At 46.5% G+C, this 56,800-nt stretch overlaps 1 protein-coding gene across 2 annotated transcripts; it reads left to right on the top strand.

The window, feature by feature from the left end:
- The first annotated feature begins 2,687 nt into the window (after positions 1–2,687).
- Positions 2,688–38,311, top strand: FECH (ferrochelatase). Of its 2 annotated transcripts, XM_043444102.1 has the most exons (11): positions 2,689–2,847; positions 8,548–8,674; positions 14,787–14,906; positions 16,557–16,705; positions 23,042–23,176; positions 25,933–26,039; positions 29,347–29,445; positions 33,529–33,636; positions 34,080–34,244; positions 36,294–36,353; positions 36,840–38,311. In XM_043444102.1, the coding sequence occupies exons 1-11, from the start codon at positions 2,802–2,804 to the stop codon at positions 36,972–36,974; spliced, it is 1,251 nt and encodes a 416-aa protein (XP_043300037.1). In that variant the 5' UTR covers positions 2,689–2,801; the 3' UTR covers positions 36,975–38,311. The 2 variants fall into 2 exon arrangements, with proteins under 2 accessions (XP_043300038.1, XP_043300037.1); XM_043444103.1 differs by lacking the exon at positions 8,548–8,674 and having other exon boundaries at positions 2,688–2,847.
- The last annotated feature ends 18,489 nt before the right edge of the window (positions 38,312–56,800 follow it).

Raw genomic sequence — 56,800 nt, 5'->3', positions numbered from 1 at the left:
CAGTTTCTGATGTAAGGGCTGTATTTTCCAATCAGTTGTGGAAAGGACACATACAAAGCTTATTTCATCTGCTTTCATTCAAAAGATCATAAAAATTTACTCACTGAAAAGCTGTTATATTTGATGTTTGTAAGAAACAAGCTACAGATTAGAAATAACAAATGTCATGAAGCTCTCTTTGGGGAAAAATAATAAAGTTCTGTTTCCATTTGTAACCTATGAGTCTTAATATGTGTATCGGGGCATTTTATACATGAACATAATTTTGAATGAGTTGTTTTAAAAGTCAGTAAAAATGAAAATACAGGATGTGAGGAAAATATATGAAATGGTGCTAATTCATTTTTTTAAATGTTATTATGTTGATACACTCAATAAAGCATGTTTTGGTAACTCCTTTCTTGTTTCTGGCCAGATACAAATTTAACTCAGCCCAATGTTGATTATGTGAGATTTGGCACCTTTATGCCTTGTCACTAATCAGCGGCATTTCCCTGGGAGGGGCCAGAAGACCCTCCTTATCTTCACTGAGCAGGTGGGGCCCAGCACCAGGAATGGAGAGGTGTCTTATCCAGAGCCTCCCAGAAGTGGCCGAGAAGAGCCCACACCTCTCAGCTGTTAGAAACCCTTGAACTTTTCTAGCGCTCTGACCTTGTCCATACTTTCTCCAGCACAGCATTTCAAAATGTAGAGACTTTTTGTGTAGTTGATTTAAAAGCAATAGGTTTAGACTTTAGGTAGAAGAGTATACTATCTACAAAGACTACCTTTCAATTTTTAAAAAAATGTTTGAAAACATTTACTTATTTATTAATACTTGTTTGTGCTGAGTCTTAGTTGCAGAATGCAAGATCTTCAGTCTTCATTGGAGCATGCAGGATCTTTAGTTGAAGCGTGTGGGATCTAATTCCTTGACCAGGGATCAAACCCAGGCCCCCTGCATTGGGAAAGTGGAGTCTTAGCCACTGGACCACCAAGGAAGTCCAAGATCACCTCTTTAAAGGGCAAACTAAAGTATGTTAGTTGCTCAGTCATGTCCAACTCTGTGATCCCACGGACTGTAGCCCGCCAGACTCCTCTGTCCATGAAATTCTTCAGGCAAGAATACTGGAGTGAGTTGTCATTTCCTTCTCCAAAAGGGCAAACTAAACTCATAATTTTTGTCCTAAGAATGGAAAGTTAGCAAATCATATAGGAAAGCAGTGTCCACTTCTCAGTAAACATCTGCTGCTTGATTCAAAGATTATGTACATAGTATGAAAGGCAATCCATTTGACATTTTACACTGAGCTTCTAACCATAAACAGGACTATCATTAATAATAAACTAATTAATCAAAAGCATATATTTTAGCTATAGAAAACTGTAGTTTTCCACTCAATCTAGACTCCATCTTCTTGGAATGCTCCACATGGCTTGCCTCCTTACTTCTTCAGGTCTCTGCCTAAGTGTCAGTGAGGACTTCTCTGACCATCTGTTTCAATTGCACTAGACTCCCCTCCCCATCTCCGTTCATTCTTTCTAACCCTCATCGTTACCTCAAACACTACATACTGTGATGGTTTTCTGTCTTTCCCCGACATCCCCATGTGAGACCCTTGTCTGCTCTGTTCACAGCTGTTTCCCCAGTGCACACAGCAGGTGCTCAATACTTGTTCAGTGAATGAAAGAACGGTGTCTGACACCTTTCTGTTCCAAAGGTTGATCTTGTACTTGGAGATGTACTTACTTGGAAGGCAAGAACTGGAAGGGCAGGCAGAGGTGTGGGAATGTAGGAAGGGCTAGAAATGAAAGGGACACCTCTTTCGTGGGTAGGTTTGGGGCCTGGCGGTCACCTTGCAAAGGTGAGCAGACATGATACTGACGAACCTCACTATCCCAGCCCTCCAAAAAAATGCATTTGCCGGACTGGCCTTCACTTTTCCTAAAGCCCTTATGTTAGCAACATAAGGTTTGCTTTCTGGTCCCAGCTGTCAAACTCTGCTGCATAGAGATACTACAGAGGGACTTAATAATTATGTCATGAGGGTCTGACATAAAATAATTTCTTTTCTCAAAGCAAAATAAAACAGGGGCTGCACAGTTGTGCTTCAACTAGGCAACAAAACTGGAGCATTGAGGCAAAAGCATTGTCCTATGTAACTAACAGTAATGGAAATGTCAAGAAAGTTCTTTGCTGCAGTTCCTGCCTTGGTTAGATGGGCGCTTGCAACCAGGGCCACTCTTTCAGGGCAACCGGAACAGCTTTTTGGTGGTTGGTGACCAATAGCACAGTCCTGGGCCTTTTCTTGGGGCTTTCCCGGGTGGCACCAGTGGTAAAAACAAAACAAAAAAACCCGCCTGCAACGCAGGGGGAGGTAAGAGGAATGGGTTCGATCCTTGGGTCAGGAAGATTCCCTGGGGGAGGACATAGCAACCCACTCCAGTATTCTTGCCTGGAGAATCCCATGGACTGAGGAGCCTGGTAGGCTACGGTCCATGGGGTCAGCAAAGGTCGGACACGACTAAAGCGACTTAGCAGGCAGGGGCCTTGCTTTGGGAACCGCCGGGCAGAGGGGCGGGCTGCCAGCGAGGGGCGTGTCTCCGCCTGGTCCCGCCCTCCGACCACGCCCCACCAGCCAGCCAATGAGAGGGCGCGCAGCCGGGAGCGGGGCGTGGCCGCACGGTGGGGCGGTGTGTCTGGTTGGTGCTGGGCTCCCAGGCTAGGCGGTTGGCGGGGCGGGTTCTTGGTTGTGCTGCCGCCGGAGGAACCCGGGTCCCGGGCCAAACCCGCCCCGGGAGCGCTTTCAGTCGGCGCAAACATGGCTGCGGCCCTGCGATCTGCGGGCGTCCTGCTCCGCGATCGGCGTAAGTGGGGCCGTGGCGGCCGCCGCCGAGGCGGGGACAGCGGGCCGCGGACGCCGGGGCCCAGGAGCCTGGGGAACGTCCCGGACCGGCGGCGGGGGGCGCAGAGGGGCGGAGAAGGGATCCGGAAAGGGGGCCTCCCCTGGGAGGAGCGAGAGGGGGGCAACGTGGGTCACCCGGGGACCCTGAGCGGCCGCGGGGAGGGCTTCCGGAGCCCTGTGGGTCAGGTGGGTGGCCGTGAGCAGGGGCTGAGATTTCTCAGTCTTGGATCTCATCTGTAAAATACGACTAATGAGAGCCTCAGGATGGCTGTGATCACGGGGGCAGAGTGCGTTAAGGGCCAGCCGCAGAGACAGTGGCGTTGGCATCGTTGTCAGGAGCATCAGCAGAGGTCTCCTCCCTGGGCTTCCCTCCCTGGTGGCGGAGATCTTACTTTTCCCACTGCTGCCCTGCCCTGGCCGCTGGCAGCACACCCGGTGCTCACTCGTCCGTGGCAGCAGGACCTACTCCAGGGCTAGAAAATACTAGCCCAGGATTAGATATTTGGAGAATAGTTTTCTAGCCCAAATTAGATATTTGGAGAATAAATAAGACCCCCTGAGAACACCACGGGTTTCTGATACAGAGGTGAACGTAGGATGGGGTCCAAAAGATAGGCCGATGGGACCCTGGTCAGACACACCTGGCTGGGACGCTAGCTAGCCTCTGCAGCATTCCTGCGATTTCTGCCCACCCCCCACCCCCAATCCTGGAGTGAGGCATTCACTTTGCCAGACACAGAGAAAGTAATACCTCATAGGCTTACCATGAAGATTAGCTGGTTACAGGTAAAGCCTGTAGCCCAGGGCCTGGCACACAGTAAATACATAGATACCCTCAAAATGTTACTGTTACATAAAAGGCTGCCACCTGCTAAGATGCTTGATTAGTGCATTTGAATGGTGATTGGACCCAGACCTGATTTATTAATTTTTTTTTAAAGTTCCCTAATTTGTCAATCTGGCACCTACTGAGAAGGAGTGGAGAGAGTCCCTTCTGAGCTCCATATGTTATTCCAGGTGCCTTTGTTAGGACCCAGTGTCCAATGACAGTCAGGTCAGTAAGGGCAGTGGGAGATGAAAGACATTATCTTTTAAGAAAAGGGAGCCCAGTGCCGGTAACAGGGCTGAAAGAAGTGTCAAATTAGTCTTTTCTTTCACTGACCTTTTCAGTGGCAAAGAAAGTCTGACAGGCTCTAGATTTGAGGTCAGAGAACAATTTGAGGATCTTTAAATGCTTTGTTGTCCAGGTTATAAGTAACTAACTGGAAGATTCAGAAGCCACAGCAGAAATAGATTTAAAGTTCAGTTGAATTACAGACTGATTTTCTCTGGTGGCTCAGATGGTAAAGAATCTCCTGCAATACAGGACACTTGGGTTTAATCCCTAGGTCCGGAAAATGCCCTGGAGAAGGGAATGGCAACCCACTCCAGTATTTTTGTCTGGAGAGTCCCATGGACAGAGGAACCTGGTGGGCTATATAGTCCATGGGGTCTCAAGAGAGTCTGAGACTACTGAGTAACATTTTCACTTTCACTTTCATACTACTTTATCTTGTTTTATATGAAAGGATTAACATCTGGGATAGGAAAAATTGAATAATATTTTTCAAAATGAATTCTCAAAGTAGAAAAGCAAAGTGTTATATTGTGTTTTTAGCATATCACAGAATTAATAAGAAGCTCCCTGGTATATATGTATATAGTATATGTATATTTTAGAAAGTTGATAGAATAATTATTGTTTCTCTGTGCCTTTTCCTTTCCAGATTTTCTATGTTAGGCATATATGTCTTTTGTAATTAGAAAAAAAAAATCTAGAATAATAAAAAAAATATATATATATATCAGTGTTTAATACATTAGAACATTTTGGCTCCCATATCAGATAGATAAAGGAGGCTTTAAGAAAAGAACTGTTAAGTGCTTATTAGTAGTTATAAAATAGAACCTTATTTCTGTTAATTTTTAAAATGATACACTTATTTATAAGGACCTTTTAAAAGAATCCTCATCTCCTATGTGGTAGAAAAGAGCGGTGTTAGGTACTTGTGTACCTCGTTTTCTACCCTCCTGTATACCACCACCAGGCATCCAAAATATTAAATAATGTGGTTTGGGGGGACCAGTTAATACTCATGAACTTCTTAAGTCACAGGTGTACTTTTGAATGATTCATGTATTTGGCGTGTCCAGGAATTGATGAAGTTTTGTTTTCTTATGTCATCTTCTCTTCTGCGTGTCCCTTGGTTTTATAGCTTTTATTGTCTGTAGGCTTTCCAAAGGTAGACCAGTTGTCCATGGCAAGAGTAGGGTTAAAATCACCTGGTCTTAGTTTATGAGTGGGCCAGTCCTTACTACTGAGTGTTCTTACTTCTTGCTTAATTACTTGCATTGTGCCTGGCACTGTTTTTCAGGCTGGATATAGATTTCTAAAAATTTTCCTAATCGTTACAACTGCCCTGAAAGTTTGGCCTCATCGCTATTTTACAGATGTAGAAAAGTGAGGCTTGGAGTAGCTCAGTGAGTTGCCCAAGTACTGTCACATAACTTTGTTTGGTCCTGTCTGGAATTTCTACTTGGATCTCTCTAGCTCAGAACACACTCTCTACACCAGATGATGCTTCCTGTGCCTTTGAGTTTCTCTTAAGCAGTTAGCTGAGTATATTCAGAAGTCTCATTTTGTTCTTTGAATAATTAAACTCCTTTAGATAGATGCATACTAATCATTAAGCAGGAGACACACTGCTTTTCTAGAGTCTTCAGATCATTGGGGAGAGGATTGTTTTATTTGTTTTTAAGTTATTGATGGTTGATATTTGGCTGTGCTGTAGGCGTTCTCTGGTTGTGGTTAGCGGGGGCTCCTCTCTAGCTGTGGAGCACAGGCTTACTTGCCCCGAGACCTGTGGGATCTTCCCGAACCAGGGATGGAACCCATGTCCCCTGGGTTGCCAGGGGAATTCTTTACTACTGGACCACTAGGGAACTCTGATAGGAGTGTTTTAGAGAAGTCCTTGAGAGGTGGGTGTGTTAACCCTACGTCCTGAGCAGAAAGGATCCTTTTTTTTTTTTTTTTTTTTTAGTAGCATCACCCTTCTTTGAGAATGTGTTTCACCTCAGAGAGGAGAATTTTGTAAGTAGAGGGCATGGCAATAGTGTAGCAGCTCAAAAAGCTCCCAGCTCCCAAATTGTTCTAAGAAATACTAATGTACTAGATAGAGACTCTCACCCTTTTTGCCCACCCCTACCCCATCCCCTTTTAAAGTTTGCAGGAGGAAATCTTATAATAATACCAAAAGTCAAATTGTGTAATGCCAAATTTCCATTCTGATACCCCATAGAATCTGATATAACCTCATTCGTATAAGGAACTGGGGACATGGTGGCTTGACTGAGAGCCTGCTTAGGCCTCATCATGCGGTTCAGAATCGGGCTTATCTAAAACAAGGAGATGGGAGTTGGTTTGAGACCTCGTTTGAGTGGGGTTGCACTTCTTCATTTCAGTCTTTGCACTTCTGCTTAGAGTTAAGGATTTGGCTCAAGCTCACGTTATTAGCTCTGCTGAGCGTGTGCATAATCTGGACAGCTGGAAATCTAACTGGCCGGGAAATATCATTCTCCTATGTTTTATAGACATGCCAGGTGATTAAAATTTAAAAAAAAAATTGGAGCAGGTGCAGCCCCAATGCTCTAGACACGAAAGAAAATGATACCGGCTCTAATTACATGTATGTATGCATGCTCAGTCGTGTCTGACTCTTTGCGACTCCCTGGGCTGTAGCCCACCAGGCTCCTCTGTCCGTGAGGTTTTTCAGGCAAGAATCCTGGAGTGGGGTGACATTTCCTTCTCCCGGAGATCTTCCCAACCCAGGGATCAAACCCAGGTGTCTTTAAGGCTCCTGCATTGGCAGGCGGATTCTTTACCGCTAGCACCACCTGCAGGCGGTTGTGCAAAATACTCCACTGGTCTGTAATGTTTTACCAGCTGTAATGTTTACCAGGAGGCTATGGATAGCAGGGTGTCATCATTTTTTGGTATAGGAAAGTAAGGGTCAGAAAGATTACAAGCCAGCCCCAGTTCTGTTACGAGTCAGTGGCAGAATTGTCACGAGTCCCACCTGCTGGTCCACAGCCCGAGTCCCTCACCAGAACGCCTTTGACTCATAAGTGGGAGGCGGCTAGAAGGAGATTGCTCTCACGTTGGTTTGAGAACTGCTGGTTTGAGAACTGCTGGTTTGAGAGTGGGGTGGGGAAGTCATGTGTATGCTGTGGGGCACGGTAGTAACCACTGTCCCGCACTGCCAGCTTCAGCACCTTCTGCGTGGCTTCCCTTTCACTTCTCTCCGTGTTGTTTAAGGATGAACACGTTCCATGCCGTAACGGGGTATGGCCCGTGCCCTCCTCCACTCAGATGGGCTTTCCAGGCCCACGACTAAGTCTTGTGGTGCTCAGGACAAGACCTGTATACAGCCAGTGAGCGGACTGTTTTATGTTCTGTTCTGCTATGCTGACAAATAGAACAGACCTTGCTAATGGCTGGAAGGGTGAACTCTTGAGCTCTTCACAGTTGCCGTGTAAATGCCAGGGCCTTGAGCAAGTTGCCTCTGCTGGGCAGACCTCCCTTCTTCTCTCTCCATGCCCGGCCTGCTGGCATGCTGAAGAGTCTTGTGCCTACTCCAGTGTTCATGTTCAAGTTCCACTCTTGACCCCGTGAGCAGCCACCCGCTGGCTACCCTTCAGGTCAAGAATGACTTATACTGATGGTGCAGTCCACCCTCAGGAGGATGGATGCTGAAAAGAGGCCTGCAGACCCTGGAAGTGGGGCTTTGGAGTCAGGGAATTTGGGGTCCTGGGCACTGGGCGTCTGGTCAGAAATGGTGGGGGGGCTCTGGGAGTCCATGAATCCTTGACGGTACAGATGGCATACCCCGTGGAGTGGAGTGGAGGAGGAGGAGGGCCAGAATCAGCCTTTGAAAACAGGGATTCCCCCAGCTTGTCAGAGTGCAGGCTCAAGCCTGGGGTTCTCAGTCCCAGTGCTGTATTGGAGAAGGCTCGTAGGTGCATATGAGATCTATGTCATTGTGGAAAACTGGCCTAGCTTCCCAGATGGCGCTAATGGCAAAGAACCCGCCTGCCAGTGCAGGAGACATGAGAGACGCGAGTTCGACCCCTGGGTCGGGAAGATCCCCCGGAAGAGGGCACAGCAACCCACTCTGGTGTTTTTACCTGGAGATTCCCATGGACAGAGGAGCCTGGCGGGCTGCAGTCCATGGGGTCGCAAAGAGCTGGACACGGCTGAAGCGACTTAGCACGCATGCACGCCACTCCTTTAATCAGTGCTCTGAGCCTTACCTTCATGAGGAGCATGCTGCCATCATAACATGCAGTGATTCTCTTGAGGGATCACATGAAAACCGGCAGCCAAAGCCGGGAGAGGAGGCGTCCGCGAAGGTTCCGTGCAGGCGGCTGTGAACGCCATCCCAGGGGCCACCTCCCCGTCCCCTCAGACGGGGCTGGAGAGCCTTCACCCGCCTGCAGAGAAATGCTGGGGAAATCGCCTCTGCTGTAGCATCCCTTTAAACTGTAAACCCGGGAATTATGCTCTGAGGGCCTCTTCAAAAGAAATTACTTTCCAGCGAGATTTCATGCTCTAATTTTCTCACAGTGCTGTTCGGCGGCTCAAGGGCCTGTCAGCCGCGGAGGTGCCAGCCGGGTGCGGCCACAGCGGCGGCCGCCGCGGACACCGCGCAGCGTGCCGGAAGCCCCCAGCCTCGCGCTCAGCCGGGGAACAGGTATGAGTCCGACTTTACATACTCATAAGGATTTCCTTTTTTCCTGACCTAAATACCAGTGGATGCTAGCTACCTAGGAGGAGAGGTGTTAGGGTTTGGTGTAACCTGAGGAACTGATTGGATGTGGAACCCTGGGAGAAAAAGTATTTTTTTACTCTGTTATCCTAGTGGCCAAAGTCAACAACATAAATAGCCTTAAGATTAAATGATTAAAATTGAATTAAAAAAATCTAAAAAAACTCCCAAATTCTAGTAACTTTATATCATATTTATAGAAAAGAAATCAGTTCATTTTGGAAAATACAGACAGAAAAATAAAAAACCCTGATAATCTCACCACCCAGTATTTTGTCTCTATACTTGTATCTATTAATATTTACTCAGTATATATTTATCAAAATGTGATAATGCTGCATACATTTTTATAACTTCCTGTTTTTGTTTAATAATATGACTGTTTAATAATATATTATAATATAATAATATAACTATTAAAAGTTTACATTATTTTAATAGCCTAAGAGTATTTCCTGGTAGCTCAGCTGGTAAAGAAACTGCCTGCAATGCAGGACACCTTGGTTTGATTCTTGGGTTGGGAAAATCTGCTGGAGAAGGGATGGGCTACCCACTCCAGTATTCTTGGGCTTCCTTGGTGGCTCAGACAGTAAAGAATCAGCCTGCAATTGGGAGACCTGGGTTTGATCCCTGGGTTGGGAAGATCCCTTGGAAAAGGCAATGGCTGCCCACTCCAGTATTCTGGCCTGGAGAATTCCGTGGACAGAGGAACCTGGTTGGCTACAATCCATGGGGTCGCAAAGAGTCGGACATGACTGAGCGACTTTTGCTCACTCAAGAGTATTTCATTAAATCATGATTTATCCATGTTATAGAGCATTGGTTATTTCTGGTATTTGAATACAAGAGATGATGGGGCTCCTCTGGTGCTCCGGTAGTTGAGAACCCTCCTGGTGATGCAGGGGACACGGGTTCAGTCCCTGGTCTGGGGAGATCTCACATGCTGAGCCGCAGCTAAGCCCGTGTGCCACAGCCACTGAGCCCACACACCACAGCTGGTGAAACCCGTGCGCCTGGAGCCCTGCTCCGCAGCGAGAGGGGCCGCCAGTGACAAGCCTGTGCACCCCAGCTGAAGAGGAGCCCCCCACCTCAGCAGCTGGAGAAAGACTGCGCTCAGCAACAAAGGCCCAGCACAGCCAAAAATAAATTAGTTTTTTAAAAGTCACCATTTAAAAAAAAAGAAATAATGAAGTGAGTGCTGCCATGAAATTAAAAGACACTTGCTCTTTAGAAGGAAAGCTGTGACCAACCTAGACAGCATATTAAGAAGCAGAGACATCACTTTGCCGACAAAGGTCTGTATAGTCAAAGCTATGGTTTTTCGAGTAGTCTTGTACGGATGTGAGAGTTGGACCATAAAGAAGGCTGAGTACTGAAGAATTGATGCTTTTGAATTGTGTTGGAGAAGACTCTTGAGAGTCCCTTGGACTTCAAGGAGATCAAACCAGTCAATCCTAAAGGAAATCAACCCTGAATATTCATTGGAAGGACTGATGCTGAAGCTGAAGCTCCAATACTTTGGCCACTTGATGTGAAGAGCTGACTCACTGGAAAAGACCCTGATGCTGGGAAAGATTGAAGGCAGGAGAAAGGGGTGGCAAAGGATGAGATGGTTGGAGGGTATCACTGACTCAATGGATATGAATTTGAGCGAACTCCAGGAGCTTGTGAAGGACAGGGAAGTGTTGGGAGCTGCCGGGACGAGAAAGGAACCTGCAAGGCAGCTCTTCCCCTTGAGGTTGTCCCAGGGGCCTGGTATGTCCCTTTCTTCCTTTTGTCTTACTGTTGTTGGGCTTTCTATTAATTTTTGGAAATGATAATTTATAGTAATAAGGCCTCGCTGGAAAAATCCAAGCCTTTTTGGAAATGCTTAAGATTGCTCTGGCTCAGGACACGACCATAAACATCAAGTCATAAAAGAAAAGGCCACAGGTATAGTTTGGCTGCTTGCGTAAAAGATTATAATGTTCTAGAATAGAAAAGAGTAGAGGTGTTTAGATTTAGAAGTAGATGTACTGCTTTAGTTTACTTGCTCCGTGGTTGAAAGGGTTTTTACTATTGCTATTTCCTTGCTGCTACTTGTTCATTGTTTCCCTTTTTTTAAACAACATGGGATATTATGGGTATTTTTGTAAAATTAGAAAATGGGGTATATAGGATTTTAATAGAAGACTTATATTAACCAGCTTTACTGCCATTATCTTACTATTAATAGAGGTGTTTTGCTGCTTTAGAGGTGTTTTTGCTGTTTAATAGTTAATCGTTGTAAATTGAGATTTTGTGGTTTCAGGTAAAGAAAAATATCAGGTTTTTCTCATGGTACTATTTTCAGAAATGTCAAACATGTTACTGTAACCCTTCCCATGTATTGTTTTATTGTCCAAAGAATTTACACTATATCTGAGATTTATGAAACATTGTGTTTGTTAGAGTGAGAATGTTACACCATTGAAGCAAGAAGATTATGTATGGGATATTTAAGTATAAACTCTGTAATTGGAAACATTCTAGATGAATGCTTAGGGGAAAAACATGGGGAAAAAAATATTGACAGAAGCATAAACCAATACCTGATGTAATATGTGGTGACTTAAGGGGGAGGTAACATTCATTCTATAAAAACTGAGCTATCCTAAAAATAAAAAAAAAAGCTACCTCTTCTATGCAACGTCTGTGTGTGTGTGTCTGTCTGTCTTCTCTCGCCGATGCCGTTCATCCTGAGGGTTCCCCTGGATCCTGCTGGGGCTGGACCCCGGCAGGGAAGCCTGGAGTGCTGTAGTCCATGGTGTCTCAAAGAGTCAGACATTACTTAGCAACTGAACAACGACAATGAAGTGGTGTCTTTGCGAGTCATTCTGATGCCAGATGTGATGAAGGCCTTGTGCTGCCTAGTGCTCGGACTACACTAGACAACACTGCAGTACAAATTTGTCGGCAAAGCCCTGAGCGATTTTTCAGGCTTCACGGGCCACTCGGTCTTATTTACTGCTCTTCACTTTTCCCATTGCAATGTGAGAGCAGCCACTGGTGATATGTAAACAAATGAGTGGAACTCTATTCCAATAAAAAACTTTATTTACAAAAGCAGTCAGGGGGCATGGGGTCAAATTTGGCCAATGGACTGGAGTTTGCCAAACCCTGTTCTAGAGGCAGCATAGATTCTCTGGCCAATTACATCTAGGGGATTTAATGAAGAGCTGGTATTTGTATTTTTTTTATCTTGATGCCGATTATATACAGCAGAGTAGAATTATTTTGTTCCTTTATTAATTGATGAGCTTCAATTTTGGTTTTGTCCAATTAATAGTTCAAAGGAAAAACCTTCTATTTTGAGAAGTCAAGAATAGAAATGGCAGAATGTGGCAAACTTTTCAAATGAGAAACTTTGAATATGTTTGCCATGAACACTTTTCCATTCAAACAAAGGGAACTTGGCCAATCAGACCTTGGTCTCAGATGTGCTGTGTCTGGAGGGGAGAGGAGATGGTGACCCTTGACTAAAGCTTTGCTCTTCACGTTTGGGAATAAAGGGTGTCAGACTAGGGCTTCCTAATGCTCCATTCATCATGCACAGCACAGTTTTGAATTAAGTGCACGCGTATTTAGGTGTTTTCACATCGTGTGTCTCTTTCATGTATAAGATCAACATGGTTTGCAAAAACATGGTTTTGCAGGACAGAGTAACATCCCATTTAAAACCACTCTTGTTCTGAGCTCAGGTGTTATAGATGAAAAACAGTTCTAAATCCCGTTTGCACATTGATACCCTCTGTGGCTTAGGTAAGTCTCTTAACCAGTAATCTGTTAACTGGCAGCAATCCACAGAAAAATGCTCTTAATTTATTGTGAGTCACAGCTTTTTGAGGGTGAAAGACAGAATCCCAGGAGAACTCCAGTGGCCTAAGGAGAAAGATTAAGAGAAAATAAGTTTCACAATATAATGAATCTGGAATTTTCAGGTATCAAGAAAAGAAAACTAAACACAGGTTTGTTAATTCATTGATATGACTTCTGGTCAGAGGGTGTGGAGAAGTTATGGAACAGTAACTTCAAAGTAGTTGTCTGGTTTGGTAAAAGGAGATTAAACCCCCTTTCTCTAACATAGTGGTTCTGAACAGAGAGTGGGGAGTGGGTATTTTTGTCCCCTGGGACATATTTGGCAATGGCTAGAGACGGTTTTGGTTGTCACGGCTGGGGTGCAGTGTGTGCAAATACCGTCTAGTAACTGGAAGCCAAGGTAGCCACTCAACCTCCTCCAATACACAGGTCAGCCCCATAACAAAGGATTACCCAGCTACCAGCGTTAGCAGGGTCGAGGTCAAGAAACCCTGGCCTGACAGTGGTGGGAAAAGTGACCTTGGTTAATCTATGGAGTGGGGTCTAAATGAGAAAATCCTTGACTTTGTTGTAATGCAGCTCTTCCCTTTCCCCAGGAAATGGTTCTTATTTTGAAAATTTAGGTCGAAAATTCAGATATCTACTTCATCCATCTAAAGTGTGTTCGATCAAGAAAACAGTTTCCACTTGTATAAATTTGACCCACTCTATTGCCTAAAATGATTGCCAAATATGATTAACACTTTTTTTTAAAAATTGCTGTTAAACTGTCATCATGATATGATTAGCTTTAGAACCCTTTATGAGCAATCTTCCAAACGAGAGCCATCTCAGCAGGATTGCGCCAGTCACTGCTTTAGCCGGAGGTGGTTTTGGCGAAGGAGACTGAGAAAGTAGACCCCTCAGCGTTTGTAATAACGGCGTTTTAAATAAACGTGAGGCTGCTTATTTCTCAGTCACTTTATCAAGAGTGAGTAGAGAGGATGTCCATGTGATGGAATACTATTTAGCCATAAAAAGGAAAGAAGTACTGATTCGTGCTACAGCATGAATGAGCCTTGCAAATTTTATGCTGAGTGAAAAACCAGACACAGAAAACCACATATAATATTATTTAGGCCAATAGGCCAGGAATGATTCTATTCCTATGAACAGGCAAATCCATAAGTAGATTAGAGCTTGCCAGGGGTGAGGGCCAGGGGGAATGGGGACTAGTGACGGGTATGAGAGTTTTTTGAGGGTGACAAAAATATTTAGGAATTAGAAAGCTGTAACGGTTGCCTAACCTTGTGCACATGTTATATTTTTGTACAGTCCTTTTTAAAAAAATTTCCCAGAAGCTGCTTGACTTTCTTTTTTGTTTCTCTTTGCTCATTCAGTAATAGTTGACTCTTTAGCTCGGAACTTACTTGAGTAATTTAGACTGGTGTTTCATAGGAGTTGCTTAAGTAGTTGGGTTTCAGGTGAAGGATGGAGAGGTGAGGGGAAAGTGAGAAATTTAGTTCATCACAGCAGGAGGCGCTGAAAAGGAGTCCCAGCAGGCTCTGGAGAAGGAAGCAGAGTAGCAGGAAATAACTTAAGTCAGTAATAATATAATAATTAACCAAAGAGAAGCGTATTTATTTAGAGAGAGAGCTGGCCTAGTAGTTTACTGTGGAGGTTTAAAATGCTAGGGAAGCCCACAGCCCCTCTATGTAGAATGGAACCAACCTACGTGCCGGCTCCTGCTAAGTGACCGTGTGCGTTATCCGCTTAATCCTCCAAGTAACCTCCTGAGGTAACTGGTGAGCCCTCTGTTTTACGGACGAGGAGACTTAAGCCTGGAGAGATCAGGTAACCTGTGTAGTCATGAGGCAGTCTTGTGAACAGGACAATTTTAGGTGTATACCTTGACCCTCAGTCCCCAAAGAGCGGGGTCTTTGTTCAGAGCTGGCAATTTAATAGAGAAACACTGGGCGCCCAGTTACGTCCAGGGGCCGGGGTGGAGCTCGGAGGTGAAGGTCAGAGCCTGAACCGGGACGGGGACTGAGTGGCCCCGGCCCCTTGCGTTCACTGCGATGACCGTGACAAGACCTGCCACCCGCTGTTTTCGTCTTTGCATTGGACAGACGAAGTGAGAATCTGCCGGCTGGACCTAGAGTCTACCCTAGAGGAAAACGAGAAGTACTTCAAACCCACTGTTACCTTTTGTTTTATGCAGGAAGCCGAAGACTGGAATATTGATGCTGAACATGGGAGGCCCCGAAACCGTCGAAGAAGTTCAGGACTTCCTTCAGAGGCTCTTCTTGGATCAAGACCTCATGACACTCCCTATCCAAAAGTAAGATGCGTGTGGATGCCTGTCCTTATCTGTTACCTGTGCGGTGCATTTTGCCCTCCCTGGATCTCATTTCTGTAGTTTCCAAAAGAAAAAAAAAATGGTTTTAGTGCATATTGGTTAGGGCTGGAGCAGCATTATTATTTTCTGTTGGCTATGAGAAAGCTGTGATATCAGAATATCTGTAGGGGAGAGAGATAGCCAGTCAGTAGGGATTTTCCCCTGAGCCCTTTCCTCCCCAGAGCTCTGGAAATTGCGGTGGTCTGGACACACTGCAGAAGGACCTTTAAAGATCTTTGAAGACAGATTTGTGCTTGGTACTTGACGACTGGCTGACACTCAGAGAAGCAATGAGTATTATTCGTTTGCATCGTGAAGGTGGATTCTTGCTGTCCTTCTTCCCTTCCTTTCATTCTTTCTTCCCTTCTTCCTTCTCTCCTTTTTCTTTGTCTTTTAAAAATAACTGTATTTATTTTTGGCTGTGCTGGGTCTCTGTTGCCACACAGGCTTTTCTGTAGTTGCAGCAAGCGTTTCTAGTTGCAGCGCGCAGGCTTCTCATTGCAGTGGCTTTTGTTGCTGAGCATGGGCGCCAGGGTCCTTGGGCTGCAGGAGTTGTGGAATGTGGGCTCAGGAGTTGCGGCTCCTGGGCTCTAGCGCACAGGCTCGGTAGTGGTGGCGCACAGACTTAGCTGCTCTGTGGCATGTGGGATCTTCCTGGCCTGGGGATTAAACCCGTGTTTCCTGCATTGGCAGTGGGATTTACCACTAAACCACCAGGGCAGCCCTTTCCTTTTTCTTTAAAATAGGGTTTTTAAATAAAAAAAATTGTGCATGCATATGATAAAAATGCAAACAGTTAGAAAGTATTTACAGTAAAAAGTGAGTGCCTCTTTCCCCTTGGACTCTAGCCTTCCACTTACCCACCCCAGAGGTAAGTGCTATGAGGTCCAGAAATTGTCCATGGACATCCGAGAATATACACACACACATACACAATCCCCCCCTTTTACACAAATGTGAATGGGTTCATGTTTGTTATTTGTCACTTTGCTATTTTTTTCTGAAACCTAATAATGTATCTTGGAGATTATTCTGTAACAGATGGTATAGATCTTGCTCATTCGGTTTTCACGACTACGTAGAACTGCATGGTATGGTCATACCTTCATTTATTTAACCAGTGCCTCACTGATGGACACTTGGATTGTCTTCAGTGTTAACAATGAACTTGCTTGCCCATACATCTTTGCTCACGTGGGCAAGTATATCATGGGGTTAATATGCATTTTCTTAAATTAAGAGGGCTGTGCGTGCCAAATGTCTTGTTGTGCCAGTTCTTATTAGGTGCAGGATCAAGAGGGGTTAAGTTAGTGGCCGGCACACAGGCTCTGCACGGATGGTGGGGATCCTGCTGCTAGAGCCACTTGTGGGGCAGAGGAGGCTACTCCCTGGAGTCCGTCAGGTTCTCTCTCTCTAATCTGTGTCGAAGGAGCTGGCTGGAGTCAGTGACCTTGAGCTTCTAATCAAGCCTTCTAAAGGCTTGATTTTATTAGGCTCTTTTTAAATTTTGGCTTTTTTTTTCTTAATCAAGTAGAAAATGTTTCTGAGGTTGCTTAAGCTGGAATAAAATGATTTCAATGTTCAATGATTTAGTAAGCTGGGACCATTCATCGCCAAACGCCGAACCCCCAAAATTCAGGAGCAGTACCGCAGGATCGGAGGCGGCTCGCCCATCAAGATGTGGACCTCCAAGCAGGGGGAAGGCATGGTGAAGCTGCTGGACGAGCTGTCCCCGCACACAGGTAGGGCATTTCTCAACTCACGTCCCACTACCTTGTTCTTTCAAGGGGTAGTTATGAAATTCACAGCATTATTGGATGCCAAATGCAGTTCTGGGTGCCAGCAGCTCTCCATTTGAGGGGGTTCCTACATGATGGCCTGGCCGCCGACCTCAGTTCTCTGGCATTATCGTTATCCTCTGTCCTCAGCTGTATAGTCTTTCTGCTGCTTCCTTATGTTACAAGGGAAAACTAAGGTTTTAGAACATTAGCCTCAAAATGAAGTTGGCATTCACACCTCCAACTGTGAAAAAAAAAAAGAGGCACATATCATCGTTCTGGGAAGAAAGAAATCTTTGGGAAATGGGTTGAGGCTGCTGCTTCCCAGATGGTGCTAGTGGTAAAGAACCTGCCTGCCAGTGCAGGAGACATAAGAGATGTGAGTTTGATCCCTGGATCGGGAAGATTCCCCTGGAGGAGGGCATGGCAACCCAGTCCAGTCTTCTTGCCTGGAGAATCCCATGGACAGAGGAGCCTGGTGGGCTACAGTCCATAGGGTCACAAAGAGCTGGACACGACTGAAGTGACTTAGCATGCACGTGGGCACATTATGAAAAAACAACGGTGCAACCTGCAACCAATGGTGTCTTGAACGCAGTTAAATACAGCACTTTGAGTTCCTTTGTGCAGTTAACGTTTCATGTGTGCACTGTAACTTGTGTTAGAGGTTCTCAGAGAACAGCCACCAGACATACGCAACCCTCTTTTTAATGCCATGCATGACAAGGCACTTAAATGACTCACAACGAGGGTGTTGCCAAGAGCTGAAAGCGGTTGCTGAAAGTTGCATAGAGGCTCATGGCCGCAGTGACAGCTGCTGATTCTGCTCTAGTGGCTGATCTAATTAGCCATCCACACAGAACTAATTCACTGAGTTGCTCAGTCGAGTCTGACTCTTTGTGACCCTATGGACTGTAGCCCACCAGGCTCCTCTGTCCATGGATTCACAAAGACATAAGACCTCTGCCAGTTAATTTTAAGACAGCGTCTGCTGTAGACCAATGCAAGATGTTTAAAAATGTGCATCTTAGGATACATGAAATGTGTTCATTGTTGCAGTTTAAGGTTCAGAATCAGGACAGGAGTGAGACATAGTGGGGACCGTCAAGGAGGGAGGCCTGCTAGGCAGGATCGAGAGCATCTCACTGAGTGTCATCTCGAATTACTCTTAGAACCCACGGGTTTGCGTCACATGTGGGACCAAAGGCTCCCATGCTTGGCGGAGCTTCTCACTTGGAAAGTTGCTCGGTTGCGCTTTGACTGTTCGCTTTGCTCGCTCCCTTCGCTTGTGGCTGCAGGGCCCTGACACGGTCAGCCACGTGTGACACAGGGTGTCTTTTAAATTGTCCGGTGAGGGGAACTTGACTGACGTCGCCTCACACACCTACCTAGAGAACACACTCCTAGGCATTAACAGTTTATCGCAGTGAAGGTTCGGGGTGAACCGGGTCTGCAGTTGCTGTGCTGCCCTCAGTGGACAGAGGTGCTGGGAAGACTCCGCTTGCCCTGTTGACATCTTAGTCCAGCGCCCGTCGCCGAAGGCCCCAGTGCAGCCGTCAGCCTTGGAGAAGGAACACCCATGCATCGTCCTCATCCCCTCTTTGTGCTGAGGCTGCGGGCTTGTCCAGGCCCAGAGGGTCAGCCGTGGTCTCCACCTCCTGGGGCGGCCTGGAAGGAGCCCCATAGAATGACCTGGATTTACCCCAGTGTCCCATTCCCTGATTATCGGGGTCCTAGACCCTGAGGCGGGGAAAGGTTGAAGGCAAAGAGAGAAGGCGGCAGAGGATGGGATGCTTAGATGGCATCACCGACTCAGTGGACGTGAACTTGAGCAAACTCTGGGAGACGGTGGAGGACAGAGGAGCCTGGCGTGCTGCCATCCGTGGGTTCACCAGGAGTCAGACATGACTTAGAGACTGAACAGCAATGACCTACTCGCTGTCAGACACCTGGTGTTGACCCTCGGGCATGTCACCAGCCCCTGCGGCCCATGCTTGGGACTCTCTGAGGCAGACAAGTTCAATTCTGCCTTTCTCCTGCGTGGTAGATGGCCATCTCGTCATTCCAGCAGGCCTGCCCTGGGGGCGGAGGGGTGTTTAAGGAGGCCCACGACCACCCACACATTCACTCATCAGTGGCCTGGCCAGGGCCCTGCCCTGGTGATGCTGCTACTCAAAGTGGAAACACATGGCTTCTACTCACGAGAAGCTTCTGGTCTCATGCGGCCTTGCCGCTCCAAGGCCAGTCTGCTCCAGGGGCCAAGAGGAAAATCTTCTGAAGCCTTAGTGGAGCGATTCTCTACAAAACCAGCCGATGAGGATGTGGTAAACAGCCTCAAGGTTTGGCAGCTTCTTTGGGGGAACTTTGCACGAAAGGCTAATAAGACGATTACCAGACTTGGCTCCATGGCTCCCTCAGGGCTCGCCCAGGTTACCTGGAAGTTTTTTGTCCCGCTGGCCACACTTCGCCGGGTGGACCCGAAGCTGGCAGTGGGCCCTCCGCCGCCTTGGGGACTAGCAGGGGTTCCCTCCCTGCCTCCCTCCTTCCTGCTTCCCTGTCTCTGCATCTCTTTCCTCCCTTCTTACAGTTTTTATCCTGTAAAATTATAAACTTTATTTCTGAACTGTGTCTATTTGTTCATGTATATTTGGAAAAGCTCTCTTTAGGCGAAAAAATTAAAAAGGTGTGATGATCACAACCAGATAAGAGTGTTTCATATTCCCGTCTGGGGGGCAAACAGTTGTTGCTTGGTAGCCAGGATAGAAAGTTTGAGGCTTGCACAGGCTCTGCACAGACTTGAGTATTGCCTAACACAGCGCGCTCCACGAGGTAATATAAATTGGAATCCGTTTCACAGAGTTAGACTGCACCGCAGTCATTTAAGGAATACAGAAGGAATACAGATGAGAGGTGTAGTCATTTCAGTTCATGAAAAGTTAAAATCTAAAATACATTTTTAGGGCTTCCCTGGTGGTCTAGTGGTTAGAGATCCGCCTGCCAGTGCAGGGGACGCAGGTTCTATTCCTGGTCCCGGAAGGTTCCACCTGCCTCGGAGCAGCCTAAGCCCAGGGCCTACAGCTCCTGAAGCTTCTTTAGCTGTGCACCTAAAGCCTGTGCTCGGCCACAAGAGAAGCCGCTGCGGTGAGAAGCTCGCTCACAGCAGCTGGAGGGCAGCCCCTGCTCCCCGCAGGCAGAGAAAGCCCACGTGCCGCGGCAAAGACCAGCGCAGCCAAAATGAATGATCATACATGATCCTGTTTTTAAAAAAGGAATACAGTAAAATATATTTTAAAAGCAATATCTAGTTATATGCACTGTGTCTGCTTTCAGTGAAGCTCTTGAGTAAGTGCTACTCAGTAAAAGACTTTTATTCTTTATTGGATGCAAAATGGGATCATTTCAGGCTCAGCTGGCTTCCCCATTCCTGGTTGTGTGAGATCAGGCAGATGACTCAACTCACTGAGCCCCATCTGGAAAATGGGGATGATAATACACTCCCACTCCTAGGATCACTGTGAACATTAAAATCAGAGAATCCTGAGAGGCATTAGCATGGTTACATGATAGAAGTTCAGAAGACTTGAGCTTTTCTTATTCACCATGATCGGCTACAAATTAAAAAGCATCGTAATAGCTTCACGCCCTTCTCTCAAAGAGTCATGTACGAATCAGACGTTTGAACTATTGCCCATTGCTAATGAATGGAGTGGAGGTTAATGAAGTTTTACTGTTTAAAAAAATGGTTTTTCTGGGTTTTTTTTTTTTTTTTTTTAACTTCTCTGTAGTTCTCACCAGAGTGCGCACTGGGTGGCTGCTCTGAGGGTGGATGAGGCGGGGTCAGCAAGTCGTGTTGCGGGCTCGCTCTGGCCGGATGTGGTGCCCACTAGACGGGGTGCTGGTTGACCCCCTGGAGCCGCCTTCCTCTCCCCGAGGCAGCTGGGAGCCTCCGTGAAGGCTTGTTAGTTCCTCAGGATAGGCCCAGTGCCTTGTCACTTTTTCTGAAACATGTTTTTGCAGGCGGACCGTTTGGAAAGCATTATCTGTTCTTTCCAGAGTGTCTTATTCTGTCTCACCTCCAGATATGGTCGCCACCCCACCTTTATCTGTGAGGGAGGCCTCTCCACCTCTCTGAGTCTGTAACATCTGAGAAACTCCCGGGCCCTGGGCTTTTAGGCTGCAGCTTTCAACTCCCGGCAGCCTGTGGAAAGGAAAACGCCAGAAGCCGGGTGACCCACAGCATTCGGGGGAGCTGGCTCTGTCAGTCTGATCATTGTATTGTCTCAAAATAGATCAGAAAGCAAATTCCACTTCAGCCTCAGCGCAGAGCACCGAGAGCTCCTGAAAAGTGGGCCTGATGACCCTGTGATCGTGGACGGTTTTAGCGCGAACCTCGTAATCTTTCAACAAGCCGTCCTTGGGAGTTTGCTTATCGGGTTCTGTCCTCTGGGGGTGTTTAACGGCAGGCCACCATGTTTTATGCAAGAGACCAGAAAATCGGAGGCCTCGAAGGGCCAGGCAGCCGAGCAGGATTTCATTTGTGTCCCCTCCTTCCTCTTTTTGTAGTCGGCACTGGGGAACATTGAGTCAGACCATCCTCCCCACGCACAGACGTGCCGCTACCCCCCGGGTTGACTCTGCCTCTGTTCTTGACCGCACGGTCCACTGATTCGGTCCCCTGGTCAAGTTACTGAGGGATGCACGTATATATAATACATATATAATACACACATACATATATATAATACACACATACACATATATAATACACATTTATTCATATACATAATACACACACACATATATAAAATATACATTATAGTATATACACAGAGACACACACACAATTAATGTATTATCTTTTCCTTCTCTTCAACTGAAATGTTTTCTTGTGGCAATTTAGCATCATATTCTTAGCTGCAGCCCTGGCTGAGGCCTGACAGTAAGATGACCTTGGTTTTACTAGACTTAACGTTTATGTCATGTATTTTCAATTTCATCCCTGAGTATAAACTGGGTATAATCCTATGAAAAGACAAGTAAACAGGATGCATGAGTGTTCAGTTGTGTCTGACTCTTTGCCACCCCATGGACTGCAGCCCACCAGGCTCCTCTGTCCATGAGATTTCCCAGGCAAGAACACTGGAGGGGGTTGCGGTTTCCTTCTTCAGGGGATCTTCCCGATTCGGAAATAGAACTGGAGTCTCCTGCTTGGTGGGTAGATTCTTTACCACTGAGTCACCTGGGAAGCCCTGGGTAACTTTAGGAAGCTTCCCCTTTTATGATTTTATAAATGCCTAAAAAAATTGGTTGAGGAGCTTTTAAAATAATAAAGGAGGAGATAGAATTGGTAAAGTGATGGAACGGGAATACAAAGACACCCCCTGACTTGGGACATTTAGGAGCCAGAAAAATGATTTTATTGTTAATTTTTGTCCACCACACTCAGCATGTGAGGTCTTAGTTCCCTGACCAGGGATCGAACCCATGCTCCCTACATTGGAAGCAGAGTCTTAATCATTGGATTGGCAAAGCAGTCCCAGAAGAATGATTTTAAATCCCACTCAGTGCCTCCAAGTTAAGCATTGTTGTTGAGTTTGGTCTTGTTTTTCATGTAAGTGAGGAGAATCGTTTCAATCATTTGTTATCAATGAACTTTTATTGAGTATCCCAGAGCTTTCATGTAGATGAGGTGGCCTGGGGTCTGAGGGAGCAGGAGAAGGGGACTTGGGTGATGAGAAGGCTGGGGTGAAGTGGTGGGCATGGACGGAGCACAGGCTCTGGGGTGAAGCGACCACAGTAAATCTCATCTGGACCATCTGCTAGGTGTGCCTTTGGGTGGCTCATTAACCTCTGAGAGTCTGTTTCCTTATCTGAAAAACAGGTTTTAGATGAGAAGAAAAAAGTGCAGTGTCTGCTGTGGTGCCTGGTCCATAGAGGAGGTTAATAAATGCTAGTTCTAGACTAAATAGACTAAATAAATGCTAGTTCTCGACTCCTTGCTCTTGAGTCTCTCTTGTCTTAGCCAAGAGCAGAGAATAAGACATGGAAGCTTGAGTTTTAAAAACCACGTGTTCCATGAAAATATATGTGTGATGGGGAAGGTTGATCACAGAAAAAGAGTGGTGAAAAATGCATCTACCAGTGAAAGCCTGGAGAAGATCCAAGGAATATTCTAACCTTGCCCACATTATCAGCCTCACAGGAAATTAGGTTAACTGTCCTTTGTTCTGGGCACTGCATTATGTTCGGAATGTATATCAAGATGAATACTCTCTCCTTTCCACACATGCTTCCTAACAGCCCCGCACAAGTACTATATTGGATTCCGGTACGTCCACCCGTTAACAGAGGAAGCGATTGGAGAGATGGAGCGGGACGGCCTGGAGAGAGCGGTCGCCTTCACGCAGTACCCCCAGTACAGCTGCTCCACCACGGGTAAGCCTGCCTGCCGACGGCGGGGGCGGCCCGGCCCCGCTGAGAACCAGCAGAGCGAGGGCCGGAGGAGAGGGTGAATCACTTTCGATTTGAATGGCAAATCCAGCCTGTCTGTGTTAAACACGAGAGTTCAGGTCAGTCTATTTGAGATCTCATGGTTCATCTGTCCCTTGAGTTATTAGCCAGTGCCCTGAGAATTACAAATGGTGGGTGAAAGGCAGCGGCCTCCAGGGTCCAGTGCTTTAATGCATGTAGAATGGAGCTGCGATGCACCTTAAGTCACTTTCTGTGTTTGTGTAATAAACCTTTGTTTTTATGGCTATGCCAGTATTCTTATTAATGCAGCAAAGGTGATAGATGTTTCCACTTTGCAAGCAGAGGTGTCCATACAACGTTGGAAATGTGGATATGTATTTTGGTTACGGGTTGGTCCTGGTCAAACCAAAGCCCAGTTTAGGGTTTCCTCAGTGTTCTAGATTTGAGCAAGTATTACTAGGTGGTGTTTCCTAGATATTTAATTGGAGCTGGAGGATAATGTTTTGCCAATCTCTGTAGCATTAGGTATAGGTAAATCATCTAATGTCAGCCACAATTACATTTGTTTGCATTCTTTTTCAAGGCTCTGGGGTCAGCACATTTTTACTTCTAAATTGCTTTTGGACATTAGTGCATATTATTTCTATAACAGGAAGGAGAAGACAAAAGGCTACTGGAAGAAATCTTGGAAGCCTAGTGTGTACCTTAAATATTTATTCAGAGCCCCTATGAAAGTGCCTCAAGAGTTTGAATTGTGATTTCTTTTGGATATGTGCCTTTAAAATGTCTGGTAACATGTATACCATGTTATTGGAGAAAAATTTTATGACCTTTCTAAGCTATACTTTTTGCCTGGCTTTCAAAAATATACCTCAACTCACCATGTACATGTCTGCTCTCAAAATTAAGCAAGAAGATGGTTATTTATGTGACAAAGGGTTGACGACCGGCGCATCTCCCAGCTGGCTCGGCCTGTGTGTGCCCCCTAGGACACAGGGAAGGTGCAGCCTCGCTGCAGAGGTGTGAAGGCATGTTCATTCCTGGAGGCCACTAGAGGGTCATTTATCTGTTGCTTTATTTATACACATGTTGTGGCAGCACCAGTATATTTGATGTATCAATCACTTTTTTTCTTTTTTTTTAATATCTGCACATTTATTGAGTTTATCATGTAAAGTAGAGAGATTTAGGTCTTCCATAACAGGATTCTGACAGTATTTCTAATTCTTTAGTTAAGGTTTCTGTCTCTGAAAACTTCCTACTTTTTATGTAGTCTTGCTTTGATCAATGACCTTTTTTAATCAGGCAATTTTTTTTTTTAGTTATGCTCTCCCCTTAATTACTACTTCAGGCATTTCATCGAATGTTTCTGAGTGATCCAGAAGACCTCCTGTGGCTTCTGGAAGTCCTTTTGTATTGGCTTGACCAAAAAGTTCCTTCAGGCACGATGTTACAGGAAAATCCAAACGAACTTTCTGGCCAACCCAATCCATCTGGAAATGAATGTTCCTCTGTGAAATGTGGCTTGCAACATGCAGGTGGCGGTGACTGCTTCTTGATTTCTGGAGAGACGGGTTTTGAACCTGGGATGGACTCCATTTGGATTTATCTGACTCATTGCCGTCTGCTCAGAAAAATGGAACTGGATTTATTTTTTTGAAAATCGAGTCTTAGCCTGAGAGTACATGTGCTGTCAGTATGGCTTTGTCCTGGCAAGCATTTTTTATTTGGAGACCTGACTGATGAATAGTTCTAGTAGAGAAACTAGTGGTATCAGGAAGCATGGCTGTTTTGGGAGCATTTGCCCCACGTGAAGATTGATGAGGAGGCCCCATGTTAGGGTTGGTTTCATAGGATTAGGGCTTGGCCCCAGTGCCAAATCCTCTAGGCCAGGAAAAAAATTGCCCTGGGTTGGCACCATCTGCTTTCCTTTCTTTAGTCTTTGAATTTTCATGTTAACCATCTCTTGCTTAGAAATACAAGTTTTGATAGATTACCTACAAGGATTTGGTACCCATTTAACTTATTCTAGGGAGTGAGGATAATTGAATAAAGCAGATAAAAATAGAGAATGAGCTTAGAAGCCTTAATAAGCTGCTATTCTTGTCAATGAGCCATTAAAAAGGATGATTATAAAGCTTTTATTATAATGTGGAAAACATTCATTCATAATGCTAAGGAAAAATGCCCTAAATATTCAGGATACAAAAGTGCCCATATACTGAAATGAATTTGTGAAACATCACAGCTATAAAGAAAAATCACTGGAAAGAACTAGTTAGAATAAAACAATGATTGTGGTAGCATGCTGGGGTTATGGCTGGTTTCTTTTTCCTCTCTTTCCTACCCCCTATATTTCCAGTAAATGGGGTTGATTCCCTTCGTAACGGGGAAAAAAAATGTAACATGTTTTCCGTTGTAAGACTTGGTCCTTGCAAATAACGACCGCTTATATTTCATAAATCCACCGGCACTGTGCTTCTCTAGAGAAGTGGCCTCACTAATCTTTGAAAGGTCGTTGAAATTGATTGCTTTTTAGTGCTCTTCATTTGCAGGGTAGTTAGATCTATATGCATTTTAGAGTATTGAAATGATCGTAATTAGACTGACTCAGTGCAGAAGTTAGCTGCTTTGAACTTATAATTACTGCCTTTACTAGCCGGTTTTTTATTTTCACCATAATCCACATGCATGTCCTAAGTGGCCCCTGTATATTTCAGGCAGCAGCTTAAATGCCATTTACAGATACTATAATGAGGCGGGCAAGGAGCCCACAATGAGGTGGAGCACAATCGACAGGTGGCCGACGCATCCCCTCCTCATCCAGGTAAGCCGGCCACGGCCAGCTGCCGCCCCAGCTTCTGGGCGGGCCAGGCTCTTGTCCCAGCCCGCTTTGTGGCGTCCTTCCGAGCCTACTGTTCCTTAAATCGTGTGCTGGGGAATAAAAAAAAAGGTATTTGAGTCTTGATTTATTATGCCAGGAGAAAAGAAATGTAAAGGTTAAAGGTTTCTTCCCTTTCTTCAGATTAATAGTATTAATTGCAAACTATAGCAGAATTATGTTTTGAATTTTGTATTTCACAGTGACCGAAAGAACGTTAAAGAATATGCAAGGGAAAAGAATTATGCAGGGTGTTTTATCTAATCTCCATTCATAGACTGAATAGCCAACTAATAGATTCTCTATTTTCTAAATCCGTTAAAATATCAAGACCTAAAGATTTTAAAGGGAAATATATCTACATGCTCCGAGACACAGAATAAATTTAACATTTCAATTGAGAAAATGTCATATATTAGAAGAAGTTTCATATTTCCCCTACGCAGTTTATATACATAATATTTATAGTAACAGATGCTTGGTTTTAGGAGAATCAGTTAAAACTACAGTTCCAACGCTTTGAAATGGTGTTAGGATATACTTTTTCACTCTTTGAATATGGGAGTACTACTGGGGATTGTCCATCATACACACACTGCTTGGTTCTGTTGGCAGAAGTTTTCTACCTTTGAGTTAGTTTAGGTAGAAGAAATAGTAAGTGACGTGGGGCTCATCTAGTTTATGTTTCATCCCTCGGAGGTTCTCAGGCAAAATGCCTGCTTACACACTTTTTTTTGAAGCCTGGAGTCACGTCAGTCTGTAACCACTAGATGGTGGTAGACCTCGCGGAACGCCGGCCGGCTCGCCCCTGAGCGGTCCGAGTGCATAGGTGCTGTCAAGGGTTAACGCGGAGGCCGAAATTCAGTTTTAAGCGAGAAGTGGGCAGAAGGCGCCTCCCCCTCAGGGATGGGTGTCGTTTTGGTCCAGGTGTGGTGTCCCCACCGAGTGTGCTCTTTCCGGGGAGGCGGTGCCCGTCCAGACCGCCCGCAGCCCCAGCCTGGCCTGCCTGCTCCGCTCCGGAGGCCCGGGCTTGGGAATGAGGGGTGTCTCAGGTCAGCGGTGCCATGTGGCAGCAGAGAAGCGGGGATCTGGGCAGCATCTGCCTGCCCTGATCGAGGCGGTAATTAGATTTGCATTAAAATTCAGTCCTTTGAAAAGCGGGGAAGCCGAAAGATGGAAAGGTCTCTTAACTGAGGAAGTCTCCCTTCATAAAATGAAAGGGAATTTTAGAGGCATTTATCCGCCCTCCTCGATGGAGTGATTGAAGGCTCTGAGAGCCGCCCGCCGCTTTCATTCTGCAGAGGGGCTGCGCCTGGAAAATACCGCAGATGGGTTTAGATGATTTCAGGGCACTTCTGCTTGCCCACGCCTCTCCTCGTGCTGCAGACGGCTTAGAGTCTGCTGTAAGCCCTACCAAATTGTGTCTCTACTTGCATGCAAGATGATAAAAGGAGAAATCCTACTAAAATCTTGAGGAGACAGAAATTTAGAGTTTATTAGTATTATGTGGATTACACGAGAAGGAGATTTGATATCTAGTGGAAATGGAAAAAAAAAAAAACCACCCCAAACTAAACAAAAAATTAAAGCTGAAACTAAAAATCTTGTGTTTAATCTACATTTCTACTTATAATACATAGTAATTACTGAAAATAGCCATTTTGCTTCTGTTATCTAACTGCTGGAATATTTAGAGTACATGTATGTTGCAGGCTCTCTTTGAACTTTGCACTGGGCCTCCTTATCTGGGCTTGTACAAATATAATCTTTTCTGAGCATCCTTAGTCTACTAACACTGCAGAGACCACCAGAAAATACTGTTTATGTCGGTGTCTCATCCTATCACATTGACTCTGTAGGTAAATTATACATTTTGAAAAGGGAGCAAACTCTCTAAGCACCATTTTGTGCCTCTGAGCGTTAATTTATCAAAATTTGAGGGGTCTGAGAAAACTAATATTCCAATTTTTGTTATGGAGTAATTGCTCATCCTGTCATATTAACCACTGATGTATCAAAATGCCATCAAGTGCAAATGTACATGATTCTGGTAAACTGTCCTTGATAATTTTTTTAATATTATGTTTTAAAAACATTTTTATTTGGAAATAATTTCAAGCATGCAGAAAAATTACCAGAATAGTATATATGGAACTCTCATCTCTTTAGATTCCTCTGTTAACATTTATCCTACTTTATCATTTGCATACCCTTTATGTGTGTGTGCATGTGTGTGTCTATGTATACATAATTTTTTCCTGAACCTTTTGAGAATAAGATATATATATGTACACACACACACAGAGACGTGTAAAACCACTCTTTACACCTAAACAGTATATTCTTTTCCATAGCAATGATACAATATTCAACTTCAGCAAACTTCATATTGATACTGAAATCTATCCAGTTTTGTCAGTTGACCCATTCATGTCCTTTGTAGCCATTTGCTTTATAAGTTGAATGACAGCATGATTAAAGAGTGAGATGAAAGGAAGCCTCCTCAGATCTGGTATTTCAGCACCTACTGATGTGGCTCTGGATGTGCCGGCTGAGGAAGGGGATTGGCTGGTCTGGTGGACAGAGATGTGGAGGAGCGGGAGCTGCCTTCTGGCCCAGGTTCCGCAGATGGGACCCGACGGCCCCCCAGTCGGCCGCGTCTCCCCTCTCTGTGAATTGAACGAGAGTTGTGCAACCTTCTCGTCTGCTGTTAGGAACGTCATTATGAAGACTGACTCAGGGAGGCCAAGGCCGTAAAAACGGAACCATATTTTCTTATCCCTCGGTTATTTCTGTCTAATGTATTTTAATGTGATATGCCTGAAAGCCAAACTCAGGGAGATTCAGAAAGCCCCTGTAAGCGGTTTTCCTGCTAGCCGAGCGAGCGAGAGGTCTTAAAACAACTCCTCCTTCCCATCTGCCTTTCCTTTCCATCTGGAAGTGTGCCCCATGCCTCCCACGGGGAAGCAGGTCCAGAGCGTTCATTTTCAGTGAGCCATTAGCGAGCTTTAGAAGTTTCCCATCAAATTCCCCAGGCCCCTGGAACCGTTATGAGCCATTCTGATGATGAACCAAAGCTAGAGAGACTGTACTGTTGGCAGTTTTTTTTTTTTTTTTAAACAGAGACAGTTCCAGTGTTTGAGGGCTTCGCTGAGATTTGTGGTGTCGCCCTTATTTACAGAATATTTTCTTCTCCTTCCATGTCTTTCTTCCCGCCCCCTCCGTATCCCCCCCTTTCTTGGTGTTCCCACAGTGCTTCGCTGACCACATTCTGAAAGAGCTGGATCACTTTCCTCCTGAGAAGAGACGTGAAGTGGTCATCCTTTTTTCTGCTCACTCACTGCCAATGTCTGTAAGTAAGAACATTTTGTTGGATGACCCAGTGGTTCAGTTCAGTTGTGTCTGACTCTTTGCGACCCCATGGACTGCAGCACGCCAGGCCTCCCTGTCCGTCACCAACTCCCGGAGTCCACCCAAACCTATGTCCATTGAGTCGGTGATGCCATCCAACCATCTCATCCTCTGTCGTCCCCTTCTCCTCCTGCCCCCAATCTTTCCCAGCATCAGGGTCTTTTCAAATGAGTCAGCCCAGTGGTAGAGGGTTCAAAAGGTATAGTGTGGATCTAGTTTCCGTTCAGCCTAAGCCCAGTAAAAGGAGGAACTCTAAAATCTCAAACTGAGCTTGGCGCTAATTTAGCTAGACTCATTTCTTGAGATCTGAAAGTGAAAGTTGCTCAGTCGTGTCCAACTCTTTGCAACCCCATGGACATGTAGTTCATGGAATTCTCCAGGTCAGAATACTGGAGTGGGTAGCCTTTCCCTTCTCCAGGGGATCCTCCCAACCCAGGGATCGAACCCAGGTCTCCCACATTGCAGGTGGATTCTTAACCAACTGAGCCACCAGGAAAGCTCTTGAAACTTAATAACAATTAATTCAGACTATGATACTGTGAGTAGATATTATCTTGCTAAGTCCCTTTAAAATGATAAGTTGGAGATATATTCCTATGTGAGAATTTTATTAAATGGCACAGTTAAAGAAGGCTGTTTTCGCCTGCCCTGTTCAAGGAACTCAGCTGGTAGGGCTTCATTATTGAGACTGAGCGCTCCCATCCCCATTCTTTTTGTCCTCAAGACTTGACAGAAGTTGTCTGAATTCTAGGAAGTGATTAGTTTTTCATTTGCCAAGGCTCAGGAGCACATTTTGGCCAGTCAATATAAAATGTATCCAGTTATGATCTGGTTGCTCCCTAGTTTCTCATATTACACCGGGGGTTCGTTAAAATACCACCTCTGTGCCATGACTATCGCGTTTTTGGAGACGCGAGTGGTGGAGCTGGTGTATGTATGATGTACAGAAACGCTTGGGGTGAGCAGCCCATTTCACCAGCTCGCAGCCTTGTGTCCTAAAAACCTCGCTGTCAGAGCCGGAGAGGCGGAGAGTCACCGCCCTAGGCGTCGTGAAGGTTTTAGCTGCGGGGTTCAGGAGTTAACCCAGGGTCCGCTCTGGGGCCCCCTTCTGACCCGCCTGTGCCGCCACCTGGCGGTCGCCAGGGGCGAGCCCTTCGCAGCCTGCGTCTCCCTCGCCCGCAGCCGCGTCACCCGCCCTCCTTTGTACCCGCCGGCGTGTGATGAGGCCGCGGGAAGGGCCGGAGGGGAGCCGGGAGCGGAGGCAACACGTGTTCGTGCGTGAACGGTTCCAGGTGCTGTCTTCTCTCCTCTTCTCTCTCCCCTCACTGCCCCTTCTCCCCCTCAGGGACTGAGCACGCGGCTTCCAGGGTTTTTGTTTTCTGCCCAGGGTCTTAGGTGGAACTGAGGCACACCGTTAAGTCAGAAGGGTCAGGATGGGGTCGGGAAGGCGGAGGGATTGTCGGGCAGGAGAACTGTTCTTGCAGGCTCCGCTCTTCTCCTGCATTTGCTCCTAATGACTTCTCCCCCTTGCGTGCTAAGCGCTTCGGTTGTGTTCAACCCTGCGACCCCACGGACTGTAGCCCACCAGGCTGCTCTGTCCATGGGATTCTCCAGGTAGGAGTACCGGAGTGGGTTGCCGTTTCCTCCTCCGGGGGATCTTCCCGACCCGGGGATCGAACCCCTGTCTCGTCCGTCTCCTGCACGGGCAGGCGGGTTCTTTACTACCGGCACCACCTGGGAAGCGCCTTTCCTCCTTAATAACTTTAAAAACTATATATATTATGTACGTTGAAGTCATTTTAGACTTAGGGAAAAGTTACAGAAATAGTACAGAGTTCGCTTAGCTTCTCCTAATGCTGACACCTCACGTAACCGGAAGTCCAGCAATCAAACCTGAGACCTGCGCGGAGGTGCAGCGCTGTTACCTGAGGACTTCGCTCACTTTCCACCAGCTCTTCCTCAGGTGTGCCTTCTCTTCCCAGAATCTCACAGGGCGTTTACTTGTGACAGCTCCTTGGGCTCCTCCAGTCTGGGACAGTTCCTCATACTGTCTTTGTCTTTCCTGAACTTGATATTTTTGAAGCAGGATTTTGTAGCAACCCTGGTGGCCCAGACGGTGAGGACTCTGCCTGCCATGCAGGATCGACCCGGGTTCAGTCCCTGGGTCGGGAAGATCCCCTGGAGAAGGACATGGCAACCCACTCCGGTATTCTTGCCTGGAGAATCCCATGGACGGAGGAGCCTGGCGGGCTACAGTCCATGAGGTCGTGAAGAGTTGGACACGAGTGAGTGACTAGCGTGTGTACACACACAATTATTTTGCAGCATGCGTCTCCATTTGGATGTGTTGGGTATTTCCTCATGCTTAGACTGAAGTTATTTATTACCAGGAAGAATAACCCCTCCTACCCCCTGCCGGGCCCTTGTGCTTCTGAACGCATCATGTTGGGAGTGCACGCTGCCAGTTCATCTTACTACTCCTGATGTGATCCGTGGTCATTTGCCTAAGGTGGTGTCTTCTGGATTTGCCCATTAGAAAGTTACTATTGTCTCTTTGTGATTAAAAATATCTTAAGTGAGCTACTTGGAGATTGTGCAAATATCTTGTTGTTTTTCAGACTTTTGCTCACTAATTTTTAGCCTCCGGTGGACATTTATCTGTTGGTCTAATGGTGACTTTGTATTTCTCTCATTCCTTCTGCCTTTATGTTTCGAATGGCAAACTCACTTTTAGCCATATCATCAAATAGCTCATCATTTCATCTCAACAGTGTTTACTGAACATCTACTCTATTCCAGGCACTGTTCTATCCACTATTGCAAAATAGGGGAATGACAAAACAGACGAAAAAAAAAAATCTTTGCCTTCAGGGAATGAGGGGGAGGAGGCAGATAATAAGCATAATAGATAAGAAAATAGTATGAAACATTAGAAGGTAGTAAGTGTTGTAGGAAGAAAGCAAGCAGGATGGGGGGCTTAGAAAGTTGGTACACAACTACATTGGCTTCCCCAGGTAGCTGAATGGTAAAGAATCCGCCTGCTGGTGCAGGAGACGTGGGTTCGATCCCTGGGTCTGGGAGATCCCCTGGAGAAGGAAATGGCAATCCACTCAAGTGTTCTTGCCTGGGAGATCCCACGGACAGAGGAGCCTGGTGGCCTATGGTCCATGAAGTCGCAAAAGAACTAGACACGACTTAGCAACTAAAGAGCAACCATACAGCTAAATATTAAAGCAGTAAGAAGAAAATTTCTGTTGTACACTTTCAAAGGTGTTCACTTTCAAAGGTGAGGAGCGCTTGCAGACATTGACTGTGCTCAAAGCGTGGCCATGGTCCGCTGCTGTGGGATGAGTGGGGAGAAGGAACTGGAAGGAACTCGAAGGCACAGGCCATGTTCTCAAGGAGCCTGGAATCTGACCACGTGCTGCTGCTCCCTCCCACTCCACTAGCGTTCACCCCTTTTGGTCACCTGGGCCCCACGGACTCAGTAGTTCCTGACACTGTCCGTACAGCACTCTTTCAGCTCCATTTCTAAAATCGGGGCGTTCCTGGGCAGTCCAGTGGTTAAGATCCCGGGCTCTCACTGCCGTGGCCCAGCTTCAGTCCCTGTTCGGGGAACTGAGACCCTGCAAGCTGCACAGCCCTTCAGGTAACTAACCACAAGTGAAGGCCCATCCCGTGTTGCCTCTTCCTTGCCAGCTTTTCTGTGTCATTGTCCCTAATTCAGCTGGGGGATTGGAGAAACCCATCCTCCAGTTGTATATGTGGTCAGTCTCCTATGGATGACGTGGAGGTAGGATCTGATGCATTCCCAGGAACCCGAGAGCTGATTTGGTACCCTGTGCTCCTTTGGCCAATGAAGTCTGTCCAAGTGAGTTGGACCTTGAGCTCAGCTGGCGTGGGCATCAGTGTGGAGGATGAGGGGCAGCCTCCAGTCCAGGGCTCAGGCCGCCTGCCCACCCAGCCCCAGGCTCTCAGAACCCTGCACAGTGTTGGCGACTGAACTCCTGTGTCTCTGCTGCAGGTGGTCAACAGAGGGGACCCCTATCCTCAGGAGGTGGGCGCCACAGTCCAAAGAGTCATGGACAAGCTGGGTTACTCCAACCCCTACCGACTGGTTTGGCAGTCCAAGGTAGGTGACTTCCACACGTTTGCAGGCGGTCCGCGCTTCGGCGGATGTCTATTTTAGGACTTAGTTATAAAACGATCAGACTTGGCTTTTTCATGCAGACAGAATGTTCTGCAATAACCTGACTACTCATATGAGCAGGAGGAATTCTGCAAGCAAATATGATGGAGAGGAAAACAAGTGATGAGCAGAATTCCATTGATTCCATTCAAACAATAGATTATTTTCAGTTGAAATCACAGAAATTCTTTATATTTTGCCAGCTTCTAGAAGGCTTCAACAAGCCTAATAAAGAAATACCAAACGCATAAGTGAGGTGTAAAGCATGGCCCTCACCCTTACAGGGAGGCTCTGTGTATATGTGTGTGTGCACATGTGAGTGTGTCCGGTGCAGTGGGCTGTGGTGAGACACGGTCCCTGTGTGCACTCCTCCTGCTTTCTCATAGGTCGGCCCCATGCCCTGGCTGGGTCCTCAGACAGACGAGGCCATCAAAGGGCTCTGTAAGAGGGGAAGGAAGAACATCCTTTTGGTTCCGATAGCGTTTACCAGCGATCACATTGAAACTCTGTATGAGTTGGACATTGAATACTCTCAAGTTCTAGCCAATGAGGTAAGCGTGGTTATTAATCCCATTTTGATTTGATTTTTTTGAAATGTCATTTGTTTTAAAAGGTAACTCTCTCTGCAGTGGTCTAATTGTGTCATTCAGAAATATTGCTTGATATATGTGTTTGCATGTACTGTGGCATCCTCGTTCCAGATAATACTTCATCCGCGTACTGATCCAAGCACATCACCTTCATTTCCACATTTGCAGGGGGAAAGCACTTACGTGCCTTTGCAAAATGGGTGACCCGGGCATCACTGCAGGCAACATCATTGCGTTTAGTTTGAGTTACTGTACCCATTGAAAGTAATAAAAACCACATTTCCTTGAGAAAAAAAATAAGTGTACTTCTCACCAGCTTGGAAGAAAAGAATTTTATTGTTCTCTATGTAATTCCTTTCTTCACCTAGTAGTGCCCTTTGCTCGGGCTGTGACGCTGCTTCTGTTTGGGTTTCGAGGCACCAGGATCCTCCTCATTTAAGAAAGACCATGGGATGAACTCTGGAGCAGTTATGTATTGTAATTTCCCTGACCTCTTTTATGCACTCACTTAATTAGCTGTTTGCTACTACGCTGTGATCAATCTGATTATCGAAATAACAAATACCAACCATCCTGAGTGTCTTGTAATGAAAGATGGATGTGATTGTCATCCACATGGAGGAAAACCACTGTTGACCCATCTCAAGGCTTCTGAGGGCCGGCCTGAACCTGCGTCCCCTTCCTAGCGTGGTTTCTGTGGGAACCGTGGAACCCTGGGGACCCAAAGAGACCTCCCCGCTCATCCTGCATCCCCCCAGCTCTTGGCCCTGGTCATCCCACATGTGCTGGGCGGGGGCCTGGTCGCGAAGAATACGTCTCCCTCTCTGGAACCAGGTGGCAGGTGCAGGGCTGGGTGGAGAGTGGGTTGGGGGAGCTTCAGCAGCAACCCCACCCCCACCCTTGGCCCCGTTTTTGTCTGTGCCAGCCGGTTGTGAAGGTAGAGGGCGCCTAAGGTTCTTGTCAGCAGTTCTGATAAGGAATTTATGGGAAAGTTGTAATTGGCTAAAATGAGATTGTAGGGTTATCTATGGACTTCATTTAATGATGCTCTCTAGGGACTTTCCTTGTGGTCCAGTGATTAAAATTCCATGCTTCCACTGCATGAGGTGAGGGTTCGATCCCTGGTCAGGGAACTAAGCATGCTGTGTGCTGTGGCCAAAACAAAAACAATGTTTGAGAACAGTGACCAACAGCAGAATAACCAGCTTACCTCTCTGTGAAGTTTCACAATATGATCGATCTGTTGAGAACTATGTGTTTGCTGAATCTCACCCATTTCCCGTTTCCAGTCTTCTAACTTAAGAGATAAAGCAACGGAAAAGCCATCAGCATTGAGAAAGGGGAAGAGAGGATCCTAGCTACCTGAGTAAATAACAGTTAGATATTTCTCAGTTATTTGCGGGATAATTAGCTGGAATTAACAGGATATTTTTGGAGAGGGGAGTAAGGATGGTTGTGAAATAATCCTTAGTTTTTTAATTTAGACTTTTCTGGGTAAGAATATATTTAAAATCCCAACTCTGCATATTAGATCCAATCTAGTTTCAATACACATTAAATTAATTTACCTCTTTTGGCACTTGGAATCAAAGCATGCATAAAAAGTTAAGTTATTAAACCAATATTCTGCTTAGGTAGAGTCTATAAGTAGACATTAGAAAGGTGGACTAAAAAGAGAATGGTAAGCAGATTTAAATTATTTGAGTATTCTATCCGACAGAACCTCAAAAATGGGTTGGAAACAAAGCACCCATTGGAAGGTCATGGGCTGGGCGGTAGGAATAGGAATTGATGAGCAATTTGATAATAAAGAGGTGAAAATCAATGTCTATGCGTGGTCTCAGGACTATTTTTCATTTCTGGGTAGTCTGCAAATACTTTGGTACCAAGACTTTAAGTTGTATGTGTATCTGTATGTGTATTTATTTTTTTGTAGCAGTTTCTTTAAAAAAAAAAAAAAGGAAAAGAAAATGTGTATGTGTTTTTCCTCTCTTTTCTCATTTGATTCAGTGTGGACTTGAAAACATCAGAAGAGCGGAGTCTCTTAATGGAAACCCACTGTTCTCGAAGGTATCGCTAATGTTACAACCATTTTAGTAGAACATGTCGGAGAGCGGTCCTCTGAGAAACTCTTACAGAATATTGGTTTTCTCACATATTAGAACATTTTGAGTTCCAATTAATTAGAAAAATAAAATCGAATTCCTTATACTCTGGCTCTCTCCTCCTTCAGAGAGTCCCTGTTTTCTTATTTCTACCCACCCATCACGACGTCTAATTTAAAATCTGCCTTCCAGAGACAAGGTTCGGCAGTTGGGGTGTGGGGATTTCGTTTTCTAAAACCTGTATTTTCGCCTTTTCTCTAAGCTGAGAATTCTTAGGAAAGGAAGACATTATAGAATTGGGTTCAAAGGATGCAAATCAATAATTCAGGTGAAGAGAAGCCCCACGCCCTAGCGCTCCGCTGGGCAGACGGGGGCGCGGAGGCGGCGTGGGGAGCAGCGGGGTCTGCGCTTCTGACCTTCTGACCGTCTGTCCTTCCCGTCTGTCCTGCAGGCCCTGGCCGACCTGGTCCACGCACACCTCCAGTCCAAGGAGCGCTGCTCCACGCAGCTGACCCTGAGCTGCCCGCTCTGCGTGAACCCCACCTGCAGGGAGACCAAGTCCTTCTTCAGCAGCCAGCAGCTGTGACCCCGGCGGCGCGCCGCTGGGAGGTGCGGGTGCCCGGCCTCCGGACGCCTCGGAGGCGGAGGAGGGCGCATCCGGCCCTTAGGGAGGAAGTGACATCCGTGCGGCATAGCCTCAGGCCACAAACTGTGCTTTCTCCAGGAATGGACTCTGGAGTCCTTCTTGAGGGCTTTCTATTTTTACAGACCAACACACGAAGCATTTATGGTCCCCCCTCCCTGGGTTAAGTTACTGGTTTGGAAGGTCCACTAGGCTATTTTTTGAAATGAGTTTTAAAAATTTATCTTCTGAGATGCACATTCTCAGTACGGATTTTGGTTTTATAGCCCCCCACCCCCCAAAGAAAACCCTGCAAGGGTGTGAAGAGCTTGCTTTGTGGGCTGTCAGTGTGCGTGGTGGTGGTGATGGTTTAGTCGCTCAGTCGTGTCTGACTCTGCGACCCACAGACTGGAGCCCCCCAGGCTCCTCCTTCCGTGGGATTCTCCAGGCAAGAACGCTGGAGTGGACGGCCATTTCCTTCTCCAGTGTGCGTGAGGTCTGTTTAAAGTCTTGCACTTGTTTTTTGAAGTGAACATTGTTGAGTAAATGAGATATAATTTGAGAAACAAAAGGCGCCTCCTCTTTCCCTCAGCCCGTGGATTATAGAAGCCGGGCCGATGGTGTGGTTCCTACAGTGACTGCTCCCAGAGGTCACTGTTAATCGGTCATTTTGGTCTTCGTGTGTGAACCTCACGTTCCTCACCATCAAACCGAATTAAGTGTAGGTTCCAAAAGTGCTTTGAGTTTCCCCAGGCACACAGGGTTGATAAGCGTGCAGCAGTTGCACCTTTGTCCTCCCCACCCTGGTGGGAATCCTGGTGGCACAGGAGAGGGTTCCTGCTGATTGCCATCTCCAGGGGCAATGCCGCTGGAAGTGAAGGGAAGGGCTGCCGCTCACAGCTCCTCCCCCAGACCTCTCCACCCAGCATCTTCATCTTGGTTGAATGTCCCCTTTCCTGCCTTATTTGTTTGAAGATTTTTGAAAAGTCAACTATGTTTTGTAACCTCAAATTCTTTCTTAATTTACAATTTTTATTATAAAAATTATGTAACCGTGCTATAGGAAATTTGGAAAAGAGAAACAAAAGAACCACTCTAATGTGACAACTATTTATCATATTATTATATTTCATGTTAAGTCATTTTCAGTGGATATTTAAGATGCCATTGTACAACTTTGTTCTTCAAAAAAGCATTTATTGGATTTTTTTTTTTAAGCCAGTGAAAGTATTCATGGAGCCATAGATCTTCTATATTCAGGGTTTACTATATTAATAAATACAATATTATTAAGATTTTAACCAGTGTGATTCATTGTCTCTGTTAAAAGTAATTCAGGACTTTGGGGAGTCCAGGGGCTAAGACTCCATGTTCCCAACGCAGGGGGTCGGGGTTTGAGCCCCGATCAGGACACTCAGGCCCCACATGCCGCAACTAAAAATCCTGTGTGCCACACTAACACTGGCACACCAAATAAATAAAAATATGTTGTTTTAAAAGCAATCCAAATTTGTTATTAATCAAAATTATTAAGAGGAATTTACTTAGTAATGCGAGAAACATGCCATTCACTTTCATTAATAGTTTTCCCCCACTGATAACACAGCTCTGAAATTTGAGTAGCATCTACATTGTTTTTTTTCCAAATTGGCTCTCCTATTAGTAAATTGTGTTTCCAGAAGAGGGTACAAGGCATAGACAGTAGTTTAGAGTTTTCCTCATCTGTTTCTGCCCACTTTGGGGGAACTGGGTTCAAGGTAGACTTTGAAGGACTGTCCCGCAGTGAAGTGAGTTCTGTGGGTTGGCGCTGGAAGGCTGGTCCTGCCTGCAACCCTTCTCCCTTCTCCAGGAAATTCGCCTGCTCACCTCCACTGCTGTAGAGCTGAATGTATGTTATTTTAGAGATGCTGTGGGGGAAACTCCAACCAACAGCTCTTGCTAGGGTGTCTGAAGACCCTTATTGCTAAGGAAACCTCCAAATCAACAGTGCCTCGGCTGTCAGGAAAAGCATCCTTGACTCTGAGTTGGGCCAGACTGGCCTTCGTAGTGAGAGGCAAAGTGAAAGTGTTAGTGGCTCAGTTGTGTCTGACTCTGCAACCCCATGGGCTATATTATACAACCCGCCAGGCTCCTCTGCCCATGGAATTCTCCAGGAATGGATACTGGAGTGGGTAGCCATTCCCTACGCTGGGGGATCTTCCTGACCCAGGGATTGAACCTGGGTCTTCTGCATTGCAGGCAGATTCTTTACTATCTGGGCCACCAGGGAAGCAAAGAGGGCAAAGGGGGATTTAATTATGAGGATCAATGCCCATCGCATTTGTTGTTCTAAGAAGTGTTACCTTCAACTGTTACTAACTAAAGATGGGTAGGGGCCCATACCTGAAGGTAGAGCGTTTGGTAGGATGAAACCAACAGTCGCTCTTTTTAGAAGTAATGGTCTTTGGGAATTGTTACCCTATTTGTCAACTTTGAAATACAAATGTTTGCCCTGGTAATTAGCAGTGTACTGCTGGCACTTACTTTAAGCTGCGCTTGTGTCTAGACCTCGCTTTAAGTGATGAATCACCTTATACGGCAAACTTACAGAAGCTGTGATGATGAGGCAGTTTAGCTTGCCAGGGTTATTATAAGGCTCAGATCCCTGTCTATTTAGCACAAGAGGAAGGAACTCTTCTATAGAATATGCATTCTGGAACAACTGACCTTTTTAAGATTAAAAGAAAATTTTGTACGCAAAGAAAATTTGTTTTGTATTAGGAGAAATGGAACTCATTATTAAAATCCCTTTAAATGTACATTCGTGGCTAGTTTATGCTGACTGGTAAAAACCCATGACTTTCCCTGGTAGTATCTCAGAGCACACATCCCTGGCTCAAGTAATCCCCTAAGCAGAAGGTGACATTTCTCCAGGGTTCTGTCACATTTTTCCTTTTATGGCTGAAATTATTTAGACAATGATGATTATGTAGCTATATGAGGAGTCAGTGGATTTTCTGTTCCAAATTGTCCTAACTGGCCTATCAGAAGGTACATTAACAATACTAAATTTATGTTAGGACATTTACATGGTAATAGATATTTCATTTTCTTCTTCATTTCTTTTGGGGGAAGATACACTGGGTTGTTCGGATGAGTCTCCTAGTAAAGTCACTGCATTTTTTTTTTTTCCTTGGCTAATCTGTTCTCATAAATTGGGTATTTAATTCAAGCAACCCTAAGGTATGCAAGAAGAGAAGTCGTTTTCTCAACCTCACGCCACTGTGTTTATCCAAAATACGTACTGCACCGTGAGGGTGGGTCCACACCACTGAGCAGGCCCAGCAGTAGGACAGGCCCCCCGTCCCAGAATGTAGTACTCGTGGGTCTGTGATCCTAGGAACTCTGCTGTGTTCTCTCCTCCACTTCAGGGTTGGGGCCTGTGGGAGGGGAGGCAGGAGGGGATTACGGGGTAAGGAGCCCACTTCTGTTAGCCAGAGGGCAGAGTTTAAAGCTGGCAGCCGTAAGAAGGAACTAACACCTATGTGCCTGTAGGCGTGCGCCGGTGTGTAAGCCCAGAGCCCTTGCCTACATCCTCGGTATTGCATCTCTAAGCTCTTAAATCGGCCCGCGAAACCCCTGCTGTCAGGATCCTGAAGATGGTCCACAAACATGCTTCCCAACATTGGGTGGAAATGGGAAACTCACCGAGATGTCACGAGCTGGAAAAAGAAAATTCTGAGTTCACCCTAAAACTAGTGTCCTAAATTAGGATCCTGCAGTTTCTGTCTTAATAAGGGAATCCTCAGAGGAAGACAAAAGCTAGCCATTTCTTTCATTATTTCTAAAAACTATACAATTAAAGTCCTTTCATCAAGGTTGTGCCCTGGACTTTGTAGATATCATTTCTAGGAATTTTGTTCTAATCGCCTAACAATTGAGATTCCATTGTAAAAATCACCATTAGTAACTTCTCCCAGCTCAGGTGGCTTTCTGTGACACTCAAATTTCTTTTTATATTAGTAGAAGTTAGCATCATAAGGTTTCAAGGATACATACATCAAATGAATTAAATCTGAACATTGGATGGCTCAAGAAACCTGAATTCTGCTTCACTCATTGCCAGCTGAAATATTTAATTATGTCACAATGGACATGAGTTTGAGCAAATTCTGAGAGACAGGGAAGGACAGGGAAGCCTGGCATGCGGCAGTCCATGGGGTCGCTGCATCGGACATAACTTAATGACTGAACAACAACAGTGATATTGAAGTTGTGTGTGCTTACTTTCTAACATTCCTGGTTAATTCAAACCGTGGCACCTGAAAACTTGATTTTTTTTTTGCTAGATTTGTCCCGGTTGGACAGTTGGACAGTTGTGTGTTATGATTAATATCGGATCTTTGCCTTGAAAGCATGCTTCTTTTTACAATGTCTGTATTTAGGAAAGTATAAAGTGTGCCAAGCTGTAAGGCGATGAGCCGAGTGGTGGGTACTGGTGGGTACTGGCGGGCCCTCAAAGAGGAGGAAGTTGATGCTCTCCGTGTTCACTCAAAGGCAGTCATGACAAGCAACAGCAGTGGGCACTCTTCTTTGGAACCGCGGCTTCCAGTGTGAGACGAGCCTTAGAAGGGCTCCGGGGAGTTGCTGCCTCCAGAGACCACATTCACAGTCTAGGCTCTCAGGAGAGGAGGGAGTGCGTTTGCATTTGCTGTGGGAATCTTATTAAGCCTTTCTAGAGGGAAGTGGAAAACAAAGGCACCCATGATAATGTTTCTTACAATATACTCTGTTGGTACCAGCTTAGTTACTTTTTGCTGAAATCATTAGCTTCCATTTTTAGCATAACAACTCCTGGCTAAATTAGTCAACAGTAAGCCATTAGGAGGGATGTTGGAATTAAAATCATTTCTGGAAAAAAGCCCGGCTTGAACCTTGGTGATAAGCTCTCCGGCAGGAGTGGCCAGCTCCAGTTTCAGGTGGTTTGACAGCTCTCGTTCTGATGTTCCGGGCACCCTCTCAGTAGCCTGCTTCCAAAAGGAAAGCATCTAAGCCGGCGTTCCCCCTTCCACTCTCCCCGATGGGCCGAAGTTTTATCTTCCTGGTATTTTAAGAAATAATCATTTTACCCTGAGAATACAGGCGGTATCCCATGCTTTTACCTTTTTCCTTGTTAAAAAAATTACATATATACAGGCTTCCCAGGTGGTTCTAATGGTAAAGAACCCACCTGCAACGCAGGAGACAGATAAGGGTTCCACCCCTGGGTCGGGAGGATCCCCTGGAGGAGGCATGGCAACCCACTCCAGGATTCTTGTCTGGAGAATCCCATGGACAGAGGAGCCTGGTGGGCTACAGTCCCTGGGGTCACACAGAGTCAGACACGCCTGAAGTGATTTAGCACCACACAGCATGTGTATATATAACTTATGGGATGAGATTAACCGCACAGAGAAACAAGCAGGGGTTTGCTGGCCAACTGTTAAAACTTCAGGTTGTTATATCTTGGAATTTCCTGGTGGCTCAGTGGTGAAGAATCAGGCCGCCAATGCAAGACAGACAGATTGGATCCCTGATCCGGGAAGATCCCACGGGCTGAGGAGCAAGTAAGCCCATGCAGCACAAGTACTGAGCCTGTGCTCTGCAGCCCAGGAGCCCCAACCTCTGAGGCCCGCGCCCGAGAGCCTGTCCCCCCAGCAAGAGAAGCCTCCGGAATGAGAAGCCTGCTCACCGCAACTGGAGAAAAGCCAGCACAGCCAAGAATAACATAAGGTTATTTATAAACATGTTATATCTTGCAGTAAAATTGTATTTTAAAAAATAACAAACCCTCAATAATCATTTCCCAATGACTTTATTATATTTTATCATCATTTTTCTAGAGGTTATTTGTGTTTATGACACCTATGTGGTGAAACTACTGTAAAATGATGAGCTACTGTACCACTCTCTGCAGCTTTGTTCAGTGACATCCTGTGGGTAGCTTGACATTGACTCCAGGAGGGCTGTTTACACTGGAAATCAGCAGATAAACAACTTAGGGCTTGCCTGTTTTGTCGCTTACCTAGACTTAGAGTGATGGAAAAAATGTTCGTGTGTTTTTAAAAGGGGTCATGTCTGTAGCCATTGTGGTGGTGGTGGTGTAGTCGCTAAGTCGCGCCCGACTCTTGCGACCCCATGGACTGTAGCCTGCCAGACTCCTCTGTCCACGGGATTTCCCAGGCAAGAATACTGGAGTGGGTTGCCATTCCCTTCTGCAGGGGATCTTCCCCACCCAGAGATGGAACCCGTGTCTCCAGCTTTGGAAGGCAGATTCTTTACCACTGACCCACCAGGGAAGCACGTATGCAAGAGCTTGATAAAAATCAACAAAAGCATTCTTTGAGAATTTGTTGACTATATGGAATTTATAGGAAAGAGTAGTATGTATTTTGTTATTAGCTGTAAGTTGTGCATCCTATGTCTTTTATACTGGTGAAAGTTATTAATATAATAAATATCCACACATAAACATAGATCTTTTTTTTCAGATACCTGGTTGGTGACCATTTACTAAAACACTATTGCCTAAAAGGGAACTTTTCAGGATAATGGAGATGGTCTACGTGGATCTCAAGGTTGCATTGTTCCCAGATTCATTATATAGATCACTGTCTCTTTACAGTGGATGCTACCCCGTGGTGACTAGAGATTTTAATGTTTTTAGTAAAACCCCAATTATGTCCAACAAATTCTCACGGACCTGTTGGTACTAAGAGAGGCCCTGAAGAGTGAAGGTTTCTCTCTCCCGATCAGCTGCGGCTGGAGGGGCCGGATGGAGGCCTGCTTTCCAGCATCAGAGGCCTGGAAAGTGGGGCTTCCTTCAACTTTCCAGGTCACTCCTCCTGAGGACCACAGGCTGCAGTGAGCAAGCGGGTGTCTGTTCAGGGAACATGTGTTGCACTTCCCAAGGTTGCCGGTGGCTCCGAGTGCCTTTCTGTGGTCCGCTCCCCTGATGGGCCAGACCATGGACCCGATGAGACGAGCGCCCAGTCCAGGCCACCCGATGGTTGCCCTGAGTCCCTCCATCCTATCGCAGCCCTTCCATCACACCCTGGCGTCTCTGGTTTCCCGTCTCCTATTTTTCCTGAAGCAAAGCCATCTCTTCTGAGGGTTGGGCTCTGCAGATGAGGAGTGTCCTTCCTTTGTGTCTTTTTTTATGTCGAGTCTGTGACACGACAAAAAAAAAAAAAAACCACCTGGGTCAAATGGTGGAGTCCAGCCTCTTCTATGCCTCCGAACTTGACCGAAATGGAAACTGCCACTCCGGGCAGCCTCCCTTCACCCTCCCGCGCATCTGCGATGCTTTCAGCACCCCCGTTATCCTTTGCCGCAATCCCTTGATCCCTGGGAGCTGAGGATGTCTTCAGGGCTTTATGCCTGATCCGCTCCACATCCCCCGAAGGCCAAGTGCCCAGCTGAGCTGTCACAGTGCTGCCGGGCAGAAGTCAGTCTAGTCCCACCTTCATCCTGAGCGCGGACGGTCCCTTCTGGCGCAGATATGTGTGGGCAGCTAGGTAACGCAAGGTAACCTTTGGGGGTAGGGGCATCCCTGTACAGACACTCCTCAAAGAAATGTAAATGGATTCCCCCAGACCAGCAATGTGCCCTGCTGAATGCTTCTGCCCGTTATCTCTGTCTGCATCAGCACCATCTGGACCAAATTATTTCCTGATCAAGTTTCACTCCCCGCTGAGTTGTCCGCAAGTACAGAAAAGAGCCGGGCTGGTTCAGGAAGCGCCCATGGAGGTGGCCCCAGGACTGGGAGCCAGAGCTGGGACCACCGAGCCCCCTCGCCACCCCCCACGAGGACACTTGGAGGAGGGGTATCTCGGGTCAAGGTGGTGGAGTTGTCCTGGACGGAGCACCTAAGTGGCTCTTCTTGTTTCAGACATGACTTGAGTCCATCAAGTTTGGAGATTAAAAAAATGCCTTAGATGGCCTTTGACTGTTTCCTCTTGCTTGGATCCTCTTCAAATTAAGTGGCCACAAGGAGGGTGGAGAGGAGGCAAATTGGCAGGTTTGTAAATATGGAAGCAGTTTTCTGGATTGTGACATCATTTCAAAACAACACTCACATCCTGCATTGGTCTCTGCAGGCATACTCCTGTTTACAGCAAGAGTCTGGATAGTCGAACTTCATTTCCGTTAAATGGATTTCTAGTTCTAAGACCACTCAGCCCTGTGCTGGAAACTTAACAACTGGCTTTCTGGGAGGGAATAGGCCCTGCGATGTTCAGGGTTTGCTGGTTTCCATGGTGTAAATATGTCCGCCTCGGCCGATTTCTGAGTTGCCTTTGTGATGTCACCGATGGCAGAGTTGGGAAGAGATGCTAATAATTGGCTTTGATGAGCATAGGCCAGCTCCATCACACTGCTGGCTCCATTCCTTGTGGGAGGCTTTGCTGACCATATATCCTGCAATGGTCCCCTACCACACACTCCCTTCCTGTCCAGAGCAGAGCAGAATTCTGGAAACCCAAGCCCCCACGGGGGGAAAAGTCAAAATAGGAATGAGAAAGGTTACTTTGAAAGCCAAGGACGCAGCAGCTGGAGCTTCGGCGCCCTCAGGGGACGGGAGGGCTTGGAGCACCAGGCCGGTAGACCACAGCCTGGGCAACCCTCCTCCAGTGAGGCCTGGGTGCTGCCCGCTGAGGGGCACAGGGAGGCTCTGGGCTGTTTGTATCATTCTCTTTCATTTCTTTATATGTTTGGAAATCTCCAGGATTTGAAAACAACTGCCCTGTCCGCCCAGCAAGACTGCTCTGAAGGTCCGCTGAGACAATGTGTGCAAAACCACGCAGTAGACTAGCAGGGCTTTCTCTGTGAACTGGGCTAAGTTAACGAGCATCTGTGAACAACTGGGCATAGTGTGTGCTTAGATGTCAGTTGTGTGTGAACTTTTTGCAGCCCCATGGACTGTAGCCTGCTGGGCTCCTCTGTCCATGGGATTCTCCAGGCAAGAATAGTAGAGTGGGTTGCCATGCCCTCCCTCCAAGGGATTGGACATGGTACTTGAGTCATTTTTAGTTTTAAATTTTATTTAACATTGTTATTCTTTGGTCATGCTGCGTGACTTATGGAGTCTTAGTTCCCTGACCAGGGATTGAACCCAGGCCTTTGGCAGTGAAAGCGCCTAACCACTGGATTGCCAAGGGATTCCCTTGAGTCATCTTTTTTTTTTTTTCCCTTGAGTCATCATTTTTAAAAGATATTTCCTATTATAAAACTTTAAGAAATTAGAAGGAGAGATAAAATGAAGGGAAAGAATCACCCATATTCCTATGGCACTTGATGAATCTCATCCCATGAATTTTATGCATATTTATGTTGCATACTTTAAACTTCTAAAAATACTCATTGTGTTCCTACTCTTCTATACTCATTACTTATTGATTACTATCTCATGGACAAATTTTATCTGTCATTACCTATTCTTTTACAGTATAGTTTTAAATGGCTATACAGTATTATACTGTATGAATTTGTATTGTAATTTGTTTACCACCCGTTTATTATTGGAAATTATTATTTTCATTTTTTGCTTATATTTGATAAATAGCCTTATAGACAAAAATATCTTTGGGCATATCCTCAATCATTTCCATAGGAAAAATCCCTAGAAGTGGGTTTTCTGGATCAAAGGATATTCTTGCAAATTTTTAAAAGTGGTTTAAAGGAGATCACATGCATAATGTATTTAGTAAGGTGCAGTCCTTGGCGTATGTGTTAAGACTCAGTACGTGGTAGCTATTATTGACTCGGGATACTCATTTGGTTAGCAGATGATTGCTGTCTTGTACTAAGTGTGACTTTATTCTAGGAGGAATTGCGCTGTGTTTTTTTTTTCATGAAGATGTGCTGTCAGAACGAATGTTATCCTTGAAGTTCAGAGCCCTCGCAGAACCTTTTCTAGGAATCAGGGATCAGTTCTCTAGTCCTGCCTTTCACGTTCCTTGTTGCTTCTACTTTTGGTCACTTGCCCTGAGAGTGTCATGGGTAGAGGGAGAAGAGACAGACAATAAAGTTATTAGTCCTCCTTAGTCAATAACTTTGCAAAGAGTTTGAATGTTGGGAGAAAACTGAGTTTCGGGTTGGAACAACTCGGGGGATCACGTGTGCATGTCACTTACCCTTCATGGTTCTGCAGGGACCTGAGCGGTGCCGGCGTGTGTCCTGCATGCCCACCTGTCCCTGCGTGGCTCTGAGCCAGCTCTCAGAGGGCAGCGCCATCCATCAGAGCTGGGTTGGGCCTCCAACTCAGGTAACCACAACATTACACAATTGTCCCTTTAAGAAAGGTCAGCAGGGAGCGTGTTCCTTCCTGTGTCTATGCTTCCGAAGGTTTTCATGTCCGTGCTAACCCACTGTGGACCTGGGCCAAAGCCAAGTCGCCCATCAACATTGTAGAGTAGCCGTGTTATAAAACGTACGGAAGATGCACAAAGGGCAGTTCCCTGAAGTGACCAGCCCGCTGAGAGGGGTTGTTGGCTAAAAGGAGGTTTCCCACTTGGAAACAGTGTGACGTCAAGTGCCCAGCTGGGGAGACCCTTTATCTGCATGGGCTCAGAGCTTGGTGGGGGGAAGGAAATCTGACCTGGCTTCAAATCCCACCTACAGCTGTTAATTTATTTGGTTATCTATTAGCAGTCTCCTGGCAGCTTACTTTTATGTTTAAAATTAAGTGCTTGATTGATTATTTTCTAGAACAGTGATGGGCTGTTGTTTTATACTTAAGCCAACCCATTAGTGGCCTCTTTCATTACTGATCTCTTTCCTTCCTTTCTTGGTTCATCGAGTGTGTGTATGTGAGTGTGTGTGTGTGTGCGCGCATGCACACATGTACCTGAAGGTTGGGAGAGTTGGAGGAAAGGTGTCTTTGTTCTGAAAGTGGAAGAAACCTGGACTTCTATATATTCCCCAAACTATACATCCACAAGGATTTTCCAACCTCCAAGGATTAATTCTTGGCATGATTCACAGGGAGAGTCCCAGAGAATTTGCTATTATGCTGATTTCATTTTGTCAAAAATCTTAATAAAAGCTTTTATTAAAAAAAAAACCAACTCTCTCCTTTTATCTGCTTTGGAGGCATCTTCAAATATTTGTCTTTTCAAGGTTTGTGTCTGATGATTGGGACTATTCTTTTTTTAATTGAGTTTATTAAATATTAAATAGGTACTAAAAATACTTGTGAGGCAGAACTTCCTGACTCTTGTGCTCAGGCAGGCAGGCTTCTCAGTGGTCTGGCTGCCTACTGGCCCTGCAGCCCTCGGGATGGACTGAGGTGACCTACACTGGCCTGACCTCCCAGGACGTTCGTCTCTGGCCATCAGAACAGCACAGTTCCGGGATTCTTTAAACGGCCTACATTTGGGGCGGATGCTCCTTCCGATTTATAGATGAGAAGAGTAGGTGCAGGGAAGGATGATTCAATCCATCAGCCCTACCTTCTGTTTGCCTGTCCCAGATCCGTCTTAGAAAGGCATCCAGTTCCTTTCATCTCATAACCCACAGTTTCCGTGTGAATAGACCCCCAATCTGTGCCATGGATCATAATTTACATAGGAAGTGAGTTCCTAAATATCTCTATGGAGGCGGGTTTTGTAAATCTAATTACATTTAACATGTATTTGGAAGGCGAAAGAATTCCCAATCCCTGGGTTGGGAAGATCCCCTGGAATAGGAGATGGCAACCCACTCCAGTATCCTTGCCTGAAAAATCCTGTGGACAGAGGAACCTGGTGGGCTACAGTCCATGGCGTCGCAAAGAGTCAGACCCAACTGAGCAACTGAGCACGCTCACGCTGGTGGTCCGGCGACTGAGACACCTCTATCCCAATGCAGGGGGCCCACGTTCAACCCCTGGTTAGGGAACTAGACTCCACATGCTGCAACTAAGACCTGGAGCAGCCAAATAAATAATTAAAAAAAATTGCTTTTGGGTCCAATTGTTCAGAACACATTTTTATTCAATACGGTTGTGCTCCTGTTCAGATATAATTAAAAACATAGTCACGCCTCCCAGGGCGTTGATTGTTGGATGCAAAGTTGAAAGAAGAGGAGGAGGCTGGATGAGATACAGTGGAGAGGAAATTTCTTCCAAATGGAGGGTGTGCGATGAGGCCCTAGATGATCATATATAATGTTTCTGTGTCACTACAGAGGAGGTCATGTGTTTCATCTGCAAACCGAATATTTACTTTTTTGTTTTCATTTGTTTTTATTAGTTGGAGGCTAATTACTTTACAATGTTGTAGTGGTTTTTGCCATACATTGACATGAATCAGCCATGGATTTACATGTGTTCCCCATCCTGATCTCCCCTCCCACCTCCCTCCCCATCCCACCCCTCTGTGTCTTCCCAGTGCACCAGCCCTGAGCACTTGTCTCATGCATCCAACCTGGGCTGGCAATCTGTTTCACACTTGATAATATACGTGTTTCAATTTAAATCAGTTCTAATGAGATGGATGAAACTGGAGCCCATTATACAGAGTGAAGTAAGCCAGAAAGATAAACACCAATACAGTATACTAAAGCATATATATGGAATTTTAAAAGATGGTAATGATAACCCTATATGCAGGACGAATCTTCATTTAAAAGGATAAGGCACATCTATTGTCCCCGCCCCATGGTCTGGTCTCCCAACAGAACTTTTATTGGGCAACGTTATCAAGATCTGTTTTGCAGCACCAGTGTCTGCTCTGGCTATGCTAGATACACATACTCAGATGCTTATTTTTTAAAGATATTAAGCTGCTTTCATAATGAATGATGGGAGCACCTCCTCTTCAGCTCCTGAACTATTCGAATCGTATTTCTCATCGGTTCAGAAATTAGTCTGACCTTTGCCCTGGGGCGTGTGTACCAGGTATTAAGGGCTGATGAGGGACAGTCTGTGTGGTGTGGGAGGTGACATCTGTTTGGCAGAACACAACCTGCTTTGCGGGGCCGGCCTCTCACCTATCTGACAAGTCCTCGTCGTCCTGGGCTGTCTGCTCCTCTGCCTCTCAGCCCATTTCTGAGGATGGTCCTGGTGGCCGAGCAGAAGACCCTTGGCCTCCGATGGGCCTCACACATCTGTCCGCAGTGGGCTTTGCCACTGGGCAAACCTTCAGAAAGGGAAATGCTTGATTTTCAAGTGGTGGCCGAGTTCTGACCAGCGTGTGTGTGTGTGTGTGTGTGTGTGTGTGTGTGTGTGCGCGCGCGCGCGCGCGCGCGCATCAGGGCAGAAGGAGGGGAGGTAGCCAATTTCTAAATGACATCTTGCAAATCCGTGCATTCTGGGCCAGTCGTAAACTCCTTTCTTTGCTCTTCTCAAGCTTTGATTTATGTGTTCGGATCAGGGGATTTGTGTCCCTTCTTGTGATTCTAAGTTTGGATTTAGCAAGACGCCCCCGTGCAAATGTCCGGTGATTTGCACGCTCTGGGCTGATTGAGTTGCATTCTTCAGATGACCGTTTTTAGATGGATTGTCTCTGTGGGCCTGTGTCCTTTTGTTTTCTGGGGTTCAGAGGTTACATCAAAAGCCTCCCTGCCTGCTGCCTGATGTGACCTTTGAACTGCAAAGGGCACAGGATCACGAGCCATAAAATCAGGCACGAACACTAAAGGTGCCATTCCAACTGTCCTGCGAGAACGTGGAGTTTCGAGCCAGACCCCAGGATTCCGGGGGGAGGCGGTATTGAGACCGTGAAAATGCAGGGAGCACCACACATCTGAATCAGTCCAAAGCCAGGAAGGATGAGAGCGCCCTGGGGGACAGACATCATGCAAATTGCTGGAAATGTCAGCTGCATCTTTCTCAGCCATATCTGGAAGGACAGCCCCAAGAGCACGCCCCGTGCTCCGTCTGCAGCCTGCTGGGTGTGAGATGTTATTTTTTTAACTGTGTCACCTTAGTCAGGGTTCGCTTTTCTGTGAGACTGCCCTGGCCAGCAGGAAGCGGGCAGGAAGCTTTCAGGAGAGGGTCTCTGCCAGCACTCAGCGTTCACATTCTTAGGAAGGACGGCAAAGTGAGGCTGAAATCTGAGAACTGCAGCCTGCCCAGCCTGGAAGGAAAAAGTCTATATTAGCTGTTGGTTTTTTGTTTGGTCTTTTTTTTTTTTTTTAAAGGGGAAGAATCATTGGCTCAGTGTCCAACCTTCCCGGGAGTCTGTCATTACGAAGGGGAAAAAATCTATTTGGAATAATGATAAAGGTCTCCATGTGGCTGGCTAGCATTTCAGGGCAAACCAAAACAAACATGCAAGGGAGACGCAGAGGAGCCCTTCGGGGGCCCAGGTGGGGAGGGAGGCTCAGGCTCCCTGATATCAAATAAATTATCCAGAACATTCTAAAACCGTAAATGGGCTGCTGCTACTGATTTCTGCTGAGGTTTCCAAGGTCTTTCAAAAACGCAGGTGAGGAGCGTTTCCACCCTGGGGTGGTGTAGGAAGTGGAGCAGGGCAGAAGGAAGGACCTGAACCCAGCCTGGCTTAAAGCCGGCAGCTGCAGATAAGCTGCTGCAGCGGGGAGGCCCGGGAACAGGGTCAGAAGGTGGGGGTGTCTTTAGAGAGAGGTCACAGTCCACTCTGGGTTGTGCAGACGGGAACCCTGAGACATCAGGTCCCAGATGTTTCCAGAGGTTGCGCTCACACCCACACCCAGTAGAAGAAAAGGATTGTTTTTTAAACTTTTTATTTTGCAGGGGTGTAGTCGATTAACAGTGTTGTGATAGTTTTGGGTGGACAGCAAGGGGACTCCGCTGGACACATGCGTGCCTCCATTGTCCCCCAGACTCCCCTCCCGTCCAGGCCGCCACGTAACTCTGAGCAGAGTTCCACGCACTGTAGAACAGGCGCCTGTTGGTCACCCACGTTAAACATAGCCGTGTGTATCTGTCCATCCCCAACTCCCTAACCACCTCAGGAAAAGGACATTTTTAAAGGCGCAGAATGGACATGCGTTTGAGCAAACTCCGGGAGACAGTGAAGGATGGGGAAGCCTGGCGAGCTGCGGTCCATGGAGTCGCAAAGAGTCGGACACGAGTGAGCGACGAAAGAGCACAAAGGAGCAGAAATGAGAGGGAATCTGAGGTCCCCCCCATCGCAGAGGCACAGAAACAGACCCTCCTGCCTGAAACTCTGCCTGGGGGCTGTGGGCTTGAAGGCCGCAGAGGGCCGGGCAGATAGTTGAGAATTTTAGGCTAAATCCTCACGAGTCAGCTGCAGCTGAGGGAGGAGAGGAGGGAGTCGAGGAGGAGGATGGGGGCCTGGGGGCGGCCAGGGGCACCGGAGGGGCTCAGAGGGAAGACGGCTGTCGCTAGGGCAGCGGGTTCTTCTCAAGCTGGGGAGACACTTGCTGTGGGTGCAGAATTCAGGAAGGACGTTCTCTCTGGAGCGACAAGGTGTGATACTTACTGCAGGGCCTGGGCGTTTAGGGATTAGCTCCTGGGGAAGCCCAGCCACTGGACCAAAAACTCTCGTCTCTCTGTCCCTTAGAGCAGCTGTTCTGAGTTGGCTGCGTTTGGGGTATTTGATGCCCCAAGGCTTTCCCAGTGGCTCAGTGGTAAAGAGTTCACCTGCCAATGCAGGAGATGCAGGTTCGATCTCCGGGTCGGGAAGATTCCCCCGGAGAAGGAAATGGCAACCCACTCCAGTATTCTGGCCTGGGAAATCCCAAGGACAGAGGAGCCTGGTGGGCCACAGCCCAAGGGGTCGCAAAAGAGTTGGACACAACTTAGCGACTAACCAATAGCCACCAACGATGCCCAGATGTCTTTGAAGGGTGGTGTCCGCCATGGGATGAGACCAGATCTCCTGATGCCGGCTCTGTGGGAGGTTCCCTGTGCTTTCTTGGATTTAGACCAGGGGCAGTTTAAACGGTTGAGTGTCCCTGGTTTGCCTGAGAGAGAAAGCAGTCACCCTGGCGGGGAGGGGGATAAACCCTGAGGCTGTCGGAGGGGAATGAAGGAAGGACGATTACTGCCAAGGAGAGCTACGGGAGGCGGGTGGGGAGACGGGGAGATGGGGAGACGGGGAGTCGGGGAGACGCAGAGAACAGCCTCCTCTTCCACTGCGCGGCAGGGGAGGTGCTCCTTCAAGTTCCCGCACGGCTGGTCACCGTGGTCTGGGAGCTTTGCCGTATGTGGCCTGCCTTCTCCACTGTTTGAAGCTCACCTTTCCTCAAAAGACCCGGTTAAGCCTCCCCACCTCCCTGAAGTCTTCCTGGACCAGCCAGCCCATCGTGATCTTTCATTTCTGATCACGTGGAGCACCATTCATTTAATGTGTATGATGCTTGGTTTCCTACCATCAGTTAAATAGACCGCACGTGGGCGTAGGTATATCTATGTGTGTTTATCTACACTGACATTTAAACTCCTTCTGCAACCTAATTAAAGGCTCCTCCAGAGCAGGACATTCATCTTTCCTCTCATTCATCCCCCGCCCTAAAAATACTTCTTGGTTAATTGACGTGTTGACATCTTAGGTGCGCCACACATCTTCCTTGGATGGACACTCATTTTATTAGAAGCGTGGCCAGAGAACTCTGACTGCAAGCCCTCTCTAGCTTCCCCACGGCAGTGCTCCGCGAGCGGGGGATGTGTGCCGCAGCCACTTGAAAGACAACGGTACAGTCCCTCGACGCTTCCACGCAGTGGAGCTCTCGGAGGGTCCGTAAGAGAGTTTCCATGGGTGCACGGGGTGAATGAGGCTGTAAGCGGGGCTCTGACGCCTGGCCCCACTCTCACAGATTCTGATGTAAGTGATCTGAGTTGGGACTGACCTTGGTATATTTCTTACAAGTTCCCCAAATGACTCTAATGTGTAGTCAGGGTTGGGTATTGCCGCTTTGTATGGGGAAGTAAGACTGTCTCCTCACTCCTGTGTTTGTTTACCTGTTATTACTTGTACCCACGCAGGTCTGCCGTCTCTGAGTCTCAATTTCAAGTTAGTGGGAAAGGACATTGGACTGGCTCAGCTTGGCGATTGGGGTCCACTTTGGTCCAATTAGCCATGGTGAGGGTGGCAGTGGTGAGTTACCAGCCAGGCTACTGCTGCTCCTTTAAATTCAGTCTATTTCCCAAGAGTTTGAGGTTGTGAGCTGGGCAGACATCCCCAGAAATGACTGGTACACCCTGTGCCATTGTGGAATTGAGCTCCCCCTGCAGTTGTTTTGAAGTCTGAGGACTCTTTAAGGGTAGAGCCTGTCATTTTGGGAAACCCAGTGTACTGATCATCTTTTTTCTTTTCCATATAGTATGATGATTTGATATCTTGGGACCTTGCAGACCGGGGAGGGGAAGGGAAACGGCCCCTCCCAGTGTTAATACCTAGAGCTAGCAAACACTAGTCTGCAAGCCTGCCTTTGATATGCAAACCCACCAATCCCAAATCCATACACCCCACCCACTTGCTTTCATCAGGTTCTGCTGGAAGTCCGGGACATTATCCTCCCATCCTAAATCACCCCAAGGCTGGGTACACCAGAGAACAGGGAACTGCCTCTGTAGCCCAGAGCCTAGGGAAGTTCTTCAGACTGTCCAGTGGCGGGCTTCCTCAACCTCACCCATCCCTCTCCATGAAAACCATCATAAAGGCGCTGGTCCTTGCTTTCCCCTCACTTCTGCCTCCTGACTGACCTTGCTGCTTCTCCGTGGGGCCTGTATACTGTAGCATGGTGTGCACCCTCCTCCTGGGAATTGTAAGTATCAAACTATCTTTTCTTTTTCATGTTTGCATTCAGCCATGTAACACCCATGCAGAGGATCTTACAGAGCATGTTTAGCATCCAGAAATTTCCTGTGTCCATTGTGTGCCTTTCAAAGTCACCACCCCCCCACCCCTATTCTGACTTCTGTACGTTTTAGATGTTCTTGAACCTCATGTAAATGGACCTCTTTTTGCATCTGGCATTTTAAAAACTTTTATTTAATTGTAGGATAATTGCAATATTGTGTTGGTTTCTGCCATACATCTTGAATGAGCCATAGGCATACATATGTCCCCTCTCTCCTGAGCCTGCCCCTCCCACTTCCTGCCCCATCCCTCCCCTCTATGTTGTCGTGGAGCCCCCATTTGAGTTCCCTGAGTCATGCAACAAACTCCCTTCCACTATTTTACCTGCTAGTGTATATGTTTTCATGCGACTCTCTCCATTTATCTCACCCTCTCCTTCCTAGCCACCCCCCCCAGCCACATGTCCATAAAAATCTGTTCTCTAAGTCTCCATCCCCCATTGCTGCTCTGCAAAGTTCACCAGTATGATCTTTCCAGGTTCCAGATACATGCGTTAATATATGCTATTTGTTTTTGCATCTGGCTTCTTGTACTCATCATTATTCTCCGAGGTTCATCCATGTCATTGCATGCGTTTTCAGCTCTTTCTTTTTTTAAGAGGGAATCTATCTGGCTGATGAGGGTCAGGAACTGTCTTTGCAGCAGCCGCCATCTCCTGACCTGCTGGTTTCACTGAACCTGAATTAAAACCAAAATCCTTGGTACATTTTTAGACACCGCTGGCACCTGGCAGAGTGCCTGTCACACAGAAAGTGACTGATAAGTATCTGCTGAATTGAATGGTTTGACTTGGATGGATGGCATGGATGGGCGAGCAGACCCTTGAGAATTTAGCGGGGGCTATCTGAAAGCTAAGATCATGGCATCTGGTCCCATCACTTCTTGGGAAAGAGATGGGGAGACAGTGGAAACAGTGTCAGACTTTATTTTTTGGGGCTCCTAAATCACTGCAGATGGTATTGCAGCCATGAAATTAAAATATGCTTTCTCCTTGGAAGGAAAGTTATGACTAACCTAGATAGCATATTAAAAAGCAGAGACATTACTTTGCCAACAAAGGTCTGTCTAGTCAAGGCTATGGTTTTTCCAGTGGTCATGTATGGATGTGAGAGTTGGACTGTGAAGAAAGCTGAGCGTCGAGAAATTGATGCTTTTGAACTGTGGTGTTGGAGAAGACTCTTGAGAGTCCCTTGGACTGCAAGGAGATCCAACCAGTCCATCCTAAAGGAGATCAGTCCTGGGTGTTCATTGGAAGGACTGACGCTGAAGCTGAAACTCCAATACTTTGGCCACCTCATGCAAAGAGTTGTCTCATTGGAAAAGACCCTGATGCTGGGAGGGATTGGGGGCAGGAGGAGAAGGGGCCGACAGAGGATGAGATGGCTGGATGGCATCACTGACTCGATGGACATGAGTTTGAGTAAACTCCGGGAGTCGATGATGAACAGGGAGGCCTGACATGCTGTGATTCATGGGGTCGCAAAGAGTCGGACACGACTGAGCGACTGAACTGAACTGAATGGTGTTAGGTGCCTGATCCAGGTCTGGGTGATGGGATGCCTGCATCCCTTCTCTTGTGCTCCTTCCTCTGTCATGAGAGCCAGAGGTGATTATAGAGAAGAGCGCAGTGGAGGGACCGAGGGACCGCCCAAAGAGCAGCAACCAGACTGAAGACTCGGGGCAAAAGGAAAGGGTCGAGTTGAGCATCCGTGATCTGGCGGCAGACCTCCTTGGTGTTTGCAAGTAGAAATGATGCATCAACATGTTCAGACATTTGTATTACCATGCCAGGCTCTCTGTCCCCTTCTCCTTACATTCCTTCTGCAGGATAAAAGACGCTTGGCACCAGAGAACTGGTTTCCCTTCTGGTCAAAGCTGGGGGAAACTGACAAACTCAAGCCTGCTTCATTAAAGAGCTCGGTGAGTTATGGAAAGTGGAGGCCAGTTGTGAGTGGAGGACGGTTAATGAACCCTGGGCCTCCA

The sequence above is a fragment of the Cervus canadensis genome, chromosome 23 (genome assembly GCF_019320065.1).
Source record: "Cervus canadensis isolate Bull #8, Minnesota chromosome 23, ASM1932006v1, whole genome shotgun sequence".
NCBI lineage: Eukaryota > Metazoa > Chordata > Mammalia > Artiodactyla > Cervidae > Cervus > Cervus canadensis.
The sequence above is the reverse complement of the archived record's forward strand: the minus strand, read 5'-3'. Positions and strand labels throughout refer to the sequence as shown.

Coding starts and splice junctions, on each gene's coding strand:
- FECH (XM_043444102.1), top strand. CDS start 2,802: ATGGCTGCGGCCCTGCGATCTGCGGGCGTCCTGCTCCGCGATCGGC. Junction 16,706..23,041: donor CGAGCTGTCCCCGCACACAG/GTAGGGCATTTC, acceptor GCTTCCTAACAG/CCCCGCACAAGTACTATATT. Junction 29,446..33,528: donor CTCACTCACTGCCAATGTCT/GTAAGTAAGAAC, acceptor TCTCTGCTGCAG/GTGGTCAACAGAGGGGACCC.